We start from the raw sequence: 54,825 nt of genomic DNA on the forward strand, positions 1-54,825 counted from the left end.
AATTCTCCTAACATTACAAATAAACCCTAATCGCTCCTTGCCATTGGCCTCAGCGCTTCAAGCCCGTACCAACCCTCAGGACAACTCAGAGAAGCCGTTCTGCACGGCACGTTTGCTTCTAAACCGTGCAGGGGCAGCCGGGAAGGGGGGCGGGACCCTGAGGCCAGGCACGCACTTCCTCTCACGCGTCCCTCACAGCCAATCGGCCTCTGTTGTCCCACCCCTTCCGTTCTGGGAAAAAAACCGAGCTCCCAGAGCGTCTTCCGGCGGGAGCTGTGCTGCTCCTTATCATGGTGAGTTGGCTTGGAGGGATGAGGGTTTCTGTTCTAGGTGGTTCGTCTTATCATCTCTCGTTCCGAAGGGACCTTGAAGTCCCTCAGCCGCCCAGAGGAGGGGTCATCGGAGTTGCGGTCGGGGTCTCGGGAGAAGTGGCTGTCACTCGAAAGATTCCCCTCAGCACTCTGATCCCTTTCGGTCGCTCACCTTGTTCCTTTGGCGCTCGGGACCCTGGCCCCGCTACAAGCGAGCTTTCAGGTCCTGGTCAGTTTATGACTCACCCCTGTCGAGATTTCATTGACGTAGAAATAAAAGTCTTTGTCGGCGTCAGCGACTGCACCTCCAGCAAAAGATCTGAAAACAAGTATATGGCGACGACTATAATGGTGATTCTTAGATCGGTGACAGTAAGACCAGCGGAAATAAAGAAAGTTATTAGTCAGTTTTAAGGCAAACTCCCTACTCTACAACTTGGCTTGACGGAATAGCAGGTGGCCTGATACGGCAGCAGTTTTCATAAGGGCAGTGACTACAGAAAGCCAAGTTGTTGGTAGAATGTCTTATGGCTGGTTTATTTCTGCGTTTGTAGAAACTAGTGGAAGATCCCAGTAGACGTTACCGTTATTGAGATGTGTTATCTCTAAATTTTCTTAGAGCAATTAGTCATTTTATGCCTTTAGAAATCAAGTATATAGGTCTGTGAATTTTATCTAAAGATAAGCAGTTGGTTAGGATTTCCCATGTCAAAGTGGTGTGTGCCTTTTGAAAATGGATTTATCAGTCCAGGCGCCATGGCTCACGCCTGTAATCCTAGCACTCTGGGAGGCCGAGGCGGGAGGATCACTCCAGGTCAGGAGTTTGAGACCAGCCTGAGTAACAGCCAGACCCTGTCTCTACTAAAAATAGAAGGAAATCATGGAGGGGGGGACATGGGCAATATATATAACCTGAACTTTTGTACCCCCATAATAAGCTGAAATTAAAAAAAAAATGCTTATTCAATAAATCTAACATGAATTAAAAAAAGAAATTAGCTGGAAAACTAAAAATATATATAAAAGATTAGCCAGGCATGGTGGCGCATACTTGTAGTCCTAGCTACTCGGGAGGCTGAGGCAGAAGGATTGCTTAAGCCCAGGAGTTTGAGGTTGCTGTGAGCTAGGCTGACGCTACGGCACTCTAGCCTGGGCAACAGAGTGAGACTCTGTCTCCAAAAAAAAAAAAAAAAAAGAAGAAAGAAAATGGATTTATCAGAAAAATTCATGGAGCACTTATTGATAGTCCACTTATAAGAAAGGGACTACATTTCTGTGCCTAAGCTGTTTTCACTCTATTGAATTTTTTTCTTAAGTGCATAGTGTTGAAAAAAATGTCTTATTCACACACTTTGTCTTTTGTAAATTTTCTGTGATCTTTGTGCACACAGAAAATGGGTAAAAGTTTATCTTTTTTTGGCCAGCAACCAAATAGCCTCTAGCTATGCTTTTTGAAATGTTCATTATTGTGTGGCCAGATGTATATTTCTAAAATTTGACCACATCACTCCCTTGCTTAAAAGTGCTCATTTTTATTTTATATAGCTCTCAAGATAGTCCTAACTGTTTTTTTTTTTTTGGAGACAAGAGTCTTGCTCTGTTGCCCAGGCTAGAGTGCCGTGGTGTCAGCCTAGCTCACAGCAACCTCAAACTCCTGGGCTCAAGCGATCCTTCTGCCTCAGCCTCCCAAGTAGCTGGGACTACAGGCATGTGCCACCATGCCCGGCTAATTTTTCTATATATATTTTAGCTGTCCATATAATTTCTTTCTATTTTTAGTAGAGACGGGGTCTCCGCTCTTGCTCAGGCTGATCTCGAACTCCTGAACTCAAACAATCCGCCCGCCTTGGTCTCCCAGAGTGCTAGGACTACAGACGTGAGCCACTGTGCCTGGCCTAGTCCTGTTTGACTGGCATACAAAGTCATCCATAGTCAAGCTTCTTACCTTAATAGCCTCTTTTTTACACATACACATACATGACATGCATATTCCAGCCATGGCCAACGGCTTGCAAATCATGATGTCTGAATTGGGCTTTTGCACCTATGGTATTCCATATGCCTGAATTGTCCTATATCTCACACTCCTAGGCTCAAGCAATCCTCTTGCCTGAGCCTTCCACGTCCGGCTAATTTTTCCTATTTTTTGTGGAGACAGGGTCTTGCTCTTGCTCAGGCTCGTATCAAACTTCTCTCCTCAAGGGATCCTCCTGCCTTGGCCTCCCAAAGGGCTAGGATTACAGGCATGAGCCACTGCATCCGGCCCACTAATTCTTTTTCTCGAGCCTTTCCCCCATGATGTCCCAGTATCCTGTTAGGTGCTTCTCCTTTGTGCTCCCATGATACATTGTGCTTTGGTACATTTATATATATATATGTATATGCACCCACACACGCACACCCATATATACATACACACACACACACAAACACAAATACACACATATGTAAGCAATAATTTATTACATAAAGCTTTGCAAATACATACATATCATAAAAACCTAACTTGCCTAAAACACTCATGAATGGATTTGAAGGAAAAGGATAAGAAACTTAAAATTCAGAGGTTTTTTAGATAATACACCTTCATTAACTCACAGCCCTAATTTAATAAAGTTAAATTTGAATCCCTTGTGCTTTTTGCCAATAACATCTATAGACTTTACCAGACTATGTTAAAATTGTATATGTACTTGTCTTTCTCACTTCCTAGACTGTAAGCTCATTGAGAGCAGGATGCATATATTTCACTCTGGTATTCCCAGAGCCTTGTACAGTGCCTGGCCCAGAGAAAGTTTTTAATAAATATCTGTTTTATAAAACACTGAATAAACTATGGCACTAAATTTCTATGTTTGAAACAGTAATACAAGGAAATAGTAGCATTTAAGATTTATTTTAAAGGTTATGGGGAAAAAGATTTTATGAGTCACTGATTATGTATTATTAAGAACATGCTATGGCAAAATAGTGTTTTCTTAGAAAATGTAAAGAAAATATAGCCCTTGTCATTAGTGAAGTTACTAAAAATTAACTTACAATGCACATAAGGTCAAGGCCATCCTATGGTAAACTAAAAATTAAGTGGCATAAAAAACACTACAGTTTGAAATAATCTAGGAAGACTTCATGTAGTAGGTGAAACATGAAACTAAGCAATTTGTGCCTTAGTCTAATACTTTTAATCTAATATTTGTTTCATTTAGATGAGACAGAGAAGTCAAGTATTACAGGGCTAGCAGAGCTTGGTCTCAACAGTTCTGACCTTTTCATGATAGCGTAGGATTGTCATGAGAGAAGGGGTAAACCAGTTTAGCTGGAGTTGAGGATTTCTATCTGGAGTAAGAGATAAGACTGGAAAGAAAAGGTAAGTCATTGAAAGCTTGGAATTTCAGGTTGTAAAATTCAAAGTTTATCCTGATAGTAATGGAGAGCCAATATAATTTTGGAAAGAGTGATATGAACATTGGCAATTTGGTTTTGTTTTTAATATCAAGATGGCATCACAAGTGGTCCTCTACTTTTTAGAAACCTTGTTGATTTTCTTAACCTGAAACTTAAAGTAACTTAAGTATCCAATGATAACAATATTGGCAGAATTTTTTATCGTTGTGACCAAATATCCCACATGTAATTCTTTAAGAAAAGGATACATAGAATATGTTTATTAACATTAACGTTTATTAATATGTCAAATCAAAATAGCATATTGTTCCTTTTAAAGTGAATTAGCTTAGCAAAGCCTTAGGATTACACACACACTATTCTTTATTTGGATATCAAAATTAGTAACACTTTTCTGATGCTTTATTTTTCCTGTTTAAAATATTTTTTATTTCATTTTTTTTTTTTTTTGAAACAGAGTTTCACTCTGTTGCCTGGGCTAGAGTGCCGTGGCGTCAGCCTAGCTCACAGCAACCCCAAACTCCTGGGCTCAAGCCGTCTTCCTGCCTCAGCCTCCCAAGTAGCTGGGACTACAGGCATGCGCCACCATGCCTGGCTAATTTTTTGTATATATTTTTAGGTGTCCAGCTAATTTCTTTCTATTTTTTTAGTAGAGGTGGGGTCTCGCTCTTGGTCAGGCTGGTCTCGAACTCCTGAGCTCAAACTGTCCATCCACCTCAGCCTCCCAGAGTGCTAGGATTACAGGCGGGAGCCACCGTGCCCAGCCCCACCTAAATTTTTTATTTTTATTTTTTGTAGAGATGGAGTCTTGCTACATTGCCTAGGCTAGTCTCGAACAATCCCACCTACCTTGGCTTCCCAGAGTGTAGGAATTACAGGTGTGAGCCACCCCGCCTGCCCTGGCCTTCTTTATCATTTTATTACTTTTTTATTATGAAAATTTTTGAACATATACAAAAATAGAGACACTATAGTATAATGAGTCCCCCTCTACCCATCACCTGGTTCCAACAATCATCAACACTCTGCTATTGTTTGTTTTGTGCCAAGGCTAGTGCTTGGTCCTTTTTCTACCTTTCCTGAGTTCCAGCATAATGCAGCAAATGGCATATCTAAGCTTTGAAGAAATGGATTATCCCTCTGTGCAACTACTCTAATGTTCCCTAAATGCTAACTCTGTAGAAAAATCATGCCTCTGCTTGAATTGGATCTGAAGGTTTTTTATATTTATAATCTGTTAATACTCCAATTCCACTGCTTTCTGGGGCTTCAGAGTCAAATTGGCCAACTTTAGTAGCCAAACTACTTTGTGGCTTTTACCATCTAGGAAAGTATTTTGTTAAAATCCAAATATTTAAGTATATGACACTTAGCAATCAAATTATTGTGAAGGATTTTTTTCCCCCTGGAAACAGTTACTTTTGGAATAACAGAATTTTCTCTTTACAGGTAGCTATAGGCTGAGCATGGTGTCTCACGTCTGTAATCCTGGTACTTTGGGAGGCCCAGGTGGGAGGATTGCTTAAACCCGGGAGTTTGCAGTTGCAGTGAGCTATGATGATGCCACAGTACTCTAGCTCAGGTGACAGAGTGAGACCCTGTCTCAAAAAAAAAAAAAAAAATCTATAGAGTATTGCTGTGGGAAACCTATAGCAGAAAAATTAATAGGGCCATGCTATGTTTTCAGCATATAAAAAATTTTTGAATGATAACTGAAGAAATTAGTAATCACAGGTCTTTTGGCATTATTCCCATTATTACCAGTAAACAGCATAAATTCAATTCATGATAGCACACACTTAAAGTACCATTTTTGGCCTTCCTCATAGACATAAATTAAATTTCTGCTTCATTATCTGTTCTACATCATAGGAAAATGACTGGAATGGTTTTCCTTAAATTTGGGATGGTCTGATTTTAAATATAGGATATATGGCAAACACGATATTCTCTCTATGGTAGGGGGATCAGGATGTGCTGAGAAGTCACTTGAGAAAGATAGGCCTCCTCCAAAGCAGCAGAAGCTATAGTTCAGCAAGAGGTGGGTAGAGCTATAGGGAGAGGCATACCATTTTTTATTTTTAAAATAGCAACAGAAATTGTGATTTCAAATTAGCAGTACAAAGTCTCAAAAACAAATATTGTGACTAATAGGCAGCTATTGATTTGGCCAGCTTTATAAATATATAACTTTTTAAAATCGGTCATTTGTGGTTTTTTTTTTTTTTAATTTGTAGAAGCGTTTTGTGTATAGAGGAAATTGGAAATCAGCCTACTGTCTGTCATGAATTAGAATTTTTTTTTTCACAGTTCACAGTTTAACTTCTCTAGGGTTCCCCCCACCCCCCCCACCCCCGCTACCCTTTTAGGGTATTGTATTCCCATGTGAAACTATGTAGTAAAATTGATGAATTTTTTTCCTTTACAGCCTCTTGGTTTCATGTCCTATTATAAAGATCTTCTCCAACTCCAAGATTATAAAATCATACATCCATACTTTTTCTTCTACTGCTCTGTATAGTTTTATATATTAATTTTTTTTCTTTTTTTCTTTTCTTTTTTTTTTTTTTTTTTGAGACAAGGTCTTGCTCTGTAACCCAGGCTGGAGTACAGTGGCCTGATCATAGCTCACTGTAACCCTGAATTCCTGAGTTCAAGTGTTCCTTTTGCCTCAGCCTCTCAAGTAGCTGGGACTATAGGCACACCCTACCACATCGGCTAATTTTTCTATTTGTAGTAGAGATGGGGTTTCACTCTTGCTCAGGCTAGTCTACAACTCCTGAGCTCAAGCAATCCTCCCCGCCTCGGCCTCCCGATGTGCTAGGATTACAGGCATGAGCACCACAACCAGCCTGTATCTTATTTTTAAAATAATAACAAATTAGAGTAAGGAGTATAGGAAGGATGCAACAGTACCTTTATCAAAATGCCATTTATTGAATAGCTCATATTATCTCCCTCTGATATTGAATACTGCTTTTATCATAAGTTAATTTTGCCTATGTACATGAACTCTCCTTTCTGCTAAGGCTTTCCCACAGGGTTTCCTTGGGTGGTAAATCTCTAGTTGCCATTTGGTCTTCTTTCTCATGGGTGACCCTACTGCTAGGCCCTTTCTCTGCTAGACCCATACTGTGTACTAGCCGGGGCCATGGAGACTAGCTAGGATGTCATATACTTTGACTTAACACCTAGTAGAGAACCTCAGTTGCCAGAACTTTCATATGTATAGCTTTGATTATGTGAATTGTGATATTTTCTTTCCAGTAGAGCTATTTGGCAAACTATTTCCTTTTCTGGTTAAAAATTGCTGTATTCATTTAAAAATAAAGAATGTGGTCTGGGCCGGGCGCGGTGGCTCACGCCTATAATCCTAGCACTCTGGGAGGCCCAGGCGGGTGGATCACTCAAGGTCAGGAGTTCGAGACCAGCCTGAGCAAGAGCGAGACCCCGTCTCTACTAAAAATAGAAAGAAATTATCTGGCCAACTAAAATATATATAGAAAAAATTAGCCGGGCATGGTGGCGCATGCCTGTAATCTCAGCTACTGGGGAGGCTGAGGCAGGAGGATCGCTTAAGCCCAGGAGTTTGAGGTTGCTGTGAGCTAGGCTGACGCCAGGGCACTCACTCTAGCCAGGGCAACAAAGCGACACTCTGCCTCAAATAAAAAAAAAAGAATGTGGTCTGGAGCTAAAATGCTTGAGTTTGAATTCTTGCTCAGCCATTTACTAGTTTTGTGACTTTGGATAATTTACTAAAAGTTGTTTCTACCACATAGGATTATTTTGAGTGTTAAATTGATAAATACACATAAAGTGTCTAGAATAAGTGCGTGGTATATATTGAGTACTCAATAAATGTTAGTTGTTATTACTACTATATCACATCACAGGAACTATGAAGAAAATTAGATACTTAAATGCTGATTTGTATATTGTTTGTTTGTTTGAAAGGGGACAATTCATCTCTTTCGAAAACCACAAAGATCCTTTTTTGGCAAGTTATTACAGGAATTTAGACTTGTAGCAGCTGACCGAAGGGTAAGTTATTCCTTAACTCCAATTTTAATTACTGAATAAACAATATTATCATATTGAAAAAAGGTAATTTTTCAGGCAAATAGAAAAATCCCAGTACACTGTTTTCATTTTTCCATGTTAGATAAGTATTATTTAAATGTAAAATTACAGTTGTTTGGTGTTCAATTGTTCTGTTTTGTTGGGAGGAAGCGAGGCTTCAAAGTTTTTATTCTAATTCTATGGTGTTTTAAGGAAAAATTGTTTTGCAATTGCTTTTTCTTATTAGCTTTCTAAAAAATTAAATGGATGTAGTCTAAAGCAATGTTTTCTCATTTTTAATGTAAGGTAGGAAAAAATATATCATGCTTTGAGACTGTTAATAAAAATATATGATTGCTATCCTTTTTGGCCACCAATGTAGACTGTGTTGTTTTCATTTTCATTATTGTCTAAATTATAAACTCTCTGAAGGCAGTGACTATGTCTATTTTGCTCACCTTTTTATAGAAGTACAAAATAAGCACCCAATAAATACTTGATGAGTTTTAAGTAAAACTGGCTTCAGTGGAACATAATTATAAGCATTGTCAATGATATTGGCCTTACATTGTGAACTAGGCTAGAAGCCTTTTTTCTTTGTTACCACTATATCTCCCACTCCTAAAACCTTAGACTATAGTCAGAATTCATTAAGTGTAGTATTTGGAAATATTATTGTGTCCTGAGTGAGAATGTTAAAGAGCCAAGGGTAGAGAATGCATCTCTTTCTTAGATATATAGTCCATTTAGCATGATCTCTTGAGAACAGACAGAGCTCTGTGATGCTGATGGAAAGGAATGATATTATAGAAATAAAAAGGAAATTCTTTGACAATACACTTTATTGAGGCACAGTATACCACAGCACCACACCAATCAATATAGGAACATCTGAGCTGTACTGATATTCTCTATCATAATTTAAATTTTAAGAGATACCCATGGCTTATCTCCCTTTATCCCTGCTTATAATTCTTGGTGATTTCACATTTCAAGAGCCTCATCTTTCAGTACCTTACTTCTTCTCCACAAATAATCTTGTCCTTCATCCCTTCTAGTCATCTAACCCTATGGCTAGACCTTATCACTTATAATAACTATGTCTTCCTGTTATCTCAATTTCAAGCATTTCAGTCACTAGTTACCGGCTCCTATCTTTCTGGTTCATTTCTACTGTTATCCCAACTCTACTTTTCAATTTTACTACAACCTCCAATCCATTGACTCTGCCATATTTTTACTGTTTTTTTTTTTTTTTTTTACCTCCCTTATCCTCATTTGCTTCCTTATCCAACTTAGATTCTATGGTCCATCATTATCATTTTCTTTTATATATTCTCAACTCCTTTGTGCCCCCTTCCCTCTGACATACTTCCCTGGAACATCCCTAACCTTCATTAAGTTTACTTTCTACTCTGTACCTACACCTAAGCAACTGAATGTAACTTGAGAGAAACAAAAATATGCTGACTAGTCTTACTTTGAATTTATAATCAAACAGGCCATTAGTGCTGCCCATACTATATTTCCTTAGCTCATTCAGTTTTCTGCTTTCCTAGATGACTTTTTCATACCCTTTTCTTTCTTCCCTGTCCTCAGGTTTCCAAACCTTCTTCAACTTATTCTAACCTAATGATCTTGCTTCCTATTTCACTAAGGGAAAAGAAGTAATCAGAAGGAATCTCCTACATCCTATCATTAGCACATAAGCCAACACTCTACCTTCCCTCCTATTCTATGAATCAACACTTCTACTACTTAAGGCCAATCCCTGTACTTGTTGCCTACTCAAAGATGATGTTCCTCTAATTGTTCCTTCTGTTTCTTGCATCATTGTTTCTTCTTGCATCATTTTCTTTCTTGCATCATAATTACATGTTATATGTTCTCTCAGGACTGCTTCATTGCTCAGGTTACTTTTATAACAAAACTATTTAAAAGAATTGTCTATACTGTCTGTGTTCACCTTCTCTTCTTCCTGTCTCTGTTAAACACATACCAGTCTGGCACCAGTTCCCTCTATTCCACATAAGCAGATTTTATAAGGTGGTTATAAACCTCTATGTTGCCAAAATCAATGGTTGTCTTCATTTTTCACCTTACTTGACCTTCAACAGTATTTGACAAAAATTGGTCACTTCCTCCTTAAAACACGTATTCATTTGGACTCTGAAACGGCACTCTTGGTTTTTATCCTACTTACTTGGCCCTTACTTTTTAGTCTTTTTTGCCATTTTTCTCTCATCTTTCTGACCTCTAAATTTTGGAGTGTCAGGGCTTAGAGCTCCAACCTCTCCTTTTTATGTTCATATATGTCTTGAGATAGCATCTATATGCTGATGACCCCATACTTACATCTCAAGCCCTAACTTCTCCAGTACTTCCGGATTCCTATATATAATGGCCTTCTCAGCATTTCCACCTGGACATCTAATAGGCATCTCAAACTTAACATGGACATGTCTGAACTTTGATCTTCAATCACGTTCCCCCTGAATGGCCACTCTTTTCTTCCAAATGCTTGGGCCAGAAAACCTGGAGTCATTCTCAACTCTTTTCTTTTCCTTACTCCTCATATCCATTTTATAAGTAAATCTGCTAGCTCTATTTTCAACATGACACCCAGAGTCTGACTCTTTAATACCTTCTTATCACCTTTGAAGCTGCCAACATTTCACATATGGATTGTTACAATCACATTCTTCTTCTTTTTTTTTTTGAGACAGAGTCTCATTCTGTTGCCTGGGCTAGAGTGCCATAGTGTCAGACTCACTCACAGCAACCTCAAACTCCTGGGCTCAAGCAGTCCTACTGCCTCAGCCTCCCAAGTAGCTGGGACTACAGGCATGCGCCACCACGCCCGGCTAATTTTTTATATGTATATATTTTTAGTTGTCTAGCTAATTCCTTTCTATTTTTTTAGTAGAGGCAGGGTCTTGCTCTTGCTCAGGGTGGTCTCGAACTCCTGACCTCAAATGATCCACCTGACTCGGCCTCCCAGAGTGCTAGGATTACAGGCGTGAGCCACCGCGCCCTGCCACAATCACATTCTAAATGGTCTTCCTCCTTCTATCCTTGCCTCCTGTGCAGTATGTTCTCCACAGAGAAGCCAGATTGGTCTTTCTAAAATGTAAGCTAAGTCACTTTCCATCTCATTTGGGATAAATCCCAGTTGTTTTCCTGTCACTCCAAATACTACTTGACGTAGCCCCAGACTCCTCTCACCTACTCTGCTCTACCTCAGCCACGTACTCTTCTGCCTCAGGGCATTTTCACTATGGTTCTCATTTTCTCTTCCAGATATCTGCATGCTTAGCACCTTTGCGTCTTCTGGATTTCTGGTTGCATGCCACCTTACCAAAGGGGTCTTTTCTGACCACCCTATCTGGAAGAACAACCCTTCCATATCTCCCATTACTGTCTTATTACCTTTATTTTTTTCTTCCTAGCATTTATTACCACTTGGCTTTATATATTTATTGTCTTGTCACCCCACCTACTTTGTAAAGTCCATGTTTTGTTCATTACTATATCATCAGTGCTTAGACTAGTCCAGAACAAAATAGATACTTAAATATTTCTTGAGTGGATAAATCGCTTGATTCAGCAGCAAAGCTAAAGAGAATGTCATTTTTTAGTTTACCTTCTTTATCCCTTTTCTTAGCTGTTTTTGGATATCCTTGTCCTGACTAGATTCCATGTCCAGTAATTTCATTGTCTTTACCAGAATTAGAGTCCTTTACCCCCACATCAGTTCTCAAGTCCCTAACATCCTACCTTACCTGCTTCTCTGGTTCTGTGGGTAGAGGAAGTTGCAGAATGGTGCCTACCAAAAATTCATGCTGATAATTTTTGTTCTCATCTTTGACGATTCATAGTATACTTACCATAATAGCTGCTTCTTCAGATTCTCCTTTGGATTTAAGTTTCCAGTCTTTCTTTGCCATATTCCTTAATTTTAGGAAATGATTTTTCTGCTTCTTTTCTAGAGATTTGTAGATTCTTGGCTCTGTGCTACTTCATTCTTCACTTCTTTTTATCTCACAGTTTCCCTGTCCTTTCAGTCACCTTCTTACCCTTATTTTCTGAGAGATGTTGTTTCTTCGTTTCTAAACTTGTACTTTCCATCTGAATTCTAATACTCAAACCATACTTGACCTTCCCAGCTGTACCTGTTTAATTTTGACACCTCCAAACAATTGCCTTTTCACTAATTTCTTTTCCCTCTACTTTGAAGTAAGCATAGGTCTCCCTTCTAGGTAGTGAGTGAGATGGAACAAAAATAAAAAACGCTTCACTTGATTTCTTCTTCCTTTATTTTTGGAATGCCCTTCCTTCTTCCTCTGACTAAATCCCAGCTGTTTTGAAGCCTTATCTCAGTCTTCCCTCTTGTGTTACCTTCTAAACCGTGGTAATTTTTCCCTCTTTTGCAGTCCTATTTCACATAGTTTATTTGCTAAATAATCAAGTACTGCCTTTTTTTGGGTAACTTTTTATTCTGATATAATTTCAAAGTTATCAAAGAGTTACAAGATTAGTATAAGGAGCACCTTTATGCCCTTTCCTCAGATCCACCAAATGCTTATATTTTGCCCCATTTGCTTTATCACTGTCTCTGTGTAGATATTTATAGGGACTAAATGATATACATATATATGCACACTTTTCTCAGCTCCTTGAGAGTTTCTGTGTCAGAGTTTATTTTCTCTTGAAAAATTCCCCTTCTGGAATTATTCTTTTAGATTTGTATACTGTAATAATCACTTGGTTCATGAAAATTTTGGTAGCTGTAGAAAGCAAGACAGACTTTTTGAAGGAAGTTGTGCTCATTCCTTTGAATATCAGAATATAAATTTCAACAACGTGAACAGACCCAGTGAAATTTATCAGTACTGTACAAATAAGAGTGATTTTCTTTTTCACAGTCCTGGAAGATTCTGCTTTTTGGTGCAATAAACTTGATTTGTACTGGTTTCCTGCTTATGTGGTGCAGTTCTACTAATAGTATAGGTATGTCACCATTTTTATATTTATGGAGTTAATTATTAGTTTTGCTTTTATTTTTCTGATTTCAATAAAGGTATATCTTCCTTTACATAGAATATGGTATTCTTAAATATGTATAACTCAAAAGATTTAAATGAGAGGATATATTTAAAACTGCCCTGTAAACTATAAAGTTTGCTTCATTTGTTAGGACATTATCATTTTAATGAGTTGTTATTTTTTAAAAACACTTTAAATTTGTGAAACAGATTTCTTTTTAACATGTGATAAGTTAAAACTTTAATTTATGTGGTTTATTTATTCATTTATTTTTATTTGCTTTTTCCCTCCTCAGCTACCTTAATTTATGTAGTTTATAAGTAAGATTTTGAGGTTGGTTCATTTTTCCTCAAAAAGGGAATTCTGTAATTTTTTCTTGTGTCTTCTTATGTTTTTATGCATCATTCTTTTCTTCCTACTATTCAAATAGTACATTTAAAATAGTACTGAGATGACAGAGCAGGCAGAAAAATGGTCACAGAACTTTTGAGCATTTGCTGCTTCATTTTTCCTGATGGAGAAATCAGGTTCTAAAGTGAACTTTTCTACTAACCAACTTTTGGATATTTATCAAATTTACTAGATAATTGCCAACATATGACATTGGCCAGTGATTCAAAACTTTTTTTGGTAATGGATACCCCTGGTATGAACAATTTTGGTGACTTGCTATATTTTTTTAACAAGGGATTCAGTAACATTTTAATCAGTCCTTTTGTTGTTTTGCAGCTTTAACTGCCTATACTTACCTGACCATTTTTGATCTTTTTAGGTAAGTTTTAAAAACTCTCCTTAATGTTTTAGAGCCAATAAGGAATTTGGTGCTCCAAACTTATGAACACAAGTTTTCTTTGCTTAAAGGAAAGTAATTTACATAAGTAAAATTATCAACATAGAACATATATCCAAAGAAGAACAATTAGAGATATAATAGAAGAAAATATGTCATTTACATACTAACAGAAAAGATAAATACTCAGGCATAAACCTAACGAGGTATTTACACTTTCTGTGTGACGAAAATTTCAAAATGATTCTGTAGGGGAAAAAAGACCCAAAAACCGTAGAACAATAGACTGTATACTTAGATAAGAATACTTAAAATCACTTTAAAAAGTCAATTCTTTCTAAGTTAATCAAACTAGATAGGCTTATTCTAAAGTTTATGTGAGAAAATGAACAGAATAGGAGGTTGAGTAATATACCTAAACGCTTAGGTGAGTTTACTGTGTGATAAATGACACAAAACCCAACAGCTATAAAAGAAAACACTGATAACTCCAATGTTTTATTTATGTATTTTATTATTTTTTTTATTTATTTATTTTTTTGAGACAGAGTCTCACTCTGTTGCCCAGGCTAGAGTGCTGTGGCATCAGCCTAGCTCACAGCAACCTCAAACTGCTGGACTCAGCAATCCTTCTGCCTCAGCCTCCCAAGTAGCTGGGACTACAGGCATGCGCCACCATGCCCACCCAGCTAATTTTTTCTATATATTTTTAGTTGTCCAGATAATTTCTTTCTATTTTTAGAAACAGGGTCTTTCTCTTGCTCAGGCTGGTCTCGAACTCCTGAGCTCAAACTATCCTCCCACCTCGGCCTCCCAGAGTGCTAGGATTACAGACGTGAGCCACAGTGTGTGGCCCAATAACTCCAATTATATAAAAAATTTAAAATCTAGGTAACAAATATCACTGTAAATAGGGAACAACCTGAGAAGATATTTGTAATTCGTATCTCAGACAACAGGCTAATTTTGCTAATATTTGAAGGGCCCTACAATTTAATGAGGCAAAGACCAAGAAAAAAAAAGAAAGAGAGAAAGAAAACAATGTATAATACCATAGACAGTTCACAGAAAAGGAAATAGAAACAGCTCTTATAAAAGTTGCTCATCTTCACTAATAGCAAGAGAAATGCAAATTAAAATCACTCTGAGATGCTATATTTGCATTATTTTACATTTATATTATATTTAGAATAAATAGAGGTACTAATGAGCAGAAAAGGCAAAATACAACAGTGTGTATGGTATGCTGCAATTTGTACTAAAAGGGAGGAAGGAATAAAAAGAATACACGTATACATACATATCCACACATTATACTCATTTGCTTTTATTTGCATAAATGTTCATGGGAAGAGTAAACAAGAAACTGATGATAATGGTTGCCTCTGAGGAGGAAGACTCAGTGGCAGGACAAGGTTAGAATCTTCCCACTTTATATCCTTTTGTAAATTTTGAATTAGGTAAATAAATAGGCCTGGTGCAGTGGCTCACACCTGTAATCCCAGCACTCTGGGAGGCCGAGATGGGAGGATCACTTGAGGTCAGGAGTTCGAGACCAGCCTGAGCAAGAATGAGACCCTGTCTCTACTAAAAATAGAAAAAAGTAGCCGGTTAACTAAAAATAGAAACAAAAAATTAGCCGGGCATGGTGGCTCTCGCCTGTAGGAGTTTGAGGGTACAGTGAGCTATGATCATGCCACTGCACTCTAGCCTGGGAGAGAGGAGACCCGTGACAGAGGGAGACCCCATCTCTAAAAAAAAAAAAAAAAAAAAAGATTTAGATTTCTAACTACAGAGACTCATTTGGCTGGCTTTATCCAGTCCAATTTCAAAAATCATCCATTCATTCAAAACCAACCAGATTGTTAGCTTCAGTGTAAATGCCAAATGCTTGCTGATTACTTGAATTGGAAGTGAGGTTAGCAGACTATAAGAACTTTGTCATGACAAGTGTAAAGTATACTAAGGGTACTAGCCAGGGCTGTTTTGATTGCAGCCATCAGATTCCCACTGGAGCTATCTTAAGGGGAGATGGGTTGGAGGATCCCTAATTTTATAGGTTCAGGGGTGTTTCATGGAATCAGAGGGAGGAGGTTTAGCTGGGCCCAAAGACTAGAGCGCTGTAAGAATCTAACTCATCCTGTCTTGTCCCTGTTTCCCTGTGCATAGATTTCCTTGAGCTACTTTCTTCCTGTAGATCATCTTTCTCTGCTCCCAAGTCCAGGGATAGAAACATAGATACTGTGCTTAACTTTCAAATTTGTATTTCTACTGTTCGAGAAAGCAGCCAAGGCCAGGCGAGGTGGCTCATGTGTGTAATCCTAGCACTCTGGAAGGCTGAGATGGGAGAATCTGTTTTTGAGTTCAGTAGTTCGAGACCAGCCTGAGCCCTGAGTAAGAGCTGAGACCCTGTCTCTACTAAAAATAGAAAAAATTAGCTGGGCACAGTAGTGCACACCTGTAGTCCCAGCTACTCAGGAGGCTGAGGCAGAAGGATTGCTTGAGCCCGGGAGTTTTAGGTTGCTGTGAGCTAGGTTGACGCCATGGCACTCTAGCTAGGGTGACAGAGGGTGACTCCGTGCCAAAACAAACAAACAAACAAAAACAAAACAAAATAAAACCAAAAAGAAAGCAGCCTAATTAAGAATGGAATGCCTTGGTTCCAATTCCAAATTTACCCAAAGCGGTATTTTGGCCCAGGTTAGATAAGGTGCTTTAGGTGCCTACCTGTGGATTAGTCAGCTGTGGCCAGGGCACAGGTCATGTAAGAACATATCAGTTCCCCCTGTAAGTCTATAGATGGGAAAAGAAATGAGGGACAGTTAATAACTAAGAAGTAAGGAATTGTGAGCTATTGAGACAGCCTGTTGGCTCCCTGCTTTATGGGGCCTTTCATATTTCCATATAAGGATTGTAAAATACCTTGACTTTGATGTGTTCAAGACCCATATGATAGGAGTATGTTATAAGGATGTCTTTTTATTAATCAGGAAGCTAAAACTACTTAATTGGGTCTGAAACAGATAGTTGTCACCTGAATTTTATACTGTAGTAGTTTCAGAGTGAATTTCCATGATATTTGGCCAATTGACATAATTTTATCTCATCTAGATTGTTGTCAAGGTGTTATTAATATTTAATTAAACTTTCAACAATGATTATGTAAAGCTTATCAAAGTTAAAATTTATCATATATGCCTAGAATAAAATATATAACCATTATTATTGTGTCATTTTTTAAGCATTCTCAGTTATGGAAACCATTTAGGATAGATAACATTGTGTAGAGAAAGTATGACTTTAGGTTCTATTTAACTGACTTGATGTATTATAACTTTTTTCAGTTTCTTCACATGTTAGAACTGTCATCTTCCAAATATACCATGTGTTAAGATGCTCATTGTGATTAGATTATAAGTTATTAGAATTATTTATTTTTTATTATTAATTTACTCCATGCAAACACTGATAACTTTTAGCAACTTCAGAATTGTGAAAACTTAATTTCTCTTTGCATGTTCTATTCTAGTTCTAGTTCTAACACTAAATTTGTTATCTTTTTACTTAGTTTAATGACATGTTTAATAAGTTACTGGGTAACGATGAGGAAACCTAGCCCTGTCTATTCATTTGGGTAAGTTCAAATTATTTTATTATCTGTTAACTTATGGCTATTAAAATAATAGTAGTAGTAGGCAGTGAAGATCTAGTTGTATTATTTCTGGAAAATAAATGCTACTTGCTTAGTCAAATGATCAAATAGTGAAAATAGATAGAAAAGCATCTTCCAAGAGGATTCTAGAAAAGAAATATGAATATTTAAAATAGAAATCACATTAAAATGCTCACATAAGGTTCTTTTATACTTTATAAAACAAATATTAACACAAAATGTTCACTTTAAGTTCTTTAATATTTTGGGAATCTCTTATTTTAGAAAAAGTAAAGAATTTTCATGTCAGTGTATCTTCTAGATGTTAAAATAAATGTGATATGGTTTAATGTTATGTAGTGGTAGAGATTGATTTTTATTCTAAGACTTCAGATTTGTGATAACAGTGGACTCATTTGTTTCTATAATTTTAGAAATTACTGAAAGTGAAAAGTTAGAAGGTAGTTTTTAGAAAAAAATTTCAGATTCAAGGAAACAATTTGAATGAAGAATTTTCTTTAGTAAAGAAACTTTTGGACCAAACTTACCCTTCTTCTTCACCATACTATTCATTGGAATTATATTCTTTTGAACAAAATCAGGTTTTATTTATTTAAACCATGGAACAAAGTAAACATGAAATTTTAATGGAAAATAAGGGTATTCATAAGTTCACTGAAATTTGATAGAGTTGGATTATCACTATCATAATTAGTTGTGAAGTATAGATACCCATGTATGGAAATCTGTCACTCTTGAGTCAAGCTTTTGTTTGCAAGTGACAGAAATCTTACTTAACTAGTTTGGGGAAAAAATGGGGACTTTTGACAATTTATGTAACCAAACTATGGTAAGATAGTTATTGACATAAACAGTAGACCACTGTGGACATTGTCTTTTTCTTACCTCTCAAGCCTGTTTTTCTCTGCATGTCAGGTTCAGTCTCTCAGACCACTTTTCTCCGCCAACCTGGATTGATAACTCCTAGCAAGACCTTAACTCACACCTTCTCACCTTCATCCTAGAGAGGAGAGAACTCTTTCCTGCCTCTGTTTCATAAAATCATGAGAAAGAACTGTTGATTGGTCCAGCTTGGAAAAGGTGTCAGTCTTTAGAATGGTGACTATGGACAGGAGACAAGGTCATGTAAGGAGGACATAACGGCTCTCATTTTGGCCCACTTGCTTAGAGTGAACAGGAAAGGAGGGAGCAATTAAATAATAAAGTTAAACACTCAAATATAATTCCAGTCAATCACATAGCTTGAAGTACCATCTATGTTTAGTGACTTCAAAATCCAGTTCTCCAGCCCTGAGAATTGTCTACAGTTTTAGACTACCTTCTTGACAGCTTCACATGGGTCTAATTGGTATCTTAAATTTAGGATAGAATTCTTGGTTTCTTTTTTTTTCCTGTTTTAGAATTCTTGGTTTCTTCTCCAAAAACCTGTTCCTTTGTAGTTTTCCCCATCTTAGTAAATACCACCAACACTCATTCATTCATTCATTCATTCATTCATTTATTTTTGAGACAGAGTCTCACTTTGTTGCCCAGGCTAGAGTGAGTGCCATGGCATCAGCCTAGCTCACAGCAACCTCAAACTCCTGGGCTTAAGTGATCCTACTGCCTCAGCCTCCCGAGTAGCTGGGACTACAGGCATGCGCCACCATGCCCGGCTAATTTTTTCTATATATATATTTTAGTTGGCCTGATAATTTCTTTCTATTTTTAGTAGAGACAGGGTCTCGCTCTTGCTCGGGCTGGTTTCGAACTCCTGAGCTCAAACAATCCACCCCCCTCGGCCTCTCAGAGTGTTAGGATTACAGGCGTGAGCCACCAGGCCTGGCCATCACTCATTTATTCAAGCAAAAAATTCTAGGAATTACCCTTAATTACTTTCATCTCCCATGTCTAATCCCTCAGCAGATTATGTCAAGGTTACCTACAGACACATCCAGAATTAGCCCCATCCCCATTTCTATCTCTACAACTACCATCCCAGACCAAGCTGCCTTCATTTCTTGCCTTAACCAAGATATTAGACATCCTAACTGATCCCCCATGCTTCTGCTTTTGTCCTACTCTAGTCCATTCTCCATATAGCAGCCAGAATGTTCTTCTTTTTAAACCTAAATCATACTATCAGTCACCTCCTTAAAACCATGCAGTTGTTTCCCATCATACTTAGGATAAAACCCTGACTCCTTTTCCTAATTTTTCAGAGCGTTTATATGAACCCACTTCTCTTCAGCTAACCACTGTCATGCCCTCTATACCACACTGACTTTCTTTCTGTTATTTGAACACAACTAACTCATTCCTGCCTTGGGGCCTTTGTATAAACTCAGCCTGAAATGCTCTTCTGCCTGAAGTACTCCTTACCTGATCTTTGCAAGACTGGCTTCATCTTGTTATTCACATCTTAGTATGACTAAATGCTAATGTCATTAAGTGCTTGGAATGGGCCAATCTAAAATAGCCATCTGGCCAGCCTCTTGTCACATCAGACTACCATAACTCTCTGTACAGAAATTACCAAATAACTGATTTGTTTTTCTGTCCTCCCTTTTAAAATATAAACTTCATGGAAATAGAGACCCTATCCTGTTTTTTCTTATATCCTTGTGCAGCTTGATGGGTTTTAAGAAGTAAATATACCTATATAACTATTATCTAGATCATGATATAAAACTTTACAAGTCCCCCAAAGCCTCCCTTGGTGTCCACTCAGAGCCAGACTCTGCCAAAAATAGCCAGTATTCTTTTTTTTTTTTTTTTTTTTTTGGAGGCAGGGTCTTACTCTGTTTCCCAGGCTCGAAGGCTGGAGTGCAGTAGCACAATCATAGCTCACTCTGGCCTTGAACTCCTGGGCTCAAGTGATCTTCCTGCCTCAGCCTCTAGAGTAGCTGGATCCAGAAGTGCACTCCACCAAGCTCAGTTAATTTTTTAAAAATCTTTTTTAGAGGCAGGGTTCTTGCTATGTTGCCCAGGCTGGTCTTGAATTCCTGGCCTCAAGCGATCCTCCCACCTTGGCCTCCCATCCCAAAATGCTGGGATTATAGGTGTGAGCCACTGTGCCCAGCCCAGTGTTCTCACCTCTGTCATTGCAGATTAGTTTTGCCTGTTTTCGGGCATCATATAGACCTGATTACAGTGTACACTCTCATATAGCAGTTCATTCTTATTCATTGTTCTAATATTCCATTATATGACTATACCACAAATTGTTTATTTGTTTTTAACTATTTAAGGACATTTAGGTGATTTTCAGCTCTCAGCTATTATAAACAAAACTACTTATGAACAAACACATGTCTTTTGGTGTGCATGTGTACTCATTTATGTTAGGTATGTATCTTTGAGTAGAATTAGGTAGGATTTCCATATGTGCATTATTAGAAGATAATACCAGTTTTCTAGAGTTGTTTTTACCAATTTATACTTTCACTGGCAGTGTTTGAGAATTCTACTTGCTTAATGTCCTTGCAAATAGTTAGTATTCTTTTAAAAAGTCATTCTGGGGTGTACAGTGGTATCTCCTTGTGGTTTTAAGTTATTTTCTTTATGACAAATTGAATACCTTTGCGTATGTTTATTAACCATTTAGATCTGCAGTCCCCACCCCCTGGGCCATGGACCTCCTGCCGGCCCCTTGCACCCTACCACCACCTGTCTCCCCATCTCCTTCTGTGGCAAAATTTTCTTTCATGAAACTTAAGAAAGAGGGGTGACACAGCAGGAGCTGAACAGTGGGCAAGCAAGCAAAGCTATATCTTTATTTATAGACACTACAGCTGCTCCCGGTTGCTTACATCACTGCCTGAGCTCTACCCTTCAACCCCCAGCCCTCCTCTCCCCCCGTGCCAAAAAGGTTGGGGACTGCTAATTTAGATCACCTCTTTTATGAAATGCTTGTTAAAATATTTTGGCTATCTTTCTTATCTTTTTCTTATTAGTCTGTAATTCTTTTAAAAAATTTTTTTTAGTTTATTTTTATTTTTTTTTATTTATTTATTTATTTATTTATTTATTTATTTATTTATTTATTTATTTTTTAAATTTAATCCACAGGCCAGCAGCTGTTGATAGTTTATTTTTATTTTTAGCAATAGAGATGAGGTCTTGAATTCCTGGCCTCATGTGATCCTCCTGCCTTGGCCTCCCAAAGTGTGATCCCTGGGATTACAGTTGTGAGCCCCCGGATACGGCCTGTAGGAGTTCTTCTTTATAGGAGTTCTTGTTCTCTCAGTGCCTTTCTTTCTCTTTTTTTGAGACAGATTCTAACTCTCTTGGCCTGGGTAGAGTGCGGTGGTGTCATTGTAGCTCACTGCAACCTCAAACTCCTGGGCTCAAGCAATTCTCTTGCCTCAGCCTCCCAAGTAGCTGCGACTACAGGCATGTGCCACGATGCTCAGCTAATTTGTCTATTTTTGGTAGAGACAAAGTCTCTCTCTTGCTCAGGCTAGTCTCCTGAGCTCAAGCAGTCCTCCCACCTTGGCCTCCCAAAGTGATAGGATTACAGGCATGAGCCACTGCACCTGGTCCCTTTCTTTCTCTTAATGATATCTTCTGATAAATAAAAGTTTTTAAATTCAATGATAAATTCAATTTATCGGTCTTTTCCTTTGTGATTAGTACTTTTTGTGTACCTGTTTAGAAATCTTGGCTTCCACCAGTGTCATAAAGATATTCTGCTTTGTATCAGCTAGAAATCTTATTGTTTGACTTCATATTTAGGCCTACAATCCAACTGGAATTAATTTTTTGTATGATGTAAAGTAGAGGTCAAGGCACATTTATTTCCATGTAGATAATCAAGTGATATTTTGGGGGGAAAAATATCACCCTTTCTCTATTGTTTTTATGTGCCACCTTTTTCATAAACCAGGTGACTATATATGTGTACATATATATGTAGGTCTGTTTCTGGATTCTCTTCTCTGTTGACCTTGGTGTATTTGTCTATCCTTGCATTAGTACTACACTATGTTTATTATTATAACTTTGAAATAAGTATTAATATTTGGTAGTATAAATCTTCCAGCTTTGTTCTTCTCCAAGATTGTCTTTGCTTTCCTTCACATTTTACATTCCATATGGATTTCTAATATTAGCTTATCAGTTTGCACAAATGACATTGATACATTTACATACTGGTTTTTCATTTTTTTTATAAGTGATTTCTAATGCAAGTTGAATTGGCTATTATTATGATAATGATTATTTCTAGAAAATAAGGACCAGAAGTGGGTCCCGGGAATTGTACAAATTCCCGGGCATTCTTTTTTTAATCTGTGTTTTTCATTACTATCCTTTTAGAAACTCTGTAGTTTATTCTGACAGTGTTTGCCTCATAGTAGACTGCACATATGTATGTTGAATGAGTGAATAAATGAATACAAATGTATTCAAAAGAGAATACTGGTCTGTGAATTGAAAGAATCATGGTGATCTAATTAATTTTCTGATTGCAGGTTTGAAAGATTAGAAGTCCTGGCAGTATTTGCCTCCACAGTCTTGGCCCAGTTAGGAGCTCTCTTTATATTAAAAGAAAGGTACATTTGTATTTGATATTCTAAATCCCACCTATGACACCTTTGGGGAACACGAAAGGAACTAGTGAGATGCATCTGGTTTGAAGGGTATGCAAATTAAGATGAGCAGTGCTGCAGATTTGATAGTAAATCTCTTCATATTTCAGACTTCTCTCCCTTCTTTTTCACTTTATATTTCCTTCTTTGATGCTACTAAATTCAATCATAGGTGAATGTGAATGAAAGAAAGAGATTTAGTCAGACATGTTTTGATGCTTATTATAAACCCATTGAAGTAGGTTTGGTAGAAGAAGATTGACATTACATATTGAGGAAAATTTGTGAGTCTCCTGGCCTCATCACTGTTAACAATAACTAGTTGGCTACAGTATTAAGAGATTTTGTGAACTTTAAGGTAGATTAATTATATATTGAATAAAATGTTTTAATTTTATAATTTATAGGACTTATTTAGTATTTTTTTTCTTTTAGTGCAGAGCGCTTTTTGGAGCAGCCCGAGATACACACGTGAGATTTTATTTTTGACATAACATATAGTTTACTCTTAAGTTTGATTCCCAATTATTAATTGATGTATTATTAAACAATGGTTACTTTGGCCAATATCAGAGTTCAGAGTGTGGCAATATAAATTTTCACTGGTATTTCAAAAATAAAATCCCCAAATCCCCAGATGACTTATTTTTACCTTTAATGGTTCCCAGGTCTTTGAGGTTTTTGTACTGCACAGGAAGGCCTTTCTATCTTGGCGTCAGGTCCCTCATTATTTCCAGACTCAAGTCAACACAAAAAGCCAGATCCCTCTAGTCTTCTAAAATTTCAAGTTTTACCTTCAAAATCTTTTCATAGCACCTATAGAAAAGAGAATTGTGTTTGTCAGCCACATAGTTGCCAACTATACAAACCTTACCTATTCTAATCAATTTAATTCAGGAAAGTGTGACTTGTCCAGTGAATTGTAAACCAAATGCCATTAGCATTTACACAAATTTATGACAGCAATTACTTATAAGAACATTTTGTTAATGCTAAGAGTCCTTTCTTGTCCTGTGGAGGGTGGCACAGCAGAAGATAAGGCATAGGTTATGGGGCTAGAAACCGCGTTTAGATTATGGCTCTGGAAATACCAAACCATTGAAGCAGACCACGCTACCTTCCCATCTCTAAGTCTCTCTACATACTGAAATTACATATTGATATTACCAAGAAAAAAATAAAGGTGAATGTTGTTGTTGTTCTTTTAGGGGAAGATTATTAGTTGGTACTTTCGTGGCTCTTTCTTTCAACCTGTTCACGATGCTTTCTATTCGGAATAAACCTTTTGCTTATGTCTCTGAAGGTATGTTTTTGACTTACTATTAATAAAACATCCAGTTAATCTTTCATGAGAACAAGTTTTTTGTTTGTTTCATTAACTCATAAATCACCAAGAAAATGTTCTGCAGAGAAGAGAGAACTATCCCAAAGGTTCTCAAGACTTCTTTAAGTGGAGAATTATAAACCAAAATCTCATTAGACCAAGATTTAAAAGAACATATTATTTAAAAACAGGCAGGAGTGACTTATGTATTAAATTATATATGATGAAAAATTACATTTACCAAATAATGAGAATTAGATTTTAGGTGTGTAATCTACCTAAGAAAAGCCTATTGTAAACATTTTAGAAGTATCAGTATATTTAGAATAGTTGATGTGCTAATTAAAAATAATTGTATTCTGTTAATTAAATGAGTTCAGAGAAACTTCTCTTTGGCAATGGTGGATGGTCAAGTATTTGCAAGTAGCAAAATTTTATTTCTTTTAAAATATTCGTGGGCCGGGTGCGGTGGCTCATGCCTGTAATCCTAGCACCCTGGGAGGCCGAGGCTGGTGGATCGCTCGAGGTCAGGAGTTCGAGACCAGCCTCAGCAAGAGCGAGACCCTGTCTCTACTAAAAATAGAAATTATCTGGCCAACTAAAAATATATGTAGAAAAAATTAGCTGGGCATGGTGGTGCATGCCTGTAGTCCCAGCTACTCGGGAGGCTGAGGCAGGAGGATTGTTTGAGCCCAGGAGTTTGAGGTTGCTGTGAGCTAGGCTGACGCCACGGCGCTCTAGCCTGGGCAACAGAGTGAGACTCTGTCTCAAAAAAATAAAAAAATAAATAAATAAAAATAAAAATAAATAAAATATTCTTGTATTTTGACATCTTTAAAATTTTAGACTGGATTTTTACTTTAGTGTTCTAAATTATTGGCATTTTTCAGTAATTAAGGTGTTTTGGAATCTTACTAGGCCACAAAGAGTTAACTATTATTTGATGAAGAGAAATGAGGTGAAAACAAAAGTGGGATGTGTGCATAGACCCACACTTTGAAGCATAGAGAAGCACAGATAGGTGAGGGTCTTTTTAGGTCTTGCTGATTTGAACACTAGCTCAGTCAAGAGAAGAAACTTTCCTGATAAGCCCATTCAGGTTTAAACAATTTCATAAGTGTTATGAAGATAAATTGTATTTGTATGAATTAGAGTTTAAGTATTACTGCATGAACTAGAAAATTAAATAATGACAATTATCACCAGAATTTTTTGAAAAAAACTTTTTATAAATTATAAAAATAGTATAATACTTACTCTGGAAATTTTAAAAAGTTATGAAGATTTAGAAGGACAATCTCTGTAAAGACCAGAAAGACACAGGAAAGAAATAAGAATACTGATAATCTTGTGATTCAGAGATTATATCTGTAACATTTCTTTCTATTTTATTCCTTTTACTTTTTTCCTGTGCGCATATATATATATATCACATTTTACATACTTAGAATTGTATGTATTTACAATTTTATGTCTGCTTTTTTGTTAGCATTATGTCTTGAGTATTGCCTCTTATTAAATACTCCTTGAATACAGATGATTTTTGAATGCTTCCATAATCTGTTATATGAATATTTTTAAACATCCTTTTTTTTTTTTTGAGACAGAGTCTTGCTCTGTCACCCCTGGTTTGACATCATCATAGCTCACAGCAACCTCAAACTCCTGGGCTCAAGCAATCCTGCTGCCTCATCCTCCCAAGTAGCTGGGACAACAGGCACACAGCACCACACTAGGCTTAATTTTTTTTGGGTCTTGCTCTTGCTCAGGCTGGTCTTGAACTCCTGAGCTCAAGCAATCCTTCCCCTTCAGTCTCCCAGAGTGTAGGATTACAGGCGTGAGCCACTTTGCCTGGCCAACATTATTCTTTTACATTTTTCCAACTATCCTTTTTACAAATAGTGCTGTAATCAACCTCTTTATATCAGATTTCTTTGTCTGCATTTTTTTTTTTAAAGGCTGGGTCAAGTGAAGCAGTGGGAGTGGAGAAGGAACAAAAGAATCTGTAACTGGTTGTGATCAATTAGTCATAAACACCTCTGCACTTGGACCAACTTTGTCTGCATTTCTTTTTTTTTTTTTTTTCCTTGAGAGTCTCACTTTGTTGCCCAGGCTAGAGTGAGTGCTGTGGCGTCAGCCTAGCTCACAGCAACCTCAAACTCCTGGGCTTAAGGGATCCTACTGCCTCAGCCTCCCAAGTAGCTGAAACTACAGGCATGCGCTACCATGCCCGGCTAATTTTTTCTACATATATTTTTAGTTGGCCAGCTAATTTCTTTCTATTTTTAGTAGAGACGAGGTCTCGCTCTTGCTCAGGCTGGTCTCAAACTCCTGACCTCGAGTGATCCACCCGCCTCAGCCTCCCAGAGTGCTAGGATTACAGGCGTGAGCCACCGCGCCTGGCCTGCATTTCTGATTCTTTCTTTAGGGTAAATTCCCAAAGAAGGAATTATGGACTGGATTAAAAATACAGTGTTCTTGCTGGGCACGGTGGTGTACATCTGTAATCCCAGATACTCAGGAGGCTGAGGTGGGAGGATCACTTGAGCCCAAGAGTTTAAGACAAGTCTGGGAAACACAGTGAGATCCCATCTCTTAAAAAAAAAACAAAAAAACAAACAAACCATATACATACTTAAATAAAAATGCGCTATTTTTCTTTTTACATATGACATGGATATGGAAATACAGTATTTTTTAAAGGTTTTGATACATATTGTGAAATTTATTTCCAGAAAGGTTATCTAATTTGTGCTTCTGTTAGCTGGAAATAAACCTTCCCAGAAACATCAAAATGGGTGACATTACTTGAAATTTGAGTGGAAAATAATATGGAGCACTATCTGTGTGCCAGACACTGCTAAATGCTTTATATAAAATAACTCATTTAATTCTTCCCATAACCATATGAAGTAAATAATTTTATTATCCCTATTTTTCATTGAGGCACTGAGAGAGTGAATAAGTTACCCAGCATCACACATCTAGTTACAGCCAGAGATGGAATTTGAAGCCAGGTATCCTGGCATCAGAGTCTTCTCTTTGTATAGGGTTTGCCAATCTTTTTTACATCATGGTACACATAAAAAATGAATATTTTGTACACCCTGGGATAAATGGAAGAGGATGCTTGAACATGGAGGCTAGTTGTCCAAGAACAGTAACTGGCAGGTGTCTTTGGATGTACCCAGATACCCACCTGGCTTTTTTGAGAACTGAGAGTAATAATTGGTGTACAGCTTAAGTATCCCTTCTCCAGAATGCTTGAGATAAGCATAGAAATTAGTGATCTTAGATATGTCATTGTTGCTATTAATTTGAAGTTTTAAAGGTTCTTTATGCTGTAAAGCACAATTTCCTAACCGGTGTGCTGACGATGGTTACAGGTACAGACTGAGCATCCCAAATCTAAAAATCTGAAATCCAAGATGTTCCAAAATCTTTGAGCACCAGGATGACACTCAAAAAAAAGCTCATTGGAACATTTGAGATTTCAAATTTTCAGATCATCCTGGTGCTCAAAAAGTTTTGGATTTTGGAGCATCTTGGATTTCAGATTTTTAGATTTGGCATGCTCAGTCTGTACCTGTAACCATCGTCAGCACACCGGTTAGGAAATTGTGCTTTACAGCATAAAGAACCTTTAAAACTTCAAATTAATAGCAACAATGACATATCTAAGATCACTAATTTCTTCAGGTCAAGTGTATATTGTAGTTGAAACTACTTTCGACTTAGTATTTTAAGGGCGTAAAAGAGGAAAAACTCCTAGATTTGAGGAGTAGCATGTCCTTTTGTAATGTTATACAGTCACTGCCAAACTTATTTTTAAAATTAAAGAACTCAAGTATTTCTGGTAGCGTTTTTTTTCTTCTATATAGATAATTTAAGTATTTTCTTCTTAAAGCTGCTAGTACGAGCTGGCTTCAAGAGCATGTTGCAGATCTTAGTCGAAGGTAAGATGTTATGGAGTTTCATGACATTCATAGGTTAAAAAGAATACACAAGAAATGCATCTGTCGTGAGAACTTACATTATTCACTGCTGAGGTTACTACGTGAATCACGCAGATCAGATTCTTCTCCTCCCTTTACTTTTTCTTACTTTTTAATTGATGATACAAAAGAGACCTTTCCAAGTAAAAGGGTTTTGTTCTCAAGTCCTCTTTGCTTTCTTTAAGAAGTATATTATGTGATACTAAAATATGTTATCTTTTACAAGGTTTTGGTCAGTATTATATGAGTCCTACTAATGCATACTTTGTTTTTTTTATAGCTTGTGTGGAATTATTCCAGGACTTAGCAGTATCTTCCTTCCCCGAATGAATCCATTTGTTTTGATTGATCTTGCTGGAGCATTTGCTCTTTGTATTACATATATGCTAATTGAAATTAAGTAAGTATTTTTTATTGCTGTCACATATGTTTCAATTCTTGGGGCCTTGTTGTTAAGGGCATCAGCAGGAGGGATGGGGTCAAGCTTCTAGCACTTTTGCTTATGACCTGTATAACTTTGATCAGGTCTTTTCCTCAAGTGTCTTCATCTGAAAAATTAAGGGGATTTGATTCAATAAGTATTTCTCACCACAATCTATAATGCAGACTGGAAAACTGTTTAAATTCTCTACTGCTAACCTAATGAGTAAAACAAAAAAGAGGACAGCTGCTATTGCTGAGAGAGGGAGGAGAAGAGGAAGTAGGTGTGAAGCAATTTTTAAAAATAAAGCCTTTTAGGACATATATTCTGACATGATTCTTTGGCTACCTACCTTTTAAATATTATTATTTACTAGTTACTAATTATTATTATTCTTGTTTTGCATATTGTCCTTAAAAAATCACATGTGATTACTTGTTTTTATTTGCTACTTCTATGGGATTCCCAAATCTTTATTTCTTTTCTTTTCTTTTTTTGAGACAGAATCTTACTCTGTCACCCCAGGTAGAGTGCAGTGGCATCATCATAGCTCACTGCAACCTCAAACTCCTGGGCTCAGGCGATCCTCCTGCCTCAGCCTCCGAGTAGCTGAGACTACAGGCACGTGTCGCAATGCCCGGCTAACTTTTTTTTTTTTTTCCAGTAGAGATGGGTTTCACTCTTGCTCAGGCTGGTCTCAAACTCCTGAGCTCAAGTAATCCTTCCACCTCAGCCTCCCAGAGTGCTAAGATTATAGGTGTGAGCCGCCGTGCCATTATTTTTCACCTAGATCTCTAATGAATTCCAAAAGGCATATCTTTCTGACTTCTATTTATGTCTATTCATGTCTACCTCAACTGAACCTATTTTGTGCTATCTCCGAAACTGTTTTTTCTTGTATTTTCCATCTCAGTGAATGCTACTATCATCTATTTTAATGTATTCTTTTAAAAAAAATTATGTTACAATATTCTTGACATTAAGTTTATCATTTTAACCATTTTTAAGTATACCTTTCAGTGGCATTAAGTACATTGACATTGTTGTGCAACCCTCACCACCATCCATCTCTGGAACCTTTCATCATCCCTAACTGAAATTCTATACTTATTAAACAACAACTCCCCATTTCTTCATCCTCACAGTCCTGGAAACTACCATTCTACTTTCTGTCTATATGAATTTGACTACTCTAGGTACCTCTTATAAATGATCATACAATATTTGTTCTTTTGTGTCTGGCTTATTTCACTTAGTACAATGTTCTCAAGGTTCATCCATGCTGTAGCATGTGTCAGAATTTCCTTTCACTTTAAGGCTGAGTAACATTCCATTGTATGTATATGCTGCATTTTTTTTACCCATTCATCCACTCTTGGACTAGATTGTTTCCATCTTTTGTCTGTTGTAAATAGTGCCACTGTGAACATAGGTGTGTAAATATCTGTTTGAGTCTCTGCTTTCAGTTCTTTGAGGTATATACCCAGAAGTGGAACTGCTGGATCATATCGTAATTCTATATTTAATTTTTTTAGGAACTCCAGTGCATTCCTTTTTTTTTAAGTGATGAGGCCTCAAACTCATGGGCTCAAGTGATCCTCCCACCTCAGCCTCCCAAGTGGCTAGGACTACAAGCATGCACCACTGTACCCAACTTAACGTTCTTAAATACCTACCCCATCCTCCTCTCCTCTCACCCCTCTTCAAGCCAGTTCTAATTAGTTACCAAGTCTTGTATAATCTTTCCTTAATATTTATTTATTGGCGTGGGCATGGTGGCTAACACCTATAATTCTAGCACTGTAGGAAGCCAAAGCAGGAGGATCGCTTGAGGTCAGGAGTTTGAGACCAGCCTGAGCAAGAGCGAGACTCCACCTCTACAAAAAACAGAAAACTTAGCCAAGCATGGTGGTGCATGACTGTAGTCCCAGCTACCCATGAGGCTGAGGCAGGAGGATCCCTTGAACCTAGGAGTTTGAGGTTGCAGTGAACTGTGATGACACCACTGCACTATAGCTGAGGCAACAGAACGAGACTGTGTCTCAAAAAATATATATATTTATTTGTCCCTTCTTTCCTATTCTCATTGCTGCTGAACCAATTAAAGCCTTTATCATCATTTCCTTGACCTAAAATAGAATAGCTTTCTGCTCTTCTAATTTTCACTCTCACCTATCACTTGTTACCTTCTATTTTGCTATTAATGTCATCATTCAAAATTTTTAATTTGGACACAATATTTTCCTTTTTCAAAACCCTCCCCTTTGCATACTTGTAAAAACTGAAAGTTGTTAGTGTGGAGTCCTGTGTAATCAAGACCCTACCAGCCGTACTAGCCGTCCTTCTATCTGTCCCTGACTGTTTGTGGTTCATTGCTGCATCAGGATTTTCATGCCCTTGCACATGCTGCTTTCACTTGCTCATCTTTGAAGGCTCAGCTCACATGTCACCTCCTCTTTTATATTTAGCCTTTCTGGATTATCCCCATCCCAGTAGCCTTGTCACTCAGTCATGTGTGCAGCCATTGTACTCTGTAGACATTTCTACTTTAGTACCTAAAGTACTTCATTATGTTTTTCACATGTGTATCTTCTGCTATTTCTAGGGCAAGGACTATGTCTTATTCATGTTTCTATTCCCAGCATGTGGGAAAAAGTACAAAATGAGGGCACAATCAGCTTGTCACCATTGGCAGTTTGATCTGTCTTGTTAATAGAACTTCAGCATAGTTCGAACTATTGATGTCAGCCACAGTGTTACTATAACACATTCCTAGAGAATCTCACCTTGTGAAATTTCTGGAGAATTTAAAAAATTTTATTAGAATTATTGTTTATAGGAAAATTGATAGAATCACTGTTGAATTTTCTATTAGTCTCTATCAAAATTTACTGGTTGAAATTTTTTATTTGTCTTAAGCAAATGAATATATTTGAAATAGTTGACAAGTAGATTGAAAAATATATAGTGGGGAAATGCTCACTTTTTTTTTTAAATCATACCTCTTCATACTAATTAACAGAATTATTAGTTATTTTTCCACCCTACTTTGACAGGAAAGCTGATTCTTTTGGGCTTTTTTTCCCCTTTGAAATGCTCCCTTGCCAGTAGTGGCCAATTGTGATAAAACAGTTCTATTGCTCAGTCCTGTTGCTTTAGATAATTAATATTCAGTATACTGAATTTTAAGATGCCCTGTAAATCATAAATTTAAGATTTAGAATTGTTTTTTCCTTTTAGCAATTATTTTGCTGTAGACACTGCCTCTGCCATAGCCATTGCCCTGATGACATTTGGCACTATGTATCCCATGAGTGTGTATAGTGGAAAAGTATTACTCCAGGTAAGGCTCTTTCAATATGTACGCTTAATATTAGCCATGTTCTTCTACCAGATTAAACAATTGTATGTGTTCTTCTACCAGATTGTGAAATTTTTAGCCACTGGAGGTCTCTGTTAGGAATGAAGTCAAAACAATAATCTCTGAAATTCGTATAGTAAGATAAGAATGAGATGAAATTCCATTGAACCATAAAATAGGTCCACATCCTCCTGTATTTATAATGTAACACAAAGTCATGCATTTAAAATTATTTGCCTCTAATAATGTTTCAAGTGAAAACAGTATTACTTTAAAAATTTTTTAGATATTTGTTTTCCCTCAGGTAATGTGCCTTGGCTGTTGTATAATCTGGTTATGATTGTTTTGTTATTTCCTGCCATTGGATCAATGAGACTTTAAATTTCAGACTTAAAATTTTAAATGACAAATTGCTACTTATTGAAACAATAGGAACACGTGTAGAGAAGCCCATGGATAGAAAGGTAGTTTCCAAGGCTGAATGTGTATATAAGCACTATTCTTTCTCTCTGACCTTCATGCCTTTCTTGAAACTTAGAGGCAGTAGCTCCGTCTCCAGAAGTAGTAATAACAATAATAGTTGTATAGGGCATAGCGCTAAAATACTACTTTTCTAGTCGTTTCATGAATATTTTTTGTTGGTTTTTTCTTTAAGTCTTATTTAGTCCTAGAGATAGCTTCTTTGTGAGATAAAAAATGAGTATGGGCCAATTGATAATGTTGCCTCCCTAGTGGAGCCAATTGAAACCTTTCTTCCCTAAATCATGAAAGGGTACATGTCAAACAAAGACTGGTTTAAAATCCATTTGGGGGTGTTTAAAGACTACTATTGGCAAAATTATTTTTTCTCCTAGGTTATTCATATTTTATTTTATTTTTTCTCTGCAGACAACACCACCTCATGTTATTGGTCAGTTGGACAAACTTATCAGAGAGGTAAGATGAAATAGTAAATAAAATCATTTTAATTTATATTAGGAAATAGAAAGGGTAAGTATATACAATACTTTATTCAACCCTACCTAGAATTTTATTTTAGGAGAGTTTGTATTCTTCATAATAACACTCTAGGAGCCATAACATAGTGGCAAAAATAGAAAAATTTGAGTAATTGTTCAGTTTGGAAGCCAAATTTACTTGAAATAAATGTGGAAGGTAATGGTCTAGGTCAGCTGTATAAATGTTGTGATTTTTATGACTCTGTATTCAAACCAAGGATTTTGATAAAGTCAAAGGCCACTTTTACATGTTGATTGCTTCACCACTTAACATCTTGATCTGTGGCTTTCTACTGTTACAAATTTCCATCTGTTAACTATTGAAGATCATTGAACTTGTTAGATTTTGTGACTATTTTAAACTCTTGGTTGGCAGTATCACAGTGGCTGCTCTTGCCAATATAGCTGGCTACTTGGCTGCTTGTCTCAACTATCGAAGCCTGGCCCTGGGCTTGTCTCCTATGCCACTATACCCATCGGCTACATACTATATATCTAGCTTTGGAATTTCCTGTCTGCTCACATTCAAATACTATTGTGTGTTGTGCAGAGATTTGTTATAAGAGAATCTAGAAAAAGCAGTGACCAAGAAGACCAAAATAAATACATAAATAATGTAGGAAAAACTTTTCTATTAATATATATTAGCCTAGGGAAAGAATTTATGACTAAGACCTCAGTGGCAATCATAGCAACAACAAAAATTGATAAATGGAATTTGATTAAATGAAAAAGATTCTGCACAGCTAAGGAAACAATCAACAGAGCAAATAAATAGACAACCTACAGAATGGGAGAAAATATTTTCAAGCTACACATCTGATAAAGGGCTGATAACCAGAACTTACAAAGAACTCAAGCAAATTGGCAAGAAAAAACAAGCAACCATATTAAAAAGTGGGCAAAAGACATGAACAGAAGTTTCTCAAAAGAAGAAAGACGAATGCTAATATACATATGAAAAAATACTCAGTGTCACTAATCATCAGGGAAATGCAAATTAAAACCACAATGAGATATCACCTTACCCCAGTGAGAATGGCTTTTACTAAAAAGTCCAAAACCAATAGATGCTAGTGTTGATGCAGAGTGGAATGCTTATATGCTGTTGGTGGGACTGCAAGTTTATACAACTTCTATGGAAAACAGTTTGGAGATTCCTCAAAGAACTAAAAGTAGGCCGGGCGTGGTAACTCACGCCTGTAATCTTAGCACTCTGGGAGGCCGAGGCGGGTGGATCGCTCGAGGTCAGGAGTTCGAGACCAGCCTGAGCAAGAGCGAGACCTGTCTCTACTAAAAGTAGAAAGAAATTATCTGGCCAACTAAAAATATATGTAGAAAAAATTAGCTGGGCATGGTGGCGCATGCCTGTAGTCCCAGCTACTCGGGAGGCTGAGGCAGTAGGATCGCTTAAGGCCAGGAGTTTGAGGTTGCTGTGAGCTAGGCTGACGCCACGGCACTCGCTCTAGCCCAGGCAACAAAGTGAGACTCTGTCTCAAAAAAAAAAAAAGAACTAAAAGTAGACCTACCCTTTGATCCAGCAGTCCCACTATTGGGTATTTACCCAAAGGAAAAGAAGAGTTTTCATCAAAAAGCCACCTGTACTTGAATGTTTATTGCAGCACAATTCACAATTGCAAAGATGTATAATCAACCCAAGTGCCCATGAGTTCATGAGTGGATTAATAAAATGTGGTATATGTATACCATGGAGTACTACTCAGCTTTCAAAAAGATGAATTAATACCTTTTGCAACAATCTGGATGGAATTGGAGTCTATCCTCCTAAATGAAGTATCTCAAGAATAAAAAAACAAACACCACATGTACTCATTATTAAATTGGAACTAACTGATGAGCATACATGTGCACAGAGGGAAATAAAACTCAGTGGAAATACAACCAGGGGGTAGGGGGAGGAGAGGAGTGGAATAAACCAACTTAATGGGTACCATGAACGCTATTTGGGTGATGGGCACACCTGTAGCCATGACTCAAACATTACAAAAAACGGGCCGGGCGCGGTGGCTCACGCCTGTAATCCTAGCACTCTGGGAGGCTGAGGCGGGTGGATCGCTCAAGGTCAGGAGTTCGAGACCAGCCTGAGCGAGAGCGAGACCCCGTCTCTACTAAAAATAGAAAGAAGTTATATGGACATCTAAAAATATATATAGAAAAAAAAAATTAGCCGGGCATGGTGGCACATGCCTGTAGTCCCAGCTACCCGGGAGGCTGAGGCAGGAGGATCGCTTGAGCCCAGGAGTTTGAGGTTGCTGTGAGCTAGGCTGACGCCACGGCACTCTGGCCAGGGTGACAGAGCGAGACTCTGTCTCAAAAAAAAAAAAAAAAAAAATTACAAAAAACGATCCATGTAACCTAAAACATTTGAACCCCCTTAATATTTTAAAATAAAAAAAAAAAGAAAAAATCTGATACCACAATGTACCGAATATAAATGTATTCTGTATTGATAAAATGAAAAGAATCATACACTGTTGAATGAGTGGGGGAGGTTAAGACTGAGCAGTTGGGACCTGATTCTAAAATAATGGAGCAAACAAGAAACTGGGAAAACAAGGTCTTGGATCAGTACTCAACAAGCAGGAATGATATCTTAAGTGGTGTTGGGCTTCCCTTGGCTGGTGAGTATCCTTGTGCAGCATTTGGCCATGTCATTTCTAGGCTTAAAGCAAGTCCATAATGTGAATAAACTGTGTTGGAAATGTCAAATACAGACAATTCTGATCACCTATTTCTATCCTTTTGATTAGGTGTCTACCTTGGATGGAGTTTTAGAAGTCCGAAATGAACATTTTTGGACCTTAGGTTTTGGCTCATTGGTATGTTTTTTACATGTTACTTTAGTTATAATTTAAAACATCGTTTTTAATTTTTATACCTGAAAACAGTATTTCCGTAAAATTTTCAGAGTCTTTGATCCCTATTTGTGTTCAACAGAGTCTAAAATATAGATGGACTTAATTACCTAATTGAGATTAATTGAGGGATGTTTTTCTTTTTTCCTTGAAACAATTGTTAATGATCTTAATACAAGAGTGTCCAGATAAGGCAAATCCATAGTCAGTATAATTTCTAAATATGAAAACTTTGCAGTAGTAAAAAGTGCAATTATTTTCTTTTTAAACTGTAGTTCTAATTTTGGAGATTTTGCTAAACATGTTGAAGAGTTGCAATAACACAACTTACTTTAGCATAAAATTCCCTGTTTTCTGATGCAGTTTGAACCTCACTACCAGAGAGACTTTATTATGGCATAGTTTTATTCCTACGTCAGGAATGATGAGGAAAATACAGAAAGTACCCAGAAAAAAGTTAAAATCACCATAATGCTATCATCTAGAGAAAACTGTTGTTGATATTTTGGTATTTATACTTATACATTTATTCTCCTTAGAAAATGACGTCATGCTGATTTATAATTTATTCTTTTCATTTAATATATCATGAACAGTTTTTCATGTCATTAAATACTCTTTTACAATATCATTTTTAAAAAAACAAATAGGGTTTGATTGTTCTAACAATACAGATTCCAGAGGTAAGCAGGTCAGGGCTGGTCCAACAGTTCAATGATGTCATCCACTTTGTTGTCTTTAGTTTCAGGCTTATAAGGTCTCTTAGTGGGAAAATGGCTGCTTCACCTCCATCTTCCCTGACTCTTCCCCTGTCTAGTTATTTTGGATGTCTAAAAACTCATTCTCGGCCGGGCGCGGTGGCTCACGCCTGTAATCTTAGCACTCTGGGAGGCCAAGGCAGGTGGATCATTTGAGCTCAGGAGTTCGAGACCAGCCTGAGCAAGAGCGAGACCCCATCTCTACTAAAAATAGAAAGAAATTATATGGACAACTAAAAACATATATACAAAAAATTAGCTGGGCATGGTGGCGCATGCCTGTAGTCCCAGCTACTTGGGAGGCTGAGGCAGGAGGATCGCTTGAGCCCAGGAGTTTGAGGTTGCTGTGAGCTAGGTTGACACCACAGCACTCTAGCCTAGGCAACAGAGTGAGACTCTGTCTCAACAACAACAACAAAAAAAATAAAACTCGTTCTCTAGTAAATTCTTCAGAAAGGGCCCTACCCTTGGGAACAACATTTTCTAAATTCATGGATGTTGAAAGCAGTTTGCCTAGCACTCTGGGAGGCTGAGACGGGAGGATTGCTTGGGGTCAGGAGTTTGAGACCAGCCTGAGCAAGAGCGAGACCCCACCTCTACTAAAAATAGAAAAAATTAGCTGGGCATGGTAATGTGCACCTGTGGTCCCAGCTATTCAGGAGGCTTGCTTGAGCCCAGGAGTTTGAGGTTGCAGTGAGCTAGGCTGATGCCAAGGCGCTCTAGCCCAGGGGATAGAGCGAGACTCTGTCTCAATCAATAAGAAAGAAAAGAAAGGAAAGGGAAAGGAAAGAAAAAGAAAGAAATGAAAGAAGTTTGTGCACATTATACTTAAGGATTAGTCTGGCTGGATATAAAATCTTTAGTATACATTTTGTTTCCTGAGTTTCTTAAATACATTACCTCATTTACCTCTGGCATAAAGCATTATTATGACAATGCCTAATGACAATCTGATTTTTTTTCTTTTATATATGACTTGATCTTTTTGACAGGAACCTCAAAAGATATCTTTATTTAAAGTCCAGTAATTTTATAGACTATATCTTGGCATCAGTTATTTCAGGTATGCAGTGTACCCTTTCAGTAATGCTGTTTCAAAAACAATTTTTAAAAATATTTAGGAAAGGTTTTTTCATTATAGTTTGTAATTTTTATCCTGTTCTCTTGCTTTGGTTTCTTTTCTGGGAACTCCTGTTATATGTATGTTGGATCTTTGCCTTTCTTTTATATTTGTTATTTTTCTCTCAGATGCTTATTATTTCTTAATTTCCTTTTGATTTTGAAAATTTTCCTTTTTTTATCTTTTATTTCTCTGAAGGTATACCTCTAGGTTTATTTGCCTTTGTATTCCTTCTAGTTAAGTTTTTATTTCTGTAGTGATTTTTTTTCTTGTATTTTGTCATCACATTTTTAAGGATTTTAAATTCTGATTTATGTTCTTGTTTCATGTCTTTGTTTTGAGACAATAGGTGATAGTTTTTATCTGTTTTATAGTTAGATCTTTCTGGTGATTTTTAATAATCTGTACTGTATTTGTATTCTCTGTTGCTTTTTTTTTTTTTTTTTTGAGACAGAGTCTCACTCTCATGCAGACTGGAGTGCAGTGGCACAATTATAGCTCACTACAGCCTCAGACTCCTAGGCTCAAGCAATCCTCCTGCCTCAGCCTCTGGAGTAGCTAGCACCACAGGTGTGTGCCACCACACCAGGCTTCTTTTTTAAACTTTTTTGTAGAGATGAGGTCTTGCTATGTTGCCTAGGCTGGCCTGGAGCTCTTGGGCTCAAGCAATCCTCCTGCCTAAGCCTCCCAAAGTGCTAGGATTATGGACTTGAAACCTCACCCGGCTGCTCATTTTTGTTTGAAATTAGTTTTCCTGATCTTTAAAATTAGGAGCAGTTTAGGGTAGTGTGTATAAATTCATGGTTCTAGAGCGCCCTCTTCTGATCATTTTGTAAAGTAAAACTTTTTCTTTCTCGTAGTTCTGTTTCTCTCTCACATTTTTATTTGAACCACCTCTATCCTTTGTCTCTACTATGCTGCTTAATTTGGATTCTCTTCCCAGTAGTTTCTTCTTGATGTGGGGCTTTTTCCTAGAAGAGAGCTTTGCCTGATTACTTTTGAGAACTTACAGGGCTCAGATTGCTCCAGTCCTTCAGACCTTATTGCAAACCCAGTGTACTTACCCACTGTTAAAATGTACAAAACTCCTAGTTTCAGCTGCCTTTCTCAAATTGGCTGTCCTAGATTTCCATTAAGTATCAGTTAGCTGCTTTGGGGTTTTTAGGTCTATCTGATGCCCTGTTCCTTCCTTTTGCTTCTCCTGCAGAAAAAGGAGATTCTGATACCTTGCAGGGCTTATAGCTTGTATTTGGGGTTACATAGGGGTACCATGTTACCTAATCTTTTATAGATGTTGTCCATAAATTTTATGTCTTTATGGGGACATTTGGGGCATTTCAAAAACTGCCACTACTGCTGCCATCTTCCAAGAATCCCAACATAATTTTTAATGGCTGTGGAATTTTACATTATATAAATATGCTATAATTTATTTCATCAGTCTCCTAATGGACATTTAGATTGTTTTCCATTTTTCCTATATAAACAGAGCTGGGATAAACATTTTTTTTTTTTTTTTTTGAGACAGAGTGTCACTTTGTTGCCCTGGCTTGAGTGAGTGCCGTGGTGTCAACCTAGCTCACAGCAACCTCAAACTCCTGGGCTTAAGCAATCCTGCCTCAGCCTCCCGAGTAGCTGGGACTACAGGCATGTGCCACCAAGCCCAGCTAATTTTTTCTATATATATTTTAGTTGGCCAGCTAATTTCTTTCTATTTTTAGTAGAGACGGGGGTCTCGCTCTTGCTCAGGCTGGTCTCGAACTCCTGATCTCGAGCGATCCACCCGCCTCGGCTTCCCAGAGTGCTAGGATTACAGGCCTGAGCCACCGCGCCTGGCCTGGGATAAACATTTTTATGGGCCAGTCTTTGCACATATCCATGATTATTCCTTAAGACTCATTTTTACAAGTAGTTTTTGTGAGTCAGAAGATATTTGCCTTTTTTATGGTTTTCAATGTAAATTGCCAAATTGCCTTCCAGAATGCCTTCCCCAACTACACACTTCTAGTCATGTAATTTTTAATTGTGTTGATGATATTAATAGGTAGACAAGTGTTTATTAAGCTAGATAGCTTACAAACACAAAGAATATAGCCATCTCAAGTATTCAGAACTTGGCCATCTAAAAACCATACGCATCTGGTGGTCTCTTGTTAAGATTCAGGAAATTAATAAAACAAGCTTTTGAACTGCCAAAAATTAATATCATAAAATCCTTAGATTAACACATGTACCATAATCATAGGAGACTATTTAAGTTCATACTCTGAAAATGGTTTTTACTTATTTTAATTACTTCAATTTCCATAGCAGACTGAAAGAGGATACAGTATCTTTTACAGTTTTATATAGTGCCAACTGTAAGGTGGCAGTGGCAAATAAAAGGGAGAAATCAAAGATGACTTAATTTTTAGATACAACTTGTCTCACCTAAAAGTAGTAAACTAGAAGTCAAATTCAGGTAATGTAGATATTTTCTCTATCTCATGATTAACAATAACTCTCTTATTACTGTTCTGTATTTAGCATTCTAAGTTGTAGATTTAGACATATTGTAATGAAACCATTTGGCTAATTTATGTGCAGTTTATGTTTTGTGATAATTTTTTCTTTTTTGAAAATGCAAGTTTATCTGGAAACCAACATGGAGTATCTGCTGGGCATTTAATTTAATTTTATTTACTATATATTGTTATTTAAGTTTTTATTAGGCAAATAGTACCCAACTGCTAGAAAAATAAGAATTTTTAACTAAGTCATAAAGAAGAGAGTAAAAATCCATAATAATTCTTCCATCTAGAGATAAGATTTGTGATCTTTTTTTTGTGTGTGTGTGTGTGTGTGTTTTAACCAAAATAAGATCATTGCTGTACCTACTATTTTATTATCTACTTTAAAAACATAATTTATGGGCCAGGCACGGTGGCTCATGCCTGTAATCCTAGCACCCTGGGAGGCCGAGGCGGGTGGATCGCTTGAGGTCAGGAGTTCAAGACCAGCAAGAGGGAGACCCTGTCTCTACTAAAAATAGAAAGAAATTATCTGGCCAACTAAAATATATATAGAAAAAAAAAAATTAGCCAGGCATGGTGGCACATACCTGAAGTCCCAGCTACTTGGGAGGCTGAGGCAGTAGGATCGCTTAAGCCAAGGAGTTTGAGGTTGCTGTGAGCTAGGCTGACGCCAGGGCACTCACTCTAGCCCGGGCAACAAAGCGAGACTCTGTCTCAAAAAAAAAAAAAAACCAAAACATAATTATGGTAAACACGTTTTCAAGTTAATAAACATCTATCACTGTAATGCCTGGTGCTCTCTACCCTTAGAAACCTTGAGATCATCTTTGATGAGTCCATCTCCCTCATAGGCTACTTATAGTTGGGTATGAAGTCCTCCCACTTCTGCCTCTGGGATATGAAGAATCTATCTGTCCCTCTCTGATCTCGCTTTTTTTCTCCTAGCTCTGCTTTCCTCATTTCCTACCTGATTACCAATCATCCATACCTGCAATTTTTCTGAACTCTGATTATTTTACTTCTATTCAGTTGCTACTGTTAAAGCAAAACTCCTTATCATTTTTGGGCCATCTGCTAATCTTTGTTTTTAACCTTTTACTTACCTATATCTTTTTTCCTCCCTCCCTCCCTCCCTCCTTTCCTTCCTTTCTTCCTTTTTTGTCTCCCTTCCATCCTTTTTTTTCCTTCTCTTCCTTTCTCCCTCCCTATCTTATCTCTCTCTCCTTCTTCTTCTTCTGTCTCCTGAAATATTTGGACTTCTTTATATTAGTATTATTGCTTGTTCTTACCAAACATGCCATACGTTTTAATTGCTGTTCCCTCAGTATGGATTATCTGTCTCTGCTTTTTGAAATTCCATTTAATCATCAACTCTAGATCAAATGCCATCTTCTTTTGAAGTCTTCTTCAATTGGAATTAATACCTACCTTTTCTGCCCTTCCAATATAGTTTCATATACTTCATTTATATTCCTCTGTGCATTATAATTTGCCTATCTTCCTCCTACATGGATTTCTCTTCTTTTTTTATATTTTAGAGTCACAGATTATTTCATTAACATTTTATATTGATAATCACCAGTAAGGAATCTTTTATTTTGTTTTGTTTTGTTTTGTTTTTTAGGGGCCATGCTAATCTTCTCTGTATCATTCCAATTTTAGTATATGTGCTGCCAAAATGAGCACCAGTAAGGGATCTTTTAAGAAATAAGCAGACATTAAGCTTCCTCTTATTTTAAAGAAAATACCAAGTACTGACCAAATCATAAATAAAATGTTCACTTCTAATGGAATTTTTATTAATGTAATTCTAAGCAATCTCTTTCTTATAATTTTTCCCGTTTTAGGCTGGATCAGTGCATGTAAGAATTCGACGAGATGCAAATGAACAAATGGTTCTCGCTCATGTGACCAACAGGCTATACACGCTAGTGTCTACTCTGACTGTTCAAATTTTCAAGGATGATTGGATTAGGCCTGCCTTACTGTCTGGGCCTGTTGCAGCCAATGTCCTAAACTTTTCAGACCATCACATAATCCCAATGCCTCTTTTAAAGGGCACTGATGATGTGAACCCTGTTACATCAACTCCAACTAAACCTAGTAGTCCACCTCCAGAATTTTCTTTTAACAGCCCTGGAAAAAATATGAACCCAGTTATTCTTCTAAACACACAAACAAGGCCTTATGGTTTGGGTCTTAATCATGGACACACACCTTATAGCAGCATGTTTAATCAAGGACTTGGAGTTCCAGGAATTGGAGCAGGCCAAGGATTCAGGACTGGTTTTACAAATATACCAAGTAGATATGGGACTAATAATAGAATTGGACAATCAAGACCATGATGGACACTAACTTATTTTTATGAGGAATATTGACTCCTTGGCTTCCAATTTATTTAGTAATCTAACTTTGCATTGACTGTTCAATCATTTGCTATAAATGTTAGGGAATAGTAGGCTTGTTCACATTTCATTAAACCTATGAAACTATATTTTTGTAAAATGTATTTGTGGCAATGAGATCCCTGTAAATGTTGTAGGTTTTAAGTAGGCTTCCTTTAGAAAATGTGTTTCTCTTAATTTGGATTTTGTTGTCTTTGATTTTGTAGTTGACTGCAGTGTGATATGACCTTACCTTTAGGAGAGAGCCATTTGATAAAGTGGATCTGTCACATTTCTAAGACTATAGTATTTTCTTCAGTGATGTTTATAAACATGCCTCTTGAATAATACACATTTTAGGAATGGAAAAAATGCCCATTCAAAAAGTAAGTCTCTTTTATAGCTTTTCCAAACTTCCTTGCTACATTTTTCTTTGCGGGTCTCCTAAATGAGGTCTAGCAAATTAAAAGCAAAATTTTTTATCAGAAATTTTGGAACACATTCTATCTAGCACAATTTATCAGGGTTTTTGTTAAAGTTTTTCTCATTTAAAAATTTCAGTGCATTTGTAAATAGCTCATGGTTCTCAGTGTTTCATTTTGACTAAATGAATACCCAGCTTTTGGTGACATGCAATGAAAGAATCCCAATATTCTGTTACATTTAATAATATAATGTTGGAATTTATCTTTTATGTCACATTTTCATTGACTTTTTAAATTTCTCATTTTATTAACAAAATATATCAAATATATTACCAAAATATATGGAATTCCGTACATAATACGGAATTTTATGTCTTTTCAAAGTTGCATAAAGAATTTGAGTATACATAATATAATTTTACCAATGCATAATTGACCTTCGATTATAGAAAACAGTACTGTTAGGGCTGCAGTGGGCAGTTTCTAACTTTTTTTGTTTTGCTTTGTCAAAAATGGTGATTTGCTAACTGTGATGAAGTGTGAAAATCATGTAGATTATTTTATTTTTTGGTTGTTTTCCAAATGCAGATTTTAAGGACTTTCCAACATGGCCAGTATTACTTCCAAAAAATATAACAAGCAGCAATCACACATTACCTTTGAGAGGTTTTATTGTTCTTTTGTTTTATCATGAGTTCTATAATTATGGTTTTAAAAGGGGATTTTTGAAAGTGGATTCAACTTTCCTGGAATGCAGTGCTCCTGGAGATCTATGATTTTCCCAGCCATCAGCCAGCTATCTAGAGAAGACTTTTGTTTTTGCAACAGTTTCTTCAGTTAACTCATCCTCTTTTAAATAGGAACAACATTTACAAATCCTATTTCTTCACAGTGGAATAACAAACATCCAAGAAGCCATCTCTGTCAAGCAGAATTGTGGTCATCTGTGGTAATAAGATACCTAAATATCTTTTTCTTGGTGAGGAGTTGGTCATTGTCTTTAACATCTGCAACCCTGTTCAGGCATTTGACCTTCTGAAGAAACAAAAGCCAATGCTACCTTGACTACTGGGGAAAATGAAACTTCGTAAAATGTAATAAGGCAACCTATCTATCATTGGTCTACTGTTACAGGGTGATTTTTTTCTCCATTGACCTCATCTGAATGTGAATTAGGGTCATGCATGAAATCTGAAGAACTGCCATGTACTGAGTGATGATTAAGAGGTATGTGCTCCCCACCCCATGCATGTCTTCTCCATCCCCATGGGATTTTAAAGTGTTCAGGTACCAAACATAGGTCTACGTGAGGTTTTATACCTACTTCCTCAACACCCATTCAGAGGCAACACCTGTGCAGCTGTCCCACCAAAGGTGCTTTAATACCTACTTGCCCTGTTTGAGAAAGGTCACTTGGAGTTGCCTGTGGCTTGTGAAGAAATTAGCCCTACTTGCTGAAAATCAGTAATGCCAGCTGTTACAGGTGACATTGGCTCATGCATTACTATATAGAGAAGTCTTATTTGCCAAGTTCTGACTAACTTCTAGATATGAAAATGACTAACTTGACCAGCATAGGCCTCCAGGAAGCAGCCTTACTAGTATCCAGAATCACTTAAAGCTAGACAAAGAAGGAAGCTTGATTTAAATACTTGGCCCATGGTTTGTGATTAAGAGTAAGCTCCATGGAGTGTGATTAACCCTGTTTTAAGAAGTCACTATATTGTAATGGAAAAAATTCAGGATTAGGAGGCAAGCAATTTGGATTCCAATCCTGATGCTGCCACTGGGTAAGAAGTTTTATAACCTGTGGGCAAATCATTTAACTTCTCTGAGCTTTCTCATCTGTAAAGTTAGGGAGGGGAAGGAATTAGTTGATCTGAAAAATATCAGCTCTAAAATTTTATGACTAAATTTGCAGAATATGTGCCCCATTGCTAAATAAATATCGCGCCCAGAATTTCTTTCTAGTGACTACCTCAACATACAGGCCAAGTGTTGCCTACACCAACACCTAAGCCATTAATTTGAGGTGCCATGAGAATAGAAGGTGAACCACAGGATAACACCATTTTAGGTTTTGTTTGTTTGGTTTTATTTTTTTCGGACTTGCCTCAATTTAAATGTCTTTAGATTAGAGAGATTTTTCTTAGAGTTCTTTTTTTGTGGGTAGGGATTATTTTGGGGATGTTTCAGAAAAGATTAGGGCAAAGTACCCTTACCTTCAGTAGGGTATAGAAGAATGGGATACACTTTTCCTTTCTTCGTTAGTCTCTGAAGTCACGATTGGAATGACATACAATGTATCAGGTACTGGAGAGGAACTGAATTTCAAGCCTCTGATTTAGCTGTGTGTAAACTGCCAATTTTTGCTTGACTAAAGAATGCCAATCTTTTTTTGGGAGTCTGATCTGCTTCTAATATAAGACAGTGCTTTTTACATTCCAGATCATTTGAATTAAACTGTTTGAATTAAAGAATGTATATGGAGTTTTCTCTCTGATTTTAAATAATTTTGGTTTGTTTCTTTATTCGGTAGTCATTTATTAGTAACTGTTTCATATTCAGCAGATATTTGTTGAGAATCTATTACATGCCAGGCACTATACTAAGTAAATATATATACAATATATCAATTTTTGTGACCTGGCATTCTTGGGGCCCAGGGTAACACAAAGAGGTAACAAGTGTCCCTTCAAGGAGTTGATAATCCTAGTAGAAGAGATGAAACACAAAACTATTGCACGTTATCAAATTAAACTCCCTTCCACTTCCTTATCTTCTTTGGCTTCCTTTTGTAAGATTTTAAAAATCACTAGGCTAAAAACAACGGGGTCCCCAGAGCACTTAGGGTACCCATTATTTAAGCAGTTACTAGTTTGAAAGCACCTTTAATAACACTGAGGTCATCATCATCAAATTGCCACCCAACAAGCCTAGCTTCTTGCAAAAAAGTTAACTTGGATAACACATGGCTAAGTTTTCTGACTAATGCTGCATCAGGCAAAAATTCTTCAGTACTGAAGTCAAAAAACACTAATTGCTTAAGAGTCTCCAATATACACAAGAAGGCAAGCCATCCATCACTGCTCATGCAATTTCCTGCCAAATCCAACTGCTCGAAGTTTTTCAGCATGTTCTTTCCAAAAAATGCACCTGGGTAGCCGGGCGCGGTGGCTCACACCTGTAATCGTAACACTCTAGGAGGCTGAGGCAGGTGGATCGTTTGAGCTCAGGAGTTCGAGACCAGCTTGAGCAAGAGCGAGACCCCGTCTCTACTAAAAATAGAAAGAAATTAGCTGGCCAACTAAAATATATACAGAAAAAATTAGCTGGGCATGGTGGCACATGCCTGTAGTCCCAGCTACCCAGGAGGCTGAGGCAGTAGGATTGCTTAAGCCCAGGAGTTTGAGGTTGCTGTGAGCTAGGCTGACGCCACGACACTCACTCTAGCCTGGGCAACAAAGCGAGACTCTGTCTCAAAAAAAAAAAAAGAAAGAAAGAAATATGTGTGTGAGTTGGAAGAAAACAATTTTGTAAGAGAAATAGATTCTGTATTTATTTTATATAAATTTTTTTTTCATTTTGAAATGGCTGTCTTTGAACCAGTGCTTTGCTTCAGAAATAAATCAGGATTCTCTATAGCTAGGGCAGTGATTGTGAATATGATCCATTGTGTTTTTCCTACAGTGTAAGGGAATATGATAAATAGCATTAGTAGTGGTATAGCAAACAAATATAAATGAATTACATATTTTTCCCCTTTTCCTGACTTCTCAGAAATGGAAGGTTGCTTAAAAATTGAGGTGTGAGAGATGCTATGAAATATTCAGTACTTATTTTCAAAATGAGTCAAACTTCAGCACTATTAGGTCATTTCCTCTTCTGGAGAAGTAAACACTACCTATTGTTTCTTTGGGTATGGAATGTTTCTTACTGTAAACTTCAGTAAGTGAGCTTCCTTCACTATGTTTTTCTTTGTTTATAACCTTCCCTAGCCTCTTTAGGAAGTTTCTCCATTCCTTACAGAATAGGGCACCCTGAAGTACCTCCTAAAATAGCAGGGTGGATATCCTGTCCTCTGATCACAAAGAATGCAGGCCTTTTTAGTGTTCATTCTTTATTCCGATGTTACCAGTTTAGATGGGATTGGAACTCAGGTGAATCTTGCAATAAGAGAAAATATCTTTCATTCAGGTCATATACCATCATGCAAATTGGCCAGTATACAACACTGGGAGTTCACATAACTCCATATGAATTGTATGTCTTAGATTGTGCAAAGTGTTAGCGCTACCCTCCGTCCTGGCCTTTTCTAGGTAAGTAAGTTCATGCTGAAATACAGGGTAGACAATCAGGCAGACTGGATAAGGGAATTCTCTTACTCACATGTTTAAACTCTGGACTTTCATCCATAGATTGCAGAAGACAGGTATGCCTGGTTTATCAATCCACATTGCTCGGCTCATTACAGCTCATCTTCGTTCTGTACCTCACCCAGCTTTAAGCATGGACATTTAATTTGTTATATATTAAATTTGTGTTGCTTGGGAGATGTAGGATGTTGGACAACATTACAGCCTTACAGAAATGAGGGTCCAAGATTCAGTTTGGATTCCAAGTAGGAAGAGAGACTTCCTGGAAAAGAGGTTTTAAAAGTCCCTTTCTATTGTCTCAGTACGGAAGACCACTGTTCTCCACAGACAAAAGGCAAAGGAGGCCAAAGAGTTCAAGTTGAAGAAGGAAAGGCTCAATGCCATTCAGATTACCTTAAGGTTAACAAGCAAAGACTGAAAGCTCCCTGCCACCTGGGTAATGAGGGCTTGAGGACAGAAATGGTCATTCTTGTCTGACCAGCTTATGTGGGTTAAGTCAAGTCGGTCATTCACTGAAACTACATACCCTTACCCACTTTCACTCAGGGTGTTACCAGATCCCTAGTGAGGAGGTTTGTGTGTTTGGGGTCAGATGTCACTGTGTGGTCTCTTGTAGTTTGTTCAGTGCAAGTAAGTACAGTATGTCCGATATAGCACTCCTTCCAGAGTTTGTCTTCAGTTGATGGCAACCACATTTATCACGGTCCATAAAGAGTCTGACGGTTCTTCAGGTTCTTCTTTACAGATACCTGAAGTAGATGGGCTCTGTCTGACCATAGTCAAGATGCTGGTGACAAAAGTGGGCAAAACCAGGTAAGGAAGATGATTCACAGGGTTCTACCTTCATGTCTCTTAACCGTGGTCAGTGTGCTACTTGCCACTGAGATCATCTTTGGGCCCTCCTTTCCCTGCTCTTGTTTCCTTGAAAAAAATGAGACTGCTAGTTGTTTCCCAAATCTGTCTCTCCTTATTCCATGGTTACAGATTTTTATCTGGACATATGGCCACTCATGTCCCAGCCTTGCTTGCTGCTAGATGTGGCTTAAGTTCTGCCAAGGAAATACAGGCAGAAGTGATTCATGCAACTCCCGTATCAATTTTAAAAATAAATGTCCTCTGCTTCCACTTTTCCACTTTTCCCCTTTTCATTAGGTTGTTCACAGGGCATCAACCTAGCTATGACCGTAACACTCTAAGGAATGGAGGAATAAAAATGTAGGTGTCTGGATCTGAAAGACTGCACATAGCAAAGCCACCTCACCTGCTTGGACTGCTCATTTCTGGATGTTAAACATGAGAGGGAAATAAAGTCCCACTTTCTGTAAACTAGTGTGTAGTTGGGTCTCTGTTACACCAGTTTAGCCTGCGCCCAGCCTAACTAGTACATAGGTCCTCACTTTCCTCTCCCTTCCTCCTTCCCGTTAGGAGCCCTTTTTTATTCCTCATAAGGAATGTGCTTTCCAGCATGGCATCCACTCCGTGAAAATGCTGGTTGCCAGTTAGTGTGTCTATTTAAGGCTCCTTCCCCAGAGATCAACTTCTTTTCTCCTTCTCAGCTAGCAGAACAGATTTCAGCAACTAAAAGGAATGAGAAGAATTTAAGCCCCATTCCACCCTCAGAGGGTGAGCTATTTATACTGGTTATCTGCTAAGGTAGAAGGATCTTACCATTATGAACTTAATAAGAGAATTTCTTAGATAATTATTAGAATCTGTGCAAGCACAGGAACCAAGAATAGGCAACATTTGTCATAATCCAAGTGCATGCCTTTTGTTTACTTAATCTGCAGTGCTTCTGTTACCATGAGGAGCAGACTAGATCTGAGAGAAACAACATCCGTAACATTTAGAGGCATAGGCTGTATGTGGGCTGTGGGAAGTGCAAATGGCTTGATTGAAATTCTGGCCAAAATCTCAAATGCTCTGCGTGGAAGTGTTCTCATCCTTGAGGGTTCCTGTATCCTAAACAAAAGTCTGGTATTGCCCTGTAGTTCACCTGAGCCAGTGCCAGAGCTCAACAAACATTTTTGAGTGCCTACTATGTGCCATGGATTGTGCTGGGTGCTAGTGATATGTGAAAAGGACAGACATGGTTCCTATGTCATTGGGCTTACAACACAGTGTGAAAGCATGCAGTCTAAAGTAATTAGTTGGGTGGTGGGTGCCATGGTAGGTCAGGGTAACCTGGGAACACAAAAAGTAATAGGATTTCCTACTCCACATTGTTCCCAGAGCACTGGCAATTGGACTGATGTGGTTCAAGGAGGAAGACTGGAGGATTCTTCTCAGGAGAAATTGAACTTCCCCCCAAGAAAAGGCCCTATACACAAGGAGTCATTTTGCTTGCCTGATCACCTCGTTGTTAAGCTACCCAGTCAAAAGTCACCCCCTTCCTCAGACAGACAGAACTTTCTATTTTCTGTGCCTTACTCTATAACGTGAAGAGAACAGTACAGGATTAGCAGACATTTGAGAGCAGCTTCTGACAACAAAGACCAAGACTAAAAACCAAACAGAAAAGGAACTCCCAAAGAAATAAGGCAACAGATGGAAGAGGAAAAAAACAAACTTCAAAAACCTAATTTTTTAGATAAGTGATAAGCATAATAAAATGTTATTGGTAGAACCTTGGTTAACAATGTTCACTGTAAAATTCCTTTAACTTTGCTGTATGTGTGAACATTCTCATAATAAAATGGTGCAGGGAGTTAGCTACACTCCCAGCAAAATATCAGGTCCCTTAGGCAGGGGTTGTCACAAAGGATAAGGAAATAATAGAAAATAATAGATATAGAAATAAAAGAATACACATAGACAAAAGTACAGTTTTATAAGGAATAGACTTTACAGGTGGAGGCTCAGGAGTCCCCACAGCATTCCCATGAGCTGTGAGGCCACGAGTGAAGTTTCACATCAGTATTTATGGGTACAGTGATCGGTTGCCAGGGGTAACAGATTTACATAACAACAGATAGTTCGTTTTAGGTTAAAGGTCGCCCAAAAGGCTTCTATAGATCCCTTAATTAACTCTGTCTACGTGAGCAAATGGTTACAAAATCTTTCAAAGACAAACTTCTAAGTTCTAAGATAAAGCTATCACTTAACAGAAAGGTTAAACAGAGATACAGTGGCTGCATATTTCTTTATCTAGTAATTGTGGATGGAGACAGGCAGTCAAGAGTCAAGCAGGAACTGTCCCTTGGATTAATTGCTTTTAGCCACAGGTATCTGTCTGTTGGGTGGGCACTCTTTGATCAGCTCTCATCCCGTGGCTCCATGCAAACTACAAAACAGGAGAAAGCCACAGGTTTGAGACTGCAGCGTCACCTTGGAAAGCAGCTGCCACTGACCTTTGAGATAGCCTCCTGAGGCGAGGCAGCTTTTGATACGCGAACTAACACGTTCACATATTCCTTCAGGGCAAAGTCCTTAAAAACTCCTGAGATCATTTCTGTCTCTAATATAGCAATAATAATCTATGGAGTGACAAAATGGAAAAAATTTTTTAAATAATTTTTTTCAGTGACCCTAAAAAGTTACTGCATCCACTCAACAAAAATAAGATGCCATTTTTTCCAAAGTACAATTGGAGAGCAAGAAAGAGCTCTTGGAAAATAAAAATATGATGTAGGATCCACGTGGCAGAATGACTGGACCCAGGATTTACCAAAGAGCTTCTAGAACATGAATAGGGTCTGTGACGGCTCTCTTTTTGACAACAGGCTGGATAATAGAGTTCAGCCTCAAACATTTAAGTTAAAAGATGCCATTTAACAAAGAGTTTTGTTAGAACAGATGAAATAGATCGCTCAGGTAGCAATGATTTCTATCTGACAGTCTCAAATTTCTGATGGGCTAGAAACAAAATTTGGGGGCTCATAAGCAAAAAAAAAATGTCAATTAAAGCTTTTGATATCCAATCTAAGGTAGTCTCTGAGGAAGAATTGCAGAGAGTCTAGGACCAAGCTCTAAAGAAAACCAAGAGCATTTAAAATCTGGGTAGAGGAATTGCCATTGAAAAGGAGCCTTAGAAGTGACCAAGGTGGCACAGAAGTCAAGAGAATGTTTTGAAAGGAAGGGAGAGCTCAGTGTCAACTCCTGCAATGGGATCAAGTAAGTTAAACACTTTTGAAAAGTGTCTATTGAATTAAGCCACATGCAGGTGTGCAGAGTCAGAGGGAATGAGTAGGAAGGAGCAGATGATCAGGAAGTGTAGATGTACTATGGGTACATAAATGTTTCTAGAGCTTTTACCTTGAAGGAGAAGAGAGAGAGAAGGATAACTAGAGGAGGAAGATAGGACCCAGGGAGAATGTTACTAATATATAAAGTGGGAGAGATCTGAGCAACTTTAAAAACTGATAGAAGGGAGCCAGTAACAAGGGGCATGATTGATGAAATGATGTCCCTGTTCAGGAGTGAGAGTGGGGCTGGGATCTCAAGCACAGCTAGAGTAAAGAGACTGCCCTTAGGTAGGAGGAGAGCAATCTACTATAATGTAACAGGAGAAGGAGAGGAAATAACCATCACATCCTTTGTGAAAGAGGAGAAGTGGGAGACTGTTGGATTGGGGAGAAGAAAGTTTGAAATAGTTTATGTAGAGACTGTTGAATACAGAAGCATAGTAAGATTACCAGGAAATGTTGAGAAAGATTGTGTTTATTCATTGTTTTAATGAACTTCAGTTGTTCTGAACTGGATCACTCTCTAAACTCACCCACTCACCTGCTCACTCTAATGAATCTATCACTCAGCCTGAGAACAGGAACATGGACAAAAAACTGGGATCTACTACATGGTATTCCCCTATTCTACACAGCTGCCTCCTTGCCGACCCAAGGTAATTACTATTCTGAATTCAGAGTTTGTCATTCCCCTCTATTTTTTAAAAGATGGTTTTGGCAAGTACTATATGTCTTAACAATATATTGCTTGGAATATACTTTTTAGTTATAGTTTATGTTTTTTTAAATATAATTCACATACCATAATATTTACCCTTTTAAAGTATACAATATAGCAGTTTTTACTATATTCACAAAGTTGTGCACCACTATCTAATTCCAGAAGATTTTAATCACCCCCAAAAAGAAACTCCATAGTCATCAGCAGTCACTCCCATCCCTTCCTCCTCTCAGCCCCTGGCACTCACTGATCTGCTTTCTGTCTATACGGATTTGCCTATTCTGGACATTTCATATAAATGGAGTCATGCAATATGTGGTCTTTTGTGACTTGCGTCTGTCACTTACCATGATGCTTTCAAGGTTCATTCATGTGGTAGCATGTTTCAATACTTCATCCCTTTTTGTGGCTGAATGATACTCTATTGTATGGACATAATACATTTTGTTTATCAATTCATTATTTGATGGACATTTGGGTTGCTTCTATTTTGTGGGTATTAAGCATGCTGTTATGAACATTAGTGTACAAGATTTTGTGTGGATGTGATTTTTATTTCTCTTGAGTACCTAGTGGTGTAGTTGTTGGGTTATATGGCAGATCTATGTTTAATATTTTGAAGAACTTCCAGAATGTTTTTCAAAGCATCTGGATGATTTTGCATTTCAACAACCAGCATATGAGGGTTCCAATTTCCCCACATCCTTCCCAATGTTTCTTATCTTTTTTATTATAACCATTCTAGTGGGTATGAGGTGGCATCTCATTGTAGTTTTGATTTGCATTACCCTGATTGCTAATGATGTTGAACATCTTTTCTGGTGTTTATTGGCCATTTATATATCTTCTTTGGAGATATATCTATTCAGATTCTTTGCCCATTTTGAAAATTATGTTATTTTCCCTTTTATCAGTGAGTTGTAAGAGTTCTTTGTATGTTCAAGACAGAAGTCCTTAATCAAATATCTGATTTGCAATTTTTTTCCCCATTCTATGGGTTGTATCTTCACTCTCTTGATGGTGTCCTTTAAAGCACAACAGTTTGTAATCTGGACGATGTTCAATTTATTTTTTTCTTTTCTTCACCCTGGGCGCCTTCCTATTCTTCAGTTTAATCTCTTCCAATTGATCACTAAGTCCTGTGGATTTTTAACCTTAATACTTCCCATAGTGTTTCCTTTTTCCCATCCCCAGTGCTGCAAACCTAGTCCAAGACTTACTTGGATATCTGCAAAAGTTTTCATACATTTCTCTGCTTTCCAAGTCAAAATATGGGTTTATCTGATTTTTGTCACCCCCTTGCTCCAATTCTGTTAATGATTTCCCCATCATTTCCAGAAAAATATCTAAATTCCATAGAATAACAAGATATTTCATGATCTGTTCTTTGCCTACATGTGGAATCTCATCTGTAGCCATTCTTTCCCATGAAACCTAAGCTCCAAGTTAACTGCATGACTTGCAATTGCTCAAGTCCATTAAATCTGCGGTCCTCAACCCCTGGCCATGGACGAGCACCGGTACTAGTCCGGGGCCTGTTAGGGACCACTGCAGAGTTTGGCTGCCCACCTCTCCCTCACCATCTATGGAAAAATTGTCTTCCATGAAACCGGTCCCTGCTGCCAAAAAGGTTGAGGACCGCTGCATTAAATGATCTGTGGAATGTTATGACCGGTGCTGCCAGCCCCCCACACGTCTTTGCCTTTAAATTTTTTCTCATCCTTTAAGTATCAACTTAATTGTAACCTCTTGTGAGAAAACTTTCCTGAAATTCCATTTAACACATAGCCATGCCTTCCCCTTACTCCAGGGGCCCCAACCTATGGTGAGCTGTATAATTATTTCATTATATATTACAATGTAATAATAATAGAAATAAAGTGCACAATAAAATAATGCACTTGAATCATCCTGAACCCTCCCCCCCTTGAAAAATTGTCTTCCATGAAAACACTCCCTGGTGCCAAAAAGGTTGGGGACCGCTGCCTTACTCTATTGCTGATCCATTTTATATTTCTCCAAATATGTCTCCTAAAATATCCCTAACCTCTTCTCTCTTCAAATTGGAAGCCACATTTATATAGCTTGAATAGTAAAATTTAAGTATATTTATTTAAACATTTAAGAACTTAGATGAGTTTGTAGACTCTGGCAAGTTTATCAATAGACAGGATCTTCTAGTGAAAAGAGCACTTGACTAGAAGTCAGGAGATTTATGTAACATCCTAATTCCGTTACTACCTTACCCTCTCTGGCCTCAGTTTAGGAGGAGTAAAGGAATGTGGCTAGACTTCAACACTAGTCTCTGAGAGGCAACTCGTAGCTTATGTGCTTTCTTATTATTATTCCCCAATTCAGCCCTGTTCATCTTGCAGGTGAGGACACTTAGCCTCAGAGATGATATACAACTTAGTCAAGATCCTATATAATTAATGACTAAGGTCAACAGAATCTTGAGATCCGGATGGGGCTGACCTCTAGAAATCTACCTTGTTCTAAAATTATTTAACCC

The 54,825-nt window shown here is 37.5% G+C and overlaps 1 protein-coding gene and 1 non-coding gene across 3 annotated transcripts; one reads left to right on the top strand and one right to left on the bottom strand.

Annotated features, from left to right (window-relative positions):
• Positions 1–234: 234 nt before the first annotated feature.
• SLC30A6 (solute carrier family 30 member 6) lies at positions 235–45,512 on the top strand. 2 transcript variants are annotated; one of them, XM_045549344.1, is made up of 14 exons: positions 235–293; positions 7,671–7,757; positions 12,701–12,785; positions 13,551–13,593; positions 17,180–17,245; positions 22,738–22,818; positions 23,290–23,325; positions 24,063–24,157; positions 28,086–28,134; positions 28,454–28,573; positions 31,835–31,937; positions 32,844–32,891; positions 35,725–35,793; positions 42,068–45,512. In XM_045549344.1, the coding sequence occupies exons 1-14, from the start codon at positions 291–293 to the stop codon at positions 42,566–42,568; spliced, it is 1,386 nt and encodes a 461-aa protein (XP_045405300.1). In that variant the 5' UTR covers positions 235–290; the 3' UTR covers positions 42,569–45,512. The 2 variants fall into 2 exon arrangements, with proteins under 2 accessions (XP_045405300.1, XP_045405301.1); XM_045549345.1 differs by lacking the exons at positions 235–293; positions 7,671–7,757; positions 12,701–12,785; ... (3 more) ...; positions 23,290–23,325; positions 28,086–28,134 and having other exon boundaries at positions 24,099–24,157.
• On the bottom strand, positions 41,798–41,906 carry LOC123637596. Its single transcript, XR_006734960.1, has one exon. It is a non-coding gene; the product is annotated as a U6 spliceosomal RNA (small nuclear RNA).
• Positions 45,513–54,825: the final 9,313 nt, after the last annotated feature.

Source organism: Lemur catta, chromosome 4 (genome assembly GCF_020740605.2).
Source record: "Lemur catta isolate mLemCat1 chromosome 4, mLemCat1.pri, whole genome shotgun sequence".
NCBI lineage: Eukaryota > Metazoa > Chordata > Mammalia > Primates > Lemuridae > Lemur > Lemur catta.

Coding starts and splice junctions, on each gene's coding strand:
- SLC30A6 (XM_045549344.1), top strand. Junction 12,786..13,550: donor CAGTTCTACTAATAGTATAG/GTATGTCACCAT, acceptor GTTGTTTTGCAG/CTTTAACTGCCTATACTTAC. Junction 23,326..24,062: donor GAGCAGCCCGAGATACACAC/GTGAGATTTTAT, acceptor TTGTTCTTTTAG/GGGAAGATTATTAGTTGGTA.